General features: G+C 37.2%; 2 protein-coding genes and 1 pseudogene across 4 annotated transcripts; all 3 read left to right on the forward strand.

Annotated features, from left to right (window-relative positions):
- The first annotated feature begins 833 nt into the window (after window positions 1-833).
- LOC120148929 (paired amphipathic helix protein Sin3-like 4) lies at window positions 834-10959 on the forward strand. Of its 3 annotated transcripts, none has more exons than XM_039161892.1 (24): window positions 834-1142; window positions 1260-1456; window positions 2036-2194; window positions 2311-2497; window positions 2578-2676; window positions 2789-2956; window positions 3041-3362; window positions 3756-3892; window positions 4264-4339; window positions 4423-4452; window positions 4662-4936; window positions 5029-5183; window positions 5511-5638; window positions 5738-5992; window positions 6492-7184; window positions 7297-7388; window positions 8407-9048; window positions 9150-9250; window positions 9335-9473; window positions 9569-9718; window positions 9807-9970; window positions 10053-10164; window positions 10278-10463; window positions 10663-10959. In XM_039161892.1, exons 2-23 carry the CDS (start codon window positions 1380-1382, stop codon window positions 10449-10451), a joined length of 4335 nt encoding a protein of 1444 aa, XP_039017823.1. In that variant the 5' UTR covers window positions 834-1142; window positions 1260-1379; the 3' UTR covers window positions 10452-10463; window positions 10663-10959. The 3 variants fall into 3 exon arrangements, with proteins under 3 accessions (XP_039017823.1, XP_039017822.1, XP_039017824.1); XM_039161891.1 differs by having other exon boundaries at window positions 10278-10460; window positions 10660-10959; XM_039161893.1 differs by lacking the exon at window positions 4423-4452 and having other exon boundaries at window positions 10278-10460; window positions 10660-10959.
- Window positions 10960-17489: 6530 nt separating this feature from the next.
- LOC120148931 lies at window positions 17490-38759 on the forward strand (annotated as a pseudogene).
- Window positions 38760-39879: 1120 nt separating this feature from the next.
- On the forward strand, window positions 39880-43427 carry LOC120148916 (protein WVD2-like 7). The gene is made up of 8 exons (XM_039161878.1): window positions 39880-40026; window positions 40413-41030; window positions 41129-41542; window positions 41645-41709; window positions 42015-42111; window positions 42220-42288; window positions 42480-42590; window positions 42985-43427. Exons 2-8 carry the CDS (start codon window positions 40416-40418, stop codon window positions 43012-43014), a joined length of 1401 nt encoding a protein of 466 aa, XP_039017809.1. The 5' UTR covers window positions 39880-40026; window positions 40413-40415; the 3' UTR covers window positions 43015-43427.
- The last annotated feature ends 28662 nt before the right edge of the window (window positions 43428-72089 follow it).

A 72089-nucleotide genomic window follows, 5' to 3' on the forward strand; every position in this document is an offset into this window, starting at 1 on the left:
TAGGTGTGCTGTGTGCCTAGCTGCACACCTACTTGGTGGTGGAGTTATTATATATTTTAATATATTTTTAAAAAATCATAATTATTAATGATTTAATTTTAAAATTAAAATTTTTAATATATTATATTTTCGAGTCGAGTATTGAGTATCTCATTTAAGCTCGTTAAGAATTTGAGTTTGAGCCGAGTTCTTTCGAGTTGAGTGTTGACCGAGTTTTGACCGAATCGATTTCGAATATCTCGCGATCCGTCTCGTCTCATTTACATATCTAATCCTTGTATGATCTCAAATGACTATATTTTTGTATCAATAATTTTAGGAGCATGTCCTAATTACGCATTTAATTTATCATTATAGTTATAAACATTCATTATAATTTTAAATATTTTATCTTTTTAATAAATTAATTGCTTCTCTAATAAAAAATTTCTGATGTGAGATAAGTGGACAAGTTTCACCGATATAATTAAAAATAATTCAATATTAATCTGAGAAAAATAAAAGAATTCATATATCAATATAAACAAAAATAAGATACTAATATGAACAAATATATAGATTGGTAGGCTAAAGTGTGAATTTCCCCCGAAAAAAAAAAACATATATCAGTTTGAGCCGAAGTAATTGGGCTCACATTGTTCATTCTTGTGGTGCTTGGGCTTTAGCCCTTACGTTATGTATCTGTCCAAATTTATCAATTGAACCGGGCTTCGATCAGACCCACTACTTCCGGTCCCTAATATAAATCACAATTCTTAAGTTGTTCTTCAAAAATCAACATTTCAACAAAAAAGAAGGAAAAGAAAGAACACTGTTTCTCCGAAGCAAAATAAATAAATAAATAAATAGGTAAATAAAATTTAATTATCGTAAAATCTCATCTCTTCAACGTCTTTGCTGTAATCATGAGAATCCTTCGATCTGGGAAATACTTCTTCGCTTCTCTTTTGTTTTGTTCTTTCTTCTAGAGTTTGCTCGAGAACACTGATTTTCATTTTATCCTTTATTATTATTTTTTTGCAATTTAGCAGTTTTATCTTCGTTTTTATGTTTCGGAATTTGTTTTTCATTTAGCGTGCCTTTATTTGCAAGTAATGTGAATTTACTTGGGAAATTCATTTTGGCGATGATCTGTTGAGGAGGTGAGGAGATGAAAAGAAAAAAAGTTCTTTCGTTTGGTGATTTTTTGCTTTGTTTTGAGATCTGCATCTTGTTTAATTGTTTGGTTTAAAATAACTGTGGTTTTTTGTTGATTGCAGGAATTTCTTTTTGGAGATAAATCAAAGTTTGAAGCATGATTTGTTGGTGAAAATAGAGAGATAATTAAGAAAAGAGGGGGGAAAAAACTTCTGCTTTGATTTGGAAAAAAAGGAAAAGAGATGAAGCGGTCCAGGGATGAGGTTTACATCGGCGGCTCTCAACTTAAAAGACCTGTGGTCTCTTCTCGAGGAGAAGGGTAAAACAAAGATTTATCTTCTTTTTTTATTATTATTTTTGGTCTAAATCTGTGTTTTCGTTATGAAAGCTACAATGAGATTAAGTTTGAAATTCTAACAGGTCAATCACTGTCGCCCTCTTTTCTGTCGCTTGTTCGGTTTAGCAGATTTGATTAGTCTTTTTCTCGTTTAGTTTAGTTTGTGTAAGTTCGGTCCCATTCGTGAATTATCTTTACCTTTGATGAGAAAAAATATATATATTTTTCGTTTTCTACAAATTCTGGTTGGACATATTCATTTTCTCTGAAGGTGTTTGGAGATGGAAAAAATAGTAATAGTCTTTCTTTTCTAGATGGGCATGTGTCTAGTTTTTCTTCTGTGAAGAGTCCGTGTAGTATTAAAGATAAGGTTTTAATTGCCTGCAGAAAAAAATTGTCTGCAGAAAAGGCTAAATAACCCTAGCTGTTGATCTACTTTTAAGGTGACAATGATACGTGTGTATATATGTATAGTTTTTAAATTTCATTTGGAAATATACGTGACAGTTAGCCAGAAATGTTCTTTAATCTTACCATGTATTATGTTTTCCGATGATGAAGCTCTGGGCAACCCCAGATGGCGGGAGGTACAGGAGCTACCCAGAAACTGACCACAAATGATGCATTGGCATATCTCAAAGCAGTTAAAGATATATTTCAAGAAAACAAGGAGAAATATGATGACTTTCTTGAAGTAATGAAAGACTTCAAGGCACAAAGGTTTGATCATTATTTATTTTTAAAAAATTACCTTACTTTTGTAAATTTTGCTCCTTATACCCTAGTAATGTTTGTATGAACCAATTTGTGACTTGTGGTAATGGTACTGAATGTAGGATTGATACTGCGGGTGTCATAGAAAGGGTGAAGGAGTTATTTAAAGGGTACCGAGACCTGATTTTGGGTTTCAATACCTTTTTGCCCAAAGGATATGAGATCACCCTCCCATTGGATGATGAACAGCCTCCCCAAAAGAAGCCTGTGGAGTTTGAAGAAGCAATTAGTTTTGTGAACAAAATTAAGGTAGAATTTGTGCCATTGATGAATTTATGAGATCGGTTTTTGCCTGCAACATTTCTGATCTCATTATTTGATTTTTGCAGACAAGGTTTCAGGGTGATGACCATGTCTATAAATCCTTTTTAGACATTTTGAACTTGTACAGAAAAGAAAATAAATCTATCAATGAGGTCTATCAGGAGGTTTGTTACGTTATAGTTTCTTTATTTTTTTTCAGTCTTCTGTCTTTGCATGGGATTTGTATGCTGCCTTGGATATCGGATTTTGGTGATCAAAAACTATATTTCCTTATAGGTTGCTGGCCTTTTCCAACACCATCCAGATCTACTTTCGGAGTTCACTCATTTTCTGCCTGATAACTCAGCATCAGCATCTAATAATTATGCTTCCTTCGGTAGAAACTCTATACCCCGAGACAGGAATTCTGCTATGCCTGGAATGTGTGCAGTCTCTGCTGACAAGGTTTCCTTTAGCCTAATCCTTTAGTGAATTATGATTCTTTGTCGCCAATCAAGCTAACATTTGGTTTATGAGAATATCTGGCAGAAAGATAGGTGTGCAGCTCTGCTGGCTGACTGTGACCTTAGCATGGAACACACTGATCCAGATCATGATAGAGTTATGATGAAAACTGAAAAAGAGCAAAGAAGGCGCAGTGAAAAAGAAAGGGACAAGATGGAAGACAGAGATAGGAGAGACCGAGAACCGGATGATCGAGACTTTAAAATTGATGGAAACAGAGACTTTAACATGCAGTTTCCACATAAACGGAGTGGAAAACCCGCTCGTAGGAGTGACGAATCAGCTGTTGAGCAACTTCAGCAAGTTGGGGACGGTCCTGCATATGACGATAAAAATGCAATGAAAAGTGAGTTTTCTGCTTCCCAATTAAACATTGTAGTAAAATCTATGGCTGAAAATGTTTAAACATAAATAGTTGCTTATCTTTCTATTATATACAATATAATTTTATCCTCATAATAACCTAATATCTCTTCTGGGGTCTGCTACCATCCTCATTGACAAGTTTATTCTTCATTTAAATCCCCTTGTTTCTGCTTACTTCTCCCCAGAAGTATTAGGAGGGATATAATATTTGTGTGAATAACAATGATTTTCGTGAATGGATGTTATCGCTTGATGGCAACTCTCATCTGTATGATTTCTTGTAATAAGCTCGGTATTGTAAAATTTTCAAATTTTTATATTTTTCTTTTCATTTGCTCATGTTGCTTCTTTGACTTGCATCATTCCATATCAGGTGTTTATAATCAGGAGTTTGCCTTCTGCGATAAAGTGAAGGAGAAGTTGAGAAATCCTGAGCATTATCAGGAATTTTTGAGGTGCCTTCACCTCTATAGCAATGAAGTAATCTCACGCACAGAATTGCAATCTTTGGTATGGTTTACAGACATCATTAGTTTGTAATTTACTAATTCCTTCTTCAGCTCACATGAGGAATTCATGTAGTTTATCTTTCTTGTTTTAGTTTGTTGGAAGGACTTGTGTAGTATGTTACATATTTTAGTTGAACAGTTCAAGCTTTATTATGCTTTTTCAACTGAAAAAGCTCAATGCATTCCTGCATTTTTTTGAATTGACTAAGCAATTTGCAGAGTTTCAACATCATAATATTTAGTGCCCTGGAATATTATAATTTATTGTTACTCTTGTTTGATATAATTGTAGATGCACACACATATATTGGACTGCTTAATTAGGGACAATACAGATAAAACTAGTAACTTTTGGAAAATTTTTCTTGTTAGGTGAATGATTTGCTTGGAAGATACTCAGATGTGATGGATGGTTTCAATAAGTTTTTGGCACAATGTGAGAAGAATGGTAAGTATCTGCAGAAAAGTTATAACTCAGCTTTATATGAATTTTGCAGTGTCGTTGTTGACTAATCAAATCCCATTATGCAGAGGGCTTGCTTGCAGATTTTGTTAGTGAAAGTAAGTACAACTATCTGTTTCCCCACTTATCAACTTCAGTTAAGAGTTCCCCAGTTTATTTGAAGCAGAGCAAAGAATGTTACAGTCGTAACTCTTAACAATGGTTGTATTAATGTTAAACAAAACTAGTGGAGCATCTAGTTGAACTGAACTGGCCGCTACTTTTGGTTGAGTTCCAATATGTTCTTAGCAAGTTGTTATGCTTGCAGAATACTTGCACAATGAAGGGCAGGTACCAAGATCAGTTAAAACAGAAGAAAGGGATAGAGATCGAGATCGTGAAAGGGATAATGGGGTCAAAATAAGAGACCGTGAAACCCGAGAAAGGGACAGACTCGACAAAAGTTCCTTCGGCAATAAAGAAGCAGGTCACAGGGTTTCTTTATTTTCAAGCAAGGATAAATACTTTGGAAAACCCATTAATGAACTTGACCTCTCTAATTGTGAACGGTGCACTCCTAGCTATCGGCTTCTTCCAAAGAATGTATGTAGTTTTTGCTTCGTATTCAATCTTGTTTTTTTGATCGGAACAATACGTTGGGTCTATTATTACTTCATTTGTCTATTGCCTTGCAGTACCGAATACCTTCTGCAAGCCAGAGAACAGAGCTAGGTTCTGGAGTTCTCAATGATCACTGGGTTTCTGTCACATCTGGTAGTGAGGACTACTCTTTCAAACACATGCGCAAAAACCAGTATGAAGAAAGCCTATTTCGCTGTGAAGATGACAGGTTGAACCTTCCTCAGCTGTTGATTGCATTTTCCGCATGTTTTTTCCTTCATGGGTGTTTTTATTTAACTTTAGCTATATTTGGGCTTATTCATTTGTTTCTCGGCCTCACCTAAGATTTTGTTGCAAGTTTCACCTTCATGTGGTCCATGGTGTATGCACACAACTTCACAACCCTTTTACGCCTTTGTTAACTGTTTGAAACTAATCTGTGTGTGACTGAGCCTTGCTTTGCGTTCCTTTTTGGTGCTATTAATCTCTTGAAATATTATCTTAGTATGTTCACTTGAATTTAATTTGTGAAAATCTAATATGTTTATGTTTACAGGTTTGAACTGGATATGTTGTTAGAGTCCGTGAATGCAGCAACCAAGCGAGTAGAAGAACTGTTAGAAAAGATTAACAGTAATATCATCAAAGTAGACAGTCCAATTGGCATTGAGGAGCACTTATCAGGTTATAGACTATGAATAAAATATCTGTACATGTATGTATTGTATATCACACCCTTTCCTATTTTTCCTGATGTCTATTCTCGTATGATTGTCACTGCAGCTCTCAATCTTAGGTGCATTGAGCGTTTATATGGTGACCATGGACTTGATGTGATGGATGTTTTAAGGAAAAATGCCCATCTTGCTTTGCCAGTTATTTTAACTCGCTTGAAGCAGAAACAAGAAGAGTGGGCTAGATGTCGTTCTGATTTTAATAAAGTTTGGGCTGAAATTTATGCCAAGAATTATCATAAATCGTTGGACCACCGTAGCTTCTATTTTAAACAGCAGGACTCGAAGAACTTGAGCACCAAAGGTATCTTCAGCTTTTGCCTTTTAATGAGAAAAAAAAGGATAAAGAGTTCGATACTTAAATATATTGGTCTTTGGGAGGATTACGTTATGCTGTATATATCATATATTATCATGCATGATTTTTACCTTTTAATTTACCATGAAGTGATACTGAGAACTTTAGAACAGCATATGAATGGAAGCTGGTCTTGAAAACTTTCTTCGTCAGTGATTTCATATTTCCTATTGTTATTCATGCTTTGTGGAGTAGCTTTCATGTTTGATTGCTTTTTTTTGGAACTGAAATATAGCACGCCTTTCTGAATTTTCTTGTTTCAAAGTTCACTTATTTAGGACGAAGTTAGTAATTCTAAAATATTATTACACTGGAAATTTACTAATTGAAATGGTTTATATTTTTACTCCTTGAATTGTAGGACTTATTCTTTTAAGTGAATAATTGTATAATATTTATCTTGATTATTGTCTGTTTTCATTGTCCCTTTTCATATTCGGTACAGCTCTGTTGGCTGAGATCAAAGAAATCAGTGAGAAGAAGCGCAAAGAGGATGATGTGCTTCTTGCTATCGCTGCTGGAAACCGACGGCCAATTATTGCCAATTTGAAGTTTGAGTACCCTGATCCTGAAATTCATGAAGATCTTTATCAGCTCATCAAATATTCCTGTGGAGAAATGTGTTCAACTGAGCAATTGGATAAAGTAATTAAAATATGGACTACCTTTTTGGAACCCATGCTTGGGGTTCCTTCCCGTCCTCAGGGAGCGGAGGACACTGAAGATGTTGTGAAGGCTAAGAACACCATCGTCAAAAGTGGTAGTCCTAGTGTTGGTGAGAGTGAAGGGAGCCCTGGTGGCGGTGTTGCCATGAATCCCAAAAATTTAAATCCTTCTAGACATGAAGATGAAGTTATTCCACCAGAGCAATCCAGTTCTTGTAGGTCTTGGTTGCCGAATTGGGATAATGGCATCAAGCAAGAATGTTCTGCTGAGATAGACAGTGTTGGTCATAAAAATGTTTCTTCCTCTGATGCTCCTCAACAAGATAGAATGCAAGTCAGTCCCTCTAACGGCGGTGAAGTAGCAGGGGTCAGTAAACAAGCTAGTTCTAATGAACGGTTGGTTGCTTCAAATGTATCTGTTATTGCGAGAATGGATCAAAGCAATGGAAGAACAAGCCTAGAGAATACTTCAGGTTTTCTTATGCCTCTAAAGCTGTTCATTTTTTATGTCAAGCTAGTTGTGCAATTGAATTTTCAATTTTCCTAGAATGTTAACTAGAATGCTGAGATATATTTTGTTGCAAGGTCTTATCGCTACTCCTTCCAGACCTGGTAATGCTGCAGTTGAGGGTGGACTAGAGTTAAAGTCTAGTAATGAAAATTTACCTTCATCAGAGGTATGGGCAATACTCATTTGGTTATCAGTTTATTCATTCCTTAGATGAGGAACTAATCCCTTTGCTTCAGTGTTGCTTTTTACAATGTCCCCAGTGGTTGATAATATTTTTTGATAACCGGTCTATGTGGTTTATCATTTCAGATATTTTATGCCTAATGACTTATCTACTGCTGCTCATTTTTGGTTTTAATGAAGTGTCTGTCAAGTGACTTTTTGATGGCATCTTTTTATAATTGTCTATTAGGGGGAGTTTGGATGGGGGAATGTGGGATTCCCATGGGAATGGAATCCACATTCCCCCGTTTGGTTAGTCCGGGAATCCCATTCCCGGTAATGTAAGATTACCAATAGTGAATTTTTTGGGGTATATTAATGGGAATGTCATTACTTCCCTTTCCTTGGGTATTGTTTGATTACCGGCGTTTTGGACTAAAATGCCCTTAATTTTTTTTCCCAAAAATATCGTTCTTCTGTCATTGAATAATAAAAATTCTACGAAGGCTAAAGTACAAATTTATCCTTAAACTATTTTAGACTTACAAAAAAAGTCTATAATTAAAATTTTATATGAAGTTCATGGGTTAAAATAAAATTTTACCCTTTCATTAAATCTTTTTATATTTTCAATTTTGTAAAAAAAATTATATAATTTTTTTTATAAAAAAATATATAAATATTTTCCAACTTGTTAAAAAAACAAATATATAATAAGGACAATTTGGTCAAATATACATTCCAATAATCTTTTATTCTTTTAACGAAACACGGTAATCTTACATTTCTGCTAAGCCAACCAAACACAAAATACAACATTTCCAGTAATCTTACATTTCCACTGGTAATCTTACATTCCGTGAACCAAACGCACCCTTAGTATTTACAGAAGATGTGTATAAAAGTAAGGGATTAGCCTTCATTTATTATGTGACTGCATAGTTCAGCTTTAGTCATAGTCAATGAGAAGAAGATTTTAGGTTTTGTGTTTTTCTTTGTGCTGAAATTTACATATACCGCAGGGTGGTGCTTGTTCTAGGCCAATCTTATCTGGAAATGGGATGATGACAGAAGGCACTAGAACTAACAGGTATAACAAAGGATCTGTTGGACAACATAAAGTTGAAAGGGAAGAAGGTGAATTATCCCCAAATGGGGATTTCGAGGAAGACAATTTCGCCGATTATGCTGAAGCTGGTTTGGAGACTGCCATTAAGGTTAAGGATGGTGCAGCAAACAGACAATACCAGAGACATGCTGAGGAAGAAGTGTGCCGTAGAGAGGCCGGGGGAGAAAATGATGTTGATGAAGAAGGTGATGAAAGTGCTCAGAGGACATCAGAGGATAGTGAGAATGCTTCTGAGAACGGTGAGGCTTTTGGAAGTGATTCTGGCGAAGGTGAATCGAGGGAGGAGCAGGAGGACGATGTAGACCATGATGAACATGATAATAAAGTAGAGAGTGAAGGTGAAGGTGAAGCTGAAGGGATGGCTGATGCCCATGATGTGGAAGGAGATGGAACATTGTTACCATTTTCTGAACGTTTCCTACTGAATGGAAAGCCCCTTGCAAAGCATGTCCCTTCAGCATTACACGAGAACAAGAAGGATTCACGAGTTTTTTATGGAAATGACTCATTTTATGTGCTGTTTAGGCTCCACCGAGTAAGTAGCATTTTGTTGAAGTGCTAATATTTAGCTGATCCTAATGGATATTCTCATATAGTTTGTTCATCAACTCAGTATCCCCTTTACAATTTCAACAGACATTGTATGAGAGACTACAATCAGCAAAGGTTAATTCATCATCTGCTGATAGGAAATGGAGGGCTTCTAGTGATTCAAGTCCTACTGATCTCTATGCCAGGTAATATAGTTCAACTTCTGTCGTTACAGGAAAATGTTAAAAAAGTGGTCAGTACTTGTTCATTTAAACTCTTTTATGATACAGGTTCATGAGCGCACTTTACAATTTACTTGATGGCTCTTCTGATAATGCGAAATTTGAAGATGATTGCCGAGCTATCATTGGAATTAAGTCGTACGTTCTATTCACTCTGGATAAGCTGATATTTAAAATTGTCAAACAGGTAAGGCTGATTTCCCCACTCCCTCCTAAATCCCCCCTTTCTTGCCCTATGTGTTCCTGACCTTACCTCTACCATCTTTGTGGTGCTTACCTCAGCTTCAAGCCATTGCAAGTGATGAAATAGACAATAAACTCCTTCAACTGTATGCGTATGAGAAATCAAGAAAATCTAGAAGATTTGATGTTGTTTATCATGAAAATGCTCGTGTTCTCCTTCATGATGAGAATATATATCGCATTGAATGTGTAAGATTTACCTTTTCTCCTGGATTGTTTATTTGATCTATAATATACAACTCTCACATGCACTGCATTTTTTATTTTTTGTTTACAGTCATCGAGGCCAACTTGTCTATCTATCCAGCTTATGGACTATGGACATGATAAGCCTGAAGTGACAGCTGTTTCCATGGACCCTAATTTTGCGGCATATTTGCACAATGACTTTCTCTCAGTTGTTCCCGAGGAAAAAGAGAAGCCTGGGATTTTCTTGAAGAGGTATATACACTAAGGACTATAGACATGTTTGTCAGCATTTACTTCGTGAAGTTATCATAATATATAAGTATGATGTTTGCAGGAATATACGCAAATGTGTGGGTGGTGATGATCCATCTTCAACATGTCTGGTGACTGAAGGACTTAAAATAGTTAATGGTTTGGAGTGCAAGATCTCTTGCCATTCTTCCAAGGTATATCCAGTTGGATATTCCTTCTCACATTGGTGGAATTTACTTCTTTTATTGCATTGTATTGTAAATACATGGATATGATAAGTTAAATGACTGGAATTGGTGCCTGATAGGTCTCTTATGTTTTGGATACGGAAGATATTTTGTTCCGAGTTAGACGAAAACCGGCCTCAAATCAGAACAGCCAGTGCCATAGCCGAGCAACGGCTTCAAACGGTAATTCAGTTAGACAACGAAGGCAACAACGATATCAGAGATTGCTCCTGGCATATACTTCGCTAGCATAAGTAGATATGGTACGTCTGAATCTGTTCTGTTTGCTCAGAATTAAAGGACAATAATGAAACATAAAGCAATTCTATCTGTGTTCAATCCAATCTCTTATATTTCAATTGAAATATTTTTTTTTTCAAAAAAATGAAACACCCTCGAGACATTTTCTTCAGATTTCTGTGTTTGTCTGTCGGGTCATGCATTAATTACATACAAACACAGGCGTTAGAGACCCGGTGAAAGAGTTGACAGTGGCGAGCAAGTGGGAACTTTTGTTCTTTCTAAATGAAATCATGGTTCAATGTAGTATCATCCATAGATATATATATATGTGACCAGCCAAATAAAGAAATAGATTTTGAGGGGGTCCTAAGAATTTGTAAGTTAAATCTGTGCAAGTTTGTGGTGGTATTTGAGCCACGGTCGTCTACTGTACATAGGAGGTAATATCATATATTTCTTTCTGGTGTATTACATGACACATATGTTCATTATCCATTCATCCATATTATTATTTTTCTCTTAATTGGTTTCTTATTTTGGCTAATATTTAGCTTTATTTATTCGCATTTGATCGAGTATCCGAATACTCAATTCTTCACTTGTGGTATTTGCCTATCTTTTTTCTGTGCAAATTATGTAGAAATAAGTAAAGGTTAGGATGAAAAAAAATGATTTTCTATAATTCTAGCTTAACCTATTTTCTCAGATACTCATCCTTTAATCCCTGAATTCAAAACTTGTTCTATCCTTTAGTAGAAGATGCCCCATTCTGCTTTTGATAAATACTTGGGACCGTTCAAACTTATCTTTGATTTGTTAGGTTTTTTGTTGGTTAGTGTAAAAGCTAAAAAAATGTGTAAAAACTAAATTTATAAATTTATAAATTATAGATGATGTTTTAAGTTAAAAGTATATATTTAAATAATGATATTTTTTATTATACTAATAGAAAAAATATATTAGTTTAAATTATGATAAAAATATATTTTTATTCCTCAGCAACTCTTCTTTTAGTCTCATAAACCGTAACAAAGCATAATTAATAAGGTTAATTACGTAAATGGTCATTCAACTACAAAGTACCATTTTATTAAGTCATAACTATTAAAAGTCATTCAATTATATAATTTTATTTTGTTGAGTCATTCGATTATTAAAAGTTACAAAATGATCATTTGTCTATTTATTATGTTTCAAACTCGTCATTTTCCATTAAAAAGATGATGATATTCTGAGTTGAATGTTAACATATTGACTATGATATGATAAAATGTGATTACATAATTTCAAAATATTATTTCTCAGTCATCATGTTAATGTTTAGTTTATACAATCGTAATTTTTTTAACGGAAAATGACGAGATTGAAACATAAGGAATAGTTGAGCGATCATTTCGTAACTTTTAATAGTAGAGGGACTTAATAGAATAATATTATGTAGTCGAAAAATTATTTTGTAACTTTTAATATTTGAGGAGCTTAATAAAGTAATATCCTATTATTGGGGGACCATTAGTGTACTTTACCCAATTAATAAACAATAAAACAACTAAAATTCAGTTAATGAAAAAATAGATATCGTCAAGTTCCATAAAAATCCACTCGATTAAAACTGAGAGAGAATGGATCAACAAGATATGAAAGCACAACACAAAAACAACCTTGTGCCCTATATTTCCCATTTATATCTTCCTAATTATATAACTATAATTCATTAGTATCGATTCTAACTTATAGACATAACAAAAGGAGCAAACCTAAAAGCCACTTACATTATTCTTTTATAGAAGTGACTAATTTTATTAATATATATATAATGAAAATTTATAATTATAATTGTAAATTAAGTATATTATTGGATATTTTTCTAAAAACATTGACATAAAATTAATAACTTAATATTACATAAGGATTATATGAAGAAAGATTAAAAAAAAATCTAGCCAATACTCGAACAATGATAGATACAAACATATATGATCGTATTAGTAAACGAACCACAAAAGAAGATTAATCTATTAATAAATAATTGACAAAACTGTAAATTAGAGTTGAGCGACTTGAGAAAATTATCCACAAACGTAAATCAAGTATCCAAATCCAATATGAGAGTTTAAAGTGGATAATATCAACATGATGACATATAAGTGTAACATTGATTAGTCGCGGCGATGTTTAATTAACCCTTAAAAATGATAAATGAAAAAACGACCAAAAGATAAAGAAAAATGTATCATAAATGCAGATGAAAACGTATTATAAAGACATATTTATTAAAATTAAAAACAATAAAAAATATAAAAATATGATATAGAAAAAATAAAATAACAATAAAAATACTGATGATCAACAACCAACATCAAAATTGATTATGTCGTTGATCAACGAAAATAAAAAAAGTATAACTTTAAATTATTTATATTTTTATGATTCAAGTAATACATTAAAAGAGTTGGTCCAATTGACCTACACAAGGAGTATCAGAGAAGATTGTTTCTTTATGATATTACTATATCACATACGACGTTAACTGTAAAAAGATAAATATATTCCTCTTTACATGAAAAGAGGAGTTGTAGAGAATAAACATGATTTGTATTGTTATTTTTCGCTTACACTAAAACAAAGATAATCATAAATTAATCTTTTAAGTGTTTATATAAAGAGAAAATAACCTCAGTGACCGAAAATGTCTTATAATATACGATTTTGACCAACTTTTTTTCGATTTGCCAAAATGACCAACAAAATCGCAATGCGATCTCTAAATCGCAACGCGATCTCCAGTATCGCAAATCAGTTTCCAGATTCGCAACGCGATTTTGACTATCGCATTGCGATTTTCCAAATTCGCGTTGATTTTAGAAAATCGCAATGCGAATATGTAAATCGCAACGCGATTCTGACTATCGCAACACTGAATTTCAAATTTGCAACAGGTTTTAGTTTCGCAACACAAATGTTTTGGGTATATAACTACGCAGCAGCATCAACTCATAACCTAAATCCCTAAATCGCAACTCATTTCATCTCCATCTATCACTCTCTCCGACGACATCCATTCCTATATCCAACGACATCATATATCCAACGACATCCTTCCCCATCCGGCAACAGGTTTTAGTTTCGCAGCTCGTTTGTTTAGTAAATTAATTTACAATAATGAAATCATCTAATGTTGATCATGTTTGGATAGATTTGTGTTTTGGAGGGTCATGGGAGAATGTTCATGGTGTTTTACAATATATGCCTTTACCCATGAATCTTCAACTAAAACTGTCATTAAAAAAGTTAACTTATGAAACTCTAATGTTACGTGTTACAAATAAATTGAATTTAGAGCCCCTAAGTGGATTTAGGCTATATTATCAGAGAAAAGGTAAAGTTTATTTGTTAACCGACAATGAAGATGTTGAACGATTCATTTCTTACATTAGTGTTTCGCAAGATGATGTTACATTGTATGTTGTTGAACCTAGAAGTAGTGAAGTTGGGTCAGTAGCGGGTAGTAATCAACTAAGTTTTTCAACCCCAGTTTATGGTGCTCAAAATTTAATGGTTCCACCACAATTTCATCACCAAGAAAATTTTGTTTCACCACATTTCCAATACCAAACACAATCTCAAAACCCACAACCTTTCCCTAATCCAAATCCCAATCAACTTTCAGCACCAAATTCCGGTTTTCGTATTTACCTGTTAGACGATGATGAGCCAACAGAAAAAATTGTGAGTACTAGTCAGTATTCGAAATTTGATCTTGGTCAATACCTGGACTTTGATCTTGGTCAATACTCGGATTTTGATGATGTTTCAGAAGAAGAAACATACCCTGTGTGTAATGATTTTGATATTGGTCAATACCCGAATTTTGATGATGAAACAGCCGTTGCCGAGGAAGATGTTGTTGATGATAATGAGGATGAAGTTACGACTATGAATGAACATGTTGAACATCCATTCTGTAATTCATATAACCCTGAAGAAGAAGAAGAAGAAAAAATCCCCGAAGAAAAGTCCCCGAAGAAAATGCCACGGGAGTATAACTGGAATATGCCAGAATTACTTCAGATACCGAAAGAAGAGTTGGTAAAGATAACAGTTGATTGTTACACAAAAATTATTCGTATCAAGAAAGATGATTGTTTTGATACAAAGGAAGACTTGAAGATAGCTTTGTATACGAAATGTGTGGAAGATGGCTATCAACTAAAAGTTAACAAATCAAGCAAAGATTGTTTCGAAATAAGGTGTATGATTGACAAAAACTGTATGTGGCGTATGATTGCAAAGAGGATAAAAGATTGCGAAATGTTTCAAGTTATGACTTTTATTGATAAACATACATGTTCAAGAATCCAAGTTTTTCCTCACCATAGACAGACAAACAAAAAGGTGTTGGGTGGTTTTCTGGCTGAGTTAATGTTTTTGAATGGCAGGGTATATCAGGGACATGAAATTATGACTGACATGAATGCTCGATTCAAGATTAGTATCTCATATTCTCAAGCTTGGAGAGCCAAATGTTATGCCTTGGAATTGTTGAGGGGGGCGCCAGAAGGATCGTTTGCCCAACTGTCGGCTTATTGTCACAATTTAAAGCTGAAAAATCTTAGGTCGGTAACTCATATCAAAACAGATAGAGATGGACACTTTGAGTTGCTGTTTATCGCCATTGGTGCTGCGGTTAGTAAATCAATATAATTTTGTTAACTCATTTTTTTTAGTTACATGCATTTCACATTTAAATGATTATATTTCTTGTGTATATTATTTTGTAGATTTGTTCGTTTATTACTTGCATGCGCCCAATTATTATAGTTGACTAAGCACATTTGAAAGGTCGATACCTTGGAGTAAACTTATTAGAAGTAGTCATGGATGCTAACAATGAGATATTGCCAATAGCTTACGGGGTTGGCAAATATGAAACCTCTGATTCATGGACATGATTTATGGGGTATCTTAGGGATTGCATAGGTCCTATTAGCAATCTCACAATCATATCCGATAGGGCAAACTCAATTGATAACGTTGTTAGAAGGTGTTTCTCAGATGCTTTTCATGGACTTTGTGGTGTTCATTTGTATAGAAATCTAAAATCAAGGTCTGCTGGTATAAAAAATCACAAATGGATATACTGGAATGCTGTAAAAGCTTATCGGGAAGTGAATTTTAATAAGCATATAAATTGTTTAAGACGTGTTTTGCCTCAGTGTGCTCAAACACTAGAAGATGTCGGGTTTGAAAGATGGTCAAGAGTACATCAACTTGGAGCAAGATATGGTTTCATGACGTCTAATAGTGCAGAATCAATCAACGCTCTAAGTCGTCATTCCCGGAAATTACCCATTACTATGTTAATGGAGTTTTTTCGAGCCTCTATTCAACAGTGGTACTATAAGAAAAGAAACCATGCAGGTGTTATTTCTTTAAATTCGTAACTTATCATATATTTTACTAAGTATTATTTATTTAAATTTATAGGAACATTGGAACATCACGTTACACCATGGACTGAAAAAAAGATAACGAAACGTGTTGTGAAGTCAACGTCATGGAGAGTTGAACCATGTTCAAACACTTTGTTTGAAGTACTGGATAATAACTTAAATGGGCTTGTCGATCTAAATGCAAATATGAAATGGCAAACATCTGGTTATCCGTGTGACCATGTTATAAAAGTTGCTCTTCATCTAAACCAAGATGATTCAAGCGCATACGCTATGGATTGCTACACTACAGAAGTATATCGACAGACTTATGCTGAGATTATCTACCCTATTCTACATCCTTCTGAGTGGGACATACCAGATGACTTACAAACAGTTTTGCCACCAGCCATGGACAGAAGGCTACCTGGCCGACCAAAAAGTCACGATCGTATATCGTCTAAGGGTGAAGAGAAGAGGAGATTGACATGTAGTCGGTGCAAGGAAAGTGGTCATACAAGGTTGTCATGTGGATCACCAGTGTCATCACAATCATCTTTTCGTCTACCAAAATATGAATCCTCATCAAAATCCAAAGCTCATATGGTGTCAAGCAAAAGACAATCAAAATCGCAATCAAAATCGCAATCACAACCGGCTTCACCTTTTGGGACTATTAACTTAGGTTATTTTTAAATGCAAACGTTGTATTATGTGTATTTTATGTGTAAACTTTTAACATTTTCAGTTATACATGTATTAGTGACTTGAGTTTGAACATTGCTATGATATGTTCAGTTGCTATCACTTATTACACATTCATTTGAATATCGCAACGCGAATTTGACTATAATTTGACTATCGCAACGCGAATTTGACTATCGCAACGCGAATTTGACTATCGCAATGTGAATTTGATTATCGTAATGGGAATTTGACTATCGCAACGAGAAAATCGCAAAGCGTATTAGACTATCGCAACGAGAATTGACTTTCGCGTTGCGATTTTGGCTTTCGCATTGCGATTTTGACTTTTGCATTGCGATTTTGAGTTTCGCATTGCGATTTTGAGTTTAGCGTTGCAAAAGTGTACCTTCAACAGGTTTTTTGCCTTCAATATGATGCATATTGAAATCAACAAATCAACTTTTACATTTCAATCAATTAAACAAGCACAAATAAGAATTATTTACACATCAATTAAACAAATCAACTTTTACAAATCAATTAAACTAGCAAAAAATAATAATAATTCTTATTTTTCACATCAATTAAACAAATCAACTTTTAAGAATCAATTAAACAATCAAAAAAAGTGTACCCCAGACAGTTGTTTATGCACCCATACATCAATTTCACACAGCTCACTTCAGAATTAACCTGCAGAAACCAAACATTTGCTCAAACAACACTTTCTACACATCTAAAACCAACAAACATCAAATTATTATTGAATTCTAGGTACTTAACAACACTTGCATTTGACTTACCAATTGTTTATGGACACTTTCATAACGCGGATGCAGGTAAGCAAGTCTCGCATATATCGCTCTAGCCATAAAATGCCGAAACCACAAGCCTACTGCACTTCTATCTCTATCGGTGGGAGGTAGAAACTGTATACTTCCTGTCGTCAAACGCTCCAAGCACATGCATACGAGAGGACCACAATCCCCTATGGCTCCCTGCGTTTGTTGTGGCGTGGTCTCGTATCTGATAACTGTAACATTGAACTTCTTTGGCTTCTTGTTTCCAGAATAAGTCCAATAATTAATCGCATCCAAGAATTTAGCTAAATGAGAGCTCCATCCCTTAATAATATCTCTCAAATCAGACAATGATATGTAATTTATCATGCTGTCATATACTATTATCTTCAGGGATGGGAGCTGAAGCTCGACAAGAAACCAATGATTATGTTCCAAAACAGGGATAAACACCTGCAATCATAAGTAATAATTCAATTGCGCACTTATTTATGAACACCTTTAAAATATTTAAAAAATAAATACTAACCTTATCGACCTCCCACCATGCAGGATAAAATTTAGCTTGTCCATTACCCAACACATATGATTCATCTCGTTGATTTTTCAAGTGAACTACGTGAAAAGACGTCGGCATAATTGTATATCGCGTATTTTTTTATTTTTCCTCAGTTTCCTCATTATTAGAAGACGTGACACCCATGCATCACTATGTTGTTTTACAAAAAAAGACATATATTAGTGAATTACATAAATTTTAAAAAAATTAATCAAAATGAAATATAAGAAAAATATAAGACTTACCCCCCATCGAAATAGCCATTGTCTTCAACCCCTAATAACACACCCCACCAAGACCGATCAAGCAACAAATACATATCATCGTTGAGTTTGTATATGTCAGCGTAACACCCTTGGCTCCGCTCATGTAGATAAAAATCAACTGCGGTCTTAGCCCAAAGGATATTATCCAGAATTGTTTCCGGTAGTTTTCTCCTATCCACTTCATCTGTCGGAATTATACTGGCCGGTAACTCATACGAAAGCCAACACTCATCCATCATGTCCGGCACATGAGAGGGTTTCTCAATAATTCGACATATTACGTCGTGTGAATCGGCTCTTGAATGGTAGGAGGGACCTCTTCAACGATGACAGGGGCCTCTTGAACGGTGGGAGGGGACTCTTGAGGGATGATAGGGGCCTCTTGAACGATAGGAGAGGCCTCTTGAATGATGACAAGTGAGTCGGGCTTCTTCTTACGGAGTCTTCACACTATTGGGGTGAACGGAGACGTAATGGCACGTGCACGCCGTCTGATGCGTGAACCCCGTCGTGCAAGAAAAACCCGACGTAAAGCATCCACCTTATCGGCCCGCTAAAAATAAATTAATACATAAATCAGTAAATAAATAGACATGATATTAAACAGTGAAAACAAAGACAAATATGTTTCAAACTTGCACGGTATTCACCCAAGTCATTATTCTATCATAGTTCACAAAATGCATCAGATAACATTCCAGAAGTAAGCACTTATATAAACATTTAAAAAGACAACATATAGGTTTAGTGCATATTCAAGGACAACATAAAAAGTAGTAGTTTATTCTTGAAACTTAAATTTGCAACACTGTGAAGTTAATATTTGTCTTTGTCTTTTGGTTGAAGTAATGCAATCCATTCAAGTTTCAATTTGCAGAAGAAGAATAGTTTCTGAAACTTAAAATCGCAACACGAAACTTAAAATCGCAACGCGAAAATGACTATCGCAATGCGGAAATGACTATCGCAACGCGAATTTGACTATCGCAACGGGATAATCGCAATGCGAAACCAAAATCGCAACGTGAAACTAAATTCGCGTTGCGATTTTCATTTTCGCATTGCAATTTTCAAGTTGCGATTTTTATTTCGCATTGCGATTATCCCGTTGTGATAGTCAAATTCGCGTTGCGATAGTCATTTCTGCGTTGCGATAGTCATTTTCGCGTTGCGATTTTAAGTTTCGTGTTGCGACTATTCTTCTTCTGCAAATTGAAACTTGAATGGATTGCATTACTTCAACCAAAAGACAAAACAAAGACAAATACTAACTTCACAAGGTTATTTTAGAATTGTTTAGCAGTATTGGCAACAACCGAATGAATTTACTAATCAATCTAAGTGAAATGGTTAATCTAAGTGAAATTACGAGTAAATCAAGTTAAATATGAAAAATCTTAAACTTACCTCGTTGTGTAGAGTATGAACCTCATTCTGTAACGATGCTACCATCTCACGTAGAGCAGCTACCTCACCACGTAAAGTAGATACCTCATCACGCCATGCACCATTGTCATCGCGTAAAGTACCGACCTCCTCACGCAATGCATTGACCTCATCACGTAACTCCCCTAACTCATCCCGTGGAGGTGGAGAACAGGGAGATAAATGTCGTGGCATCTTTGCCGGTCGCCTATCATGAGTTGATGGTAGAGAAGAGGATCAATGATGTGACGGAATATGTGATGGCTCTCGTTGTAGAGGTGTATAGTGTGGTCGATCAGGTGATGGCTCTGGGTGAGGTGATGGCTCTCGAAGTGGAGACTGCTCATCATCCGTGCCATAAAAAAAATGCTTACTAGCTTGCCACCAATCAGTGGCAAGCTCAGCCTCTGTGGGTGTCAGACTTTGTAATGGAGTGTTGGCCTCCTAACAATATAAAAGTTCAAACAAAGTTAAACGTGTACTAGTAATAACTTGTTTATATATGGTAGTATTTGTGTTAACTTACATCATTTATTATTGTATACCGTAGTAACTCTTCCCAATCCAACAGCCGTCATTTCCTCTTCCAGGAAATAGCCCTAGAAATATCATTTGAAGTTTTTAATGCATATGTCTGCATACCGGGAAAAGCCTCAAATATCCAAATCTACAAACAATATAATACACAAACATTAGTAATTGTTAAATAATTAATTATAATTTTGGAAACATTATATAAAAATTCTTACCTTAAAGGCCCAAATAAAGGCTGACAAAGTGTATTTGGAACCATCGCCACACAAACTTTTTCGGTCATCAAAGGCAGACGATAACTTATTCCAGGTAGCTTTCTATAGATATGAACCCCACGGAAACAGGTTCCATGCATTTAGGTCATCTACCAATAATATTAGGTCCTTAGGAATAGGTTGTCTGGCCTCTCTGCCTAAAAACCAGCATGCAAAAGTACTAAAAGGCATACTCGAACAACATCGACGTCATCCATCCGAGTAAAACCATCTTTCTTATTAAATAATCTCGTCAAGTCGTCGACGTGTAAATTTGGCTTCTCCATTGACAGCTTAGGAAAAACCCGGGATAACCATGATGGGCGGGTAATATGACTAGTGTATCGACTTACATCATCATGTTCGAAGCGTAGACCAGTGATTAAGCAAAACTCTTCCCGCCCAAAACACGTATACGCCGGTGGAAAATGAAACCATATATCTTCATTACCACGTTTTATACTCTCGGGTATATCGCTAGTCATGATCTGAAGCCATAAATGGGTCAACATAGCATCTCCACCCGGATGTTGTACTTTCAGCCATGACCCGAAGCAAGTATCCTCAAACAATTTTCTTTGTACATGTGAAAGGTTCGACGCAATTGTAGTGACTAGGCTTATTTTATTCCTTAAGGTCAATTGAGCCGAAAAAAAGTTCTACAAAAACAATAAACATACCAAGTTAGATATACCAAAAACTACACTGTGAAGATATACCAAAAACAATAATAAACATAAAGAGTAGTAGTAGTTTATTCTTCAAACTTAAATTTGCAACACAGTGAATTTCGTATTTGTCTTTGTTTTTTGGTTGAAGTAATGCAATTCATTCAAGTTTCAATTTGCAGAAGAAGAATAGTTTATGAAACTTAAAATCGCAACACGAAAATGAAAATCATAACACGAAAATGACTATCGCAACGCGAAACTAAAATCGCGTTGTGATTTTGTCGTTGTGATTTTCATTTCGCGTTGCGATTCTCGGTTTCAAATAGTCATTGTCTAAAATTGAAACTTGAATGAATTGTATTACTTCAACCAAAAGACAAAACAAAGACAAATACTAACTTCACAGGGTTAAAGACTAAACAGTTTAGCAGTATTGGCAGCAATCGAATGAATTTAATAAGCAATCTAAGTGAAATGATTAATCTATCATTGAAATTACCAGTAAACTTATCATCAATTTCAATATGAAAAACCTAATAATAATGCAAAAATTTCAAAATAAAAATAATTAAAAAAACTAACCCTCGGTGGTTGATTTGGTTGATTTTCCATTTCTGACCGTGAATGATTGTGAGGGTGGCTCTGAGAGATGGAGATAGACGGATTTCGCCGGAGATGGGGACAGATTTCGTCGGAGATGGGGACGGATGTCGCCGTAGAGAGTGAGAGATATAGATGAGATTGAGTTGTGATTTAGGGTTTTAGGTTATGAGTTACGATTACGGGATATATTAATATTCGTGTTTGGAATTTAAAAATAAAATACGCGTTGCGATACTAATGACGCTTTGAAAATCGCATTGTGATTTTGTATTATCGCGTTGCGATAGTCAGAATCATGTTGCGATTTACATATTCGCAATGTGATAGTCAAAATCGCATTGCGAATCTGAAAACTGATTTGCGATACTGGAGATCGCGTTACAATTTAGAGATCGCATTGCGATTTTGTTGGTCATTTTGGCAAATCGAAAAAAAGTTGGTCAAAACCGTATATTATAAGGCATTTTCGGTCACTGAGGTTAGGGTCCGTTTGTTTCACTGAAAACGTTTTCCGGAAAATGAAATCTGGAAAATGTTTTACAGAAATGTAAATCATTTTCCAGAAAACATTTTTCAGTGTTTGGATGATACATTGTAAAATGTTTTACACTGTTTAGTTAATTTTTCTGAAAACAGTTGTCAGTATCTATTTTAATAAAGAAGCATACATATTTGATAAGTTTTATTCTTTATTATTTTTAAAGGTTAATTTTTTTAATATATAATTATATTTTATAAAAATTTGTATTTTAGATAATATTAATAATTTATGTTGATTGTTTTATAAATACATTATTTTAGGTTTATTTTATGTAGGTTTATTTTATATAATATTAATAATTGATTAAAAATATATTATAAAAGTTTATAAATTCTAAGAAGGTTTAATTAATAGTACATCAAATTAAAACAACAATAGTACATAACATTGTAATAATAATAATAGTGTCAAATTATATAATTAAAGGGTTTATGACATTAAAATAACAATAATATCCAACTGTAATAATACCAAGTCTAATTCATGGTATTTAAAATGAACTTATAGCTGTGATTGTGAATACTATAGGTATAATAGCGTTATTTTACAGTGAAAATAATTTGCCAATTGGGAAAAGGAGAACTTGCAAATCTAACATAGTTTTCATTTTATTGGCAATAAAAATGAACCAAAACCCTGAACAACCTTCAGTTTTGGTATGTAATTGACTTTGATCTGAGCAGGCACCCTTTCTCGAACTCACTTGGTATGGAGACAAAGGACCTTCTCATAGATTAGTATCATTTATGTTGGAAACTTCTATGTTCCATTTCATGTAACAGCTGATGCATGTATACAATAAAATAAAATAATATCATACATTTTTCTAGAATAGAAATAAAGGGCATAACTCAAAAGGTAGAAAAAGACTACCTTAGCATCTTCATAAGTTGACATGTAACCAATAGATACTCTAACCTCTCCAGTTGGTTTTCCATTTATTACATCATTGTCATCCCAGCAAACATGCCCAGCCTGAACTCAAAGCAAAGCAAAGCAAAAGTAAGACAATCATGCAGTAGGAATAGGTAGGGTAGAATGAAACAAGAACAATAAATGGTTGCTATTGCAAAATAAACTCTAAAAGGGGAGGAAAATATCCTTCACGCAGTCATGTCCTAAAGAAAACTCACTCGTTTTCCTGTTCGCTTTAACTGTCCACTAACTTCTCCAGTTCCATAAAATGAGGTACCAGCGGGAAGCTTAACAAGAAGCAAGTCCACCAGATCAGTTAACAAATAAAGTGAACAAGAGAAGAGACTTAACTGTAAAAGAAAAATACACTATCAAAGTGAAAACAGAATATGCTGAATAATAAATGCACAATGGTTTGCAGAGGCAAAATATTCTAAAATGAAAAGCAGTATTAGACCTCAAGTTTGACAATCTACTATCCTAGACGACACTCAAAGAAAGGGATATACAAAGGAGCCTTGTTGCTCAGAATTGGTACATCCCATTTTTCATTTTCGATAATCCAATAATTTCGCAACAAAAAGTTAAAACCAGAAGCAAGACTGAATATGATCGAGAGAAATAAACAATCAAATAAACTGAGGCATACTATGACAATTGGGGAAATCATTTCAATCCATTCAGATCCATAACCTAATCCCCAATCCCTAATTCAGTTATTAACTTATCAACAATTCAACACCATACCTATGAACATTGAACAAGATTAAGCACATTTGGAGCTATAAATCTCCGAGAAACCACAACAAATCTAGGATTTTGAACAATGGGGAATCGATCAAAACAATCCCTAACCTGAAATAAGCCCAAAATCTGAACTGGGTCGGTTAAATCTCCCCACTTTGGACCCTAGAATCAAAGACCTGCTAACAAAGAAAGTAAACCCTGTAACAACCCGAATATTTACAAAATAATATTTAATTGAAATTGGACGTTAATTGTGAAAATTGGTGAAATTTAATGACTGAACTAAAATTTATGAAAAGTTATAGGCCATTTTATAAGTTGAAGGAAATTCAGGGACCAAGCCCTGAATTCCTCCAAGGAGTGTCGGCAGGCTTATAATTTAAGCGTGGTTTCTGATTATAAATCAGAAAACACAATTGAGAATTTGCTCAATTTTCCTTCTCTCGTACCCTTACTTCCAAGCCCGATTCCGACGCCGTTCGACGTCCAATCGTAAAATTGAAACCACCGTTGTGTTCATCATCAAGCGAGGAACAAACCCTTCAAGTTAATTGAAGTGAAACGCTGCCAAACGTCGGGAATTTTCAGTCAAAGCATCGTCGTTTTTTTTAGCTCTATCGTCGGGAAAAACTTAAATTCACCGCCGATCGTTGTTCCGTTTACGACACCTCCTGCACCATCGTGTTCCTTGTGTCGTTGCGAGTCCGCCGGTGTCAACCTTGTTCGCCGTCGACGGCGGCGCGTGAGGAGGTGGAGCAGTCAAAGATTCGGCCGAGTTGAAATACGAGCTCTCCGCCGTTCAAAAATTTGAACCGATCGTTGTAAGTATCTCGAAATCGCTCAAAATAATTTTTAGAAATTTTTCCGGGAATTTTCCGACACCGTGGCACTGTTCACGCGCCGCACGCGCCGCCGCAGGGAGAGTGAGCTGCTGGAAAACCGGTTTGACCAGTTTCGAACCGGTTTGACCGGTCTGAACCGGGTTGACCCGACCCGACTGTTGACCCGATCCGACCGTTGACCCGACCCGACCGTTGACCGTTGACCGTTGACTTTCTTTGACTAAAACTTAAAATGGCTTTGACCGACCCTTAAACGACCGTAAATCTTTTCCGAGTATACCTATCCTGATAGTTTTCGACGGGCCAAATCCATTTCCGCAGTTCATTTCACCAAATTCAAACCCGAAGGTCTCCAAATTGACGGTCAAAGTGGTTGACTTTGACTTTGACCAAGAATCTGAATTTCCGAAAAGTCATACTTTATATTTTTCGACGTCCTGATTCTGTTTCTGCAATCCGTTTGGCCAAATTCAGACTCGAAATACCCCAAATTGATAGTCAAACTCGAAAAATGCTTATATACTTAAGAAGACTAGCTTTGAACAATTAAATAGGATTTGGGACTGATAAATTATTATTGTTTGAAGGTACAAGAGACTCTCCAGATCGTTCGACAGCTCGACCCAGCTCTTCTAGATCAGTTAAACCACGTGTGCCAGTATTCACCCGTTCGAAAATTGTAGCAGAGCGTGGTGAAATCAGCAATCAGTAAATTTGCTATTTGAACCTATTGTCGAGGTGTGTTCCCTACTTATTATTGAACTGTTTTATTGGTTTTAATATGTGGTACACCGAATTCATTGGCTATTGTTTTATGGATGCACCAATTTAATGTGACAATTTATGGAATATGGCTGCTATCTAATTTTTGTTTTGAAATGGTATATGATTACCATGTTTTTGGATTTATGGAATTTATGTCACGGTGCAATTGAATTTTGGAATTGAAATACGATGGAATAGCTCTGATCAAGCTAACTGGGCCTAATGTGACTCTTGAGGGCCCCAAGATGTTTCATTAGGTCGGCTTTCCTTTGCTGTGTGCTTAGGGTAAGCTATATGGACTTATTGACTTGGGCTTAAGGATACAAGCTTCATAGCCTATCCTTAAGTCGGCTTTCTTTTTGCTATGTGCATAAAGTAAGCTATATGGAAAATACTTTTGGGAACTACTGATGGTGTACCAGAAAAGGGTTTAAACTATGATTTTCAAAAAGTTAAACTCTTTTACGAATTTGTGAGATTACTGGACTATGATTTGTACCTATTGTGATTTTATGGAAATATTGGGACACACTGAGCCTAGCTCACCTTTTGAAAATGTTTTCCCCTTTCAGATACTGTTGGTTAGATACCTTGGTTCGAGCACTTGGAGGATCAACATATCTCTTGAAGTAAATCAAATTGTAATGTTTTTATCTGGCAAGTTGACTTTATTTTGGTGACATGGACCTTATTTTAAAATATCGGATTTTATAATGATAACTCTTTTGCTAATACTGCTCGGTTTATTGTGATATTGAATTTGAAGACATGTTTTAAATTAAATTATTATTTATTGGTACTATATTTACGAGTTGGATTTTGATAGTATAATTTGTTTATAATTTCATGTTATTTATAATGTGATTTTATATTGATGGAATAACGGTTTCGAAAAATGTCTTTAATAATCATAATGTGATCCACTAGACTTAGTCGAAACGCATAGGCCGGGTCTAGGGGGTTACATTTATTGGTATCAGAGCTTTTGGTTTTTAACCCTCGGACTGTGTATGAGTCCACATTGAAAATACAGTTTTGAAATATTTTACAAAACGAGTTACTAAGGCCATGTCACAAAGTTATTAAGATTTTAACTATGTTCGAGACTCCAAGTGCTTATCTAACCTTAAGTTTATCTTCTGTAGTAATCTCGAGATCTACCAAAATACGTGCTAGACGTGGTCGTCGAACTAGTCGTGGATGAGGTCGAGTAGCTAGATTTGCAGATCCGATTGATGAGATACGAGTAGATCCCCCACCTCCAATAAGTGATCCTGCTCCTACAACACCAACGAATATGCCACCTACCGATGGTATTAGCATGACTACACCGATCATAGGAGCGACCGATATTGAGTCAGAGTCTACTGGAGTTGCATTGGATGAGAATTTTAGTAGACAGTTTCTGCAGTTAATACATGGAGCAGTTAGAGCTACTGGTGTTGTATCTGAGGTTCCTATTTCACAGACGTTGATTGCCAATGGAGTTAGAACTTTTGGGGGACAGATTGGTGGAGCTCCTACTGAAGCTGAGGATTGGCTCCAGGGTACAGAGAGACGCATGGATCAGTTGGGTTTGGACTCAACTAAGAGATATCTGGGTGCTGTAGCAATGTTAGATGGTAATGCCTACACTTGGTGGGAGTCAGTGACCAGTAGTGTTCCTACCGATCGTTTGACCTAGAATTTCTTTAAGGATCGCTTTCGGAGTCGTTTTCTGGGAGAGCGCTACTTAGTTCAGAGACGACAACAGTTTCAAGACCTGGTTCAGGGAGACATGACTGTTTCTGAATATGAGATCGAGTTCCTGAAATTGCTGAAGTATGGATTCAGTATGGTACCTACGGAGAGAGATCGATGTTGTAAATTTGCCCTTTGACTCAGATACGAGCTGCGTAGGCAAGTTGTAACCCATCAGGATGAGATATTTGATGTGCTGGTGGGCAGAGCCAAAGATGCGGAAGAGGTGGAGGTTTTAGCTTCTGGTAGAGAGCGTGTTGATCAAGATCGATCTAAGAAATTTCCAGGCCCGATGGAGTCATCAGCACAGTCCGTAAAGAGGACTCGTACTTCAGCCCCTCAGAGAAGCAATACACGTTTCAGGCCTGCAGTATCCTCACCTTTAGCTGTCAGTCGAGGCGGTTCCTCGTCGTATTATAATGGGCCCCTTTGCGAGTATTGTGGTAAACAGCACTCAGGAGAGTGTCGTAAGAAGATGGGTCTTTGCTATCAGTGTGGATCTAGTGGTCATTATCGGAGGGATTGTCCTCAGTTAGTTTCGTTTGAGCAGACCACTACCCAAACTCCTGTGCGTTCGCAGACTACAGTACAGACCCCAATTAGAGATCGTAGTCAATGAAAGACTCGAGGATCAGCGTCCAGGACAGATAGTAGAGCCTGACCTCAGCAAAATAGAGGGCCAACAGCTTCTGAGGCTAGACAGCCAGCTTTGGTTTATGCAACCAGACGTCGTGATGACAGAGATGAGCCTGAGGTTATTGTTGGTACATTTACTATTTATTCTACCCCATACTTTGCATTATTGGACAATGGTTCCACTCACTCCTATGTATCGAGCTCAGTATCTCGAAACCTTCAGATTCCGATCGAGAACACTGAAAATACTGTTACAGTTACAAGTCCAGTAGGACAAGCGGTATTAGTGAATAAAGTATTCCGGCGTTGTCCTCTCGAGGTTCAGGGAGAAATTTTTCTCGCTGATCTTATGGAGCTTCCTTTAGAGGAGTTCGATCTAATTCTTGGAATGGATTGGTTGAATAAACACAAGGTAAAGATGGATTGCGAATACAAGCGGGCTACTCTGAAGACTTCAGATGGTCGGACTGTTGTGTTAATTGGTGAACGGCGTGGTTATCTCTCCAATATAGTTTCAGCGATGGAAATTGATCGTATGATCCGGAAGAAATATGAGACCTTCATTGCTTGTATTTTGAACACCAAGGGTGCATTGTCCACGATCGAGGAGATTCGTACAGTTAGCGAGTTTCCTGATGTTTTTCCGGAGGAGTTGCCTGGGTTACCTCCTGATAGAGAGGTAGAGTTCGAGATTGAGACTTATCCGGGATCGTCACCTATTTCTATGGCACCTTATCGTATGGCTCCAAGGGAACTTAAAGAGTTGAAAGTCCAATTGCAAGAATTATTCGATCGAGGATTTATCCGACATAGTACTTCACCATGGGGAGCTCCAGTTCTGTTCGTGAAAAAGAAGGATGGGTCGCTAAGATTATGTATTGACTATCGGAAATTGAACAAGATGACGTTCAAGAATAAATACCCACTATCCAGGATTGATGATTTATTTGATCAATTGCGAGGAGCTACTGTATTCTCTAAGATTGATCTTCGTTCGGGGTATTATCAATTGAAAGTTAAAGGATCAGATATTGCAAAAACGGCTATTCGCACTAGATATGGTCATTATGAATTCTTAGTGATGCCTTTTGGTTTGACGAACGCTCCTGCAGCTTTCATGGATTTGATGAATCGGGTGTTCCGACCATATTTGGATCAATTTGTGGTGGTCTTCATTGACGATATTCTGATCTATTCTCGTACTGAGGCAGAGCATGACGAGCATTTGAAGATCGTTCTGCGGATTTTGAGAGAGCATCGTCTATATGCCAAACTAAGCAAGTGTGAATTTTGGCTTCAAGAAGTGTCATTTCTGGGGCATATTATTTCTGCGCGAGGTGTTCAGGTCGATCCCAGCAAGATAGAGGCTATTATGAATTGGAAACGACCTAAGAACGTATCTGAGATCCGCAGTTTCTTGGGCTTGGCTGGTTATTATCGACGTTTTGTTGAGGGCTTCTCGATCATTGCTTCTCCTTTGACAAAGTTGTTAAGGAAGAATGTGCCGTTTGACTAGGGCGAGGCACAACAGGAGAGCTTTGAGAAATTAAAGGCGGTTTTGACTCAAGCACCGGTGTTGATTCAACCAGAGTCCGGGAAGGATTTTACAGTGTATAGTGATGCTTCACACTCAAGACTTGGCTGTGTTTTAATGCAGGAAGGTAAAGTGGTGGCTTATGCATCCCGTCAGCTACGACCTCATGAGTGTAATTATCCTACTCACGATTTGGAGTTAGCAGCAGTGATTTTTGCCTTGAAGATTTGGAGACACTATCTTTATGGAGAGAAGTGTTATATTTTCACGGATCATAAGAGCTTAAAGTATCTCCTGACCCAGAAGGAGCTTAATTTGAGACAACGGTGCTGGCTAGAGCTTCTGAAGGATTATGATTGTGTGATTGATTATCACCCTGGTAAAGCTAACATTGTAGCGGATGCTTTGAGTCGAAAGACGGTATCGGAGTTGAGATCTTTAATGGCCAGGATGAATTTATATGATGATGGCACTTTGTTAGCAGAATTGCAAGTTAAGCCGACCTTGGTTGATGAGATCAAGGCTAAGCAGCCCTTTGATAGCTCCTTGCTTCCCATCTTTGAGCAAGTAGAGCAGGGGACAAGCTCAGATTACGCCCTTGACCGGGATGAAGTTCTATGCTTCAAAGGTCGGTATTGTGTGCCTGATGATGCTGAGTTGAGACAGACTATCCTTACTGAGGCTCATAGTAGTCCATATGCTATGCACCCCGGTGGAGATAAGATGTATCGGAATTTGAGAGAGAGGTATCATTGGATCGGCATGAAGAAGGACATCTCAAATTTTGTAGCGAGGTGTTTGACTTGTCAACAAGTTAAGGCAGAACATCAACATCCATCAGGTTTGTTACAGCCTATTAAGATTCCTGAATGGAAATGGGAGCGTATTACTATGGATTTTGTTACTAGCTTGCCTATGACTCCTTTGAAAAAAGATTAAGTTTGGGTGATTGTTGACAGACTTACAAAGTCAGCTCACTTCATTCCTGTGCGAGTAAATTATACTTTGGACAAGCTGGCAAGATTGTATATTTTAGAGATTGTCAGATTGCATGGTGTTCCATTGTCTATTATTTCTGATCGAGATCCGAGATTTACTTCGAGATTTTGGAAGGCGCTACATACGGCTTTGGGAACAAGATTGGATTATAGCACATCCTTTCACCCACAAACTGATGGTCAATATGAGAGAGTGATTCAGATACTTGAGGATATGCTGCGGGGTTGCGTAATCGATTTTCATGGTAGCTGGGAGAAATTTTTGCCTTTGGCTGAATTTGCTTACAATAACAGTTATCAGACCAGCATTCGTATGGCACCCTATGAAGCACTCTATGGGCGTAAATGTCGCACTCTGATTTGTTGGACTGAGTTGCGTGATAGGAAAACGTTGGGACCTGAGTTAGTGCGAGAGACGGAGGACACAGTCAGATTGATACGTGACCGTTTGAAAGAGGCATTTGATAGGCAGAAGTCTTATGCAGATCAGAGAAGGAAAGATATACAATTTGAGGTTGGTGATCAGGTCTTCTTAAAAGTTTCACCGTGGAAGAAAGTATTGAGATTCGTGCGTAAGGGTAAATTGAGTCCACAATTTATTGGGCCGTATCGTATTCTGAAGAAAGTTGGACTTGTTGCTTATCAGCTTGAGTTGCCTTCCCACCTCAGTCGTATTCATGATGTTTTTCATGTGTCTATGTTAAGGCGATACCGTCCAGATCCAGGTCACATTATTCAGGTTGAAGAAGTAGAGCTGAGACCGGATTTGTCATATGAGGAGGAGCCCATTCAGATTTTAGAAGGAGATGAAAGAGTTCTTCGGAATAGGCGAATTCCAATGGTCAAAGTTCAGTGGAGTAATCGAGGCCCCTCAGAAGCTACTTGGGAGACATTGGAGTCAATGGAGGCTCAGTTTCCTCAACTATTCTCATAAGGTAAATTTCGAGGACGAAATTTCTTGTAGAGGGGGAGAATTGTAACAACCCGAATATTTACAAAATAATATTTAATTGAAATTGGACGTTAATTGTGAAAATTGGTGAAATTTAATGACTGAACTAAAATTTATGAAAAGTTATAGGCCATTTTATAAGTTGAAGGAAATTCAGGGACCAAGCCCTGAATTCCTCCAAGGAGTGTCGGCAGGCTTATAATTTAAGCGTGGTTTCTGACTGTAAATCAGAAAACACAATTGAGAATTTGCTCAATTTTCCTTCTCTCGTACCCTTACTTCCAAGCCCGATTCCGACGCCGTTCGACGTCCAATCGTAAAATTGAAACCACCGTTGTGTTCATCATCAAGCGAGGAACAAACCCTTCAAGTTAATTGAAGTGAAACGCTACCAAACGTCGGGAATTTTCAGTCAAAGCATCGTCGTTTTTTTAGCTCTATCGTCGGGAAAAACTTAAATTCACCGCCGATCGTTGTTCCGTTTACGACACCTCCTGCACCATCGTGTTCCTTGTGTCGTTGCGAATCCGCCGGTGTCAACCTTGTTCGCCGTCGACGGCAGCGCGTGAGGAGGTGGAGCAGTCAAAGATTCGGCCGAGTTGAAATACGAGCTCTCCGCCGTTCAAAAATTTGAACCGATCGTTGTAAGTATCTCGAAATCGCTCAAAATAATTTTTAGAAATTTTTCCGGGAATTTTCCGACACCGTGGCACTGTTCACGCGCCGCCGCAGGGAGAGTGAGCTGCTGGAAAACCGGTTTGACCAGTTTCGAACCGGTTTAACCGGTCTGAACCGGTTTGACCGGTCTGAACCGGGTTGACCCGACCCGACTGTTGACCCGACTGTTGACCCGATCTGACCGTTGACCCGACCCGACCGTTGACCGTTGACCTTGACCGTTGACCGTTGACTTTCTTTGACTAAAACTTAAAATGGCTTTGACCGACCCTTAAACGACCGTAAATATTTTTCGAGTATACCTATCCTGATAGTTTTCGACGTGCCAAATCCATTTCCGCAGTTCGTTTCTCCAAATTCAAACCCGAAGGTCTCCAAATCGACGGTCAAAGTGGTTGACTTTGACTTTGACCAAGAATCTGAATTTTCGAAAAGTCATACTTTATATTTTTCGACGTCCTGATTCCGTTTCCGCAATCCGTTTGGCCAAATTCAGACTCGAAATACCCCAAATTGATAGTCAAACTCGAAAAATGCTTATATACTTAAGAAGACTAGCTTTGAACAATTAAATAGGATTTGGGACTGATAGATTATTATTGTTTGAAGGTACAAGAGACTCTCCGGATCGTTCGACAGCTCGACCCAGCTCTTCTAGATCAGTTAAACCACGTGTGCCAGTATTCACCCGTTCGAAAATTGTAGCAGAGCGTGGTGAAACCAGCAATCAGTAAATTTGCTATTTGAACCTATTGTCGAGGTGTGTTCCCTACTTATTATTGAACTGTTTTATTGGTTTTAATATGTGGTACACCGAATTCATTGGCTATTGTTTTATGGATGCACCAATTTAATGTGACAATTTATGGAATATGGCTGCTATCTAATTTTTGTTTTGAAATGGTATATGATTACTATGTTTTTGGATTTATGGAATTTATGTCACGGTGCAATTGAATTTTGGAATTGAAATACGATGGAATAGCTCTGATCAAGCTAACTGGGCCTAATGTGACTCTTGAGGGCCCCAAGATGTTTCATTAGGTCGGCTTTCCTTTGCTGTGTGCTTAGGGTAAGCTATATGGACTTATTGACTTGGGCTTAAGGATACAAGCTTCATAGCCTATCCTTAAGTCGGCTTTCTTTTTGCTATGTGCATAAAGTAAGCTATATGGAAAATACTTTTGGGAACTACTGATGGTGTACCAGAAAAGGGTTTAAACTATGATTTTCAAAAAGTTAAACTCTTTTACGAATTTGTGAGATTACTGGACTATGATTTGTACCTATTGTGATTTTATGGAAATGTTGGGACACACTGAGCCTAGCTCACCTTTTGAAAATGTTTTCCCCTTTCAGATACCGTTGGTTAGATACCTTGGTTCGAGCACTTGGAGGATCAACATATCTCTTGAAGTAAATCAAATTGTAATGTTTTTATCTGGCAAGTTGACTTTATTTTGGTGACATGGACCTTATTTTAAAATATCAGATTTTATAATGATAACTCTTTTGCTAATACTGCTCGGTTTATTGTGATATTGAATTTGAAGACATGTTTTAAATTAAATTATTATTTATTGGTACTATATTTACGAGTTGGATTTTGATAGTATAATTTGTTTATAATTTCATGTTATTTATAATGTGATTTTATATTGATGGAATAACGGTTTCGAAAAATGTCTTTAATAATCATAATGTGATCCACTAGACTTAGTCGAAACGCATAGGCCGGGTCTAGGGGGTTACAAACCCAGATTCAGGAACATGCAGATTCAATATTTAAACGATTCAAGAGAGGGAAAAGGGTGGTAATGAGTGAAGAAAATTACCTTCGGTGAACTTGATAAAGGGTGTTTCGAAAGAGGAGTGTGCAAGAGCTGCCATTGAAATCAGATGGATCTTAAAAAAAGCTAAAGAAAAATATAAGAGAATAATGGAGAGTGCTTTGGTGATGAAAAAGAAATGAAGGAATTAAAGGAAGAAACAGTGAAGTTTCGGTGTGGAGCAAGGGACGGGAGAAGGAAGTTCAGAATCAGTGTGGAGCAAGGGACAGGAGAAGCTGGAAAATGACTTACGGATTTCCAAACGGTAAGTCATTTTACCGTGTTTTTCCTTATGTTTTCCGATTCGGAAAACAACTTACATTGACATTTTATTTTACGGTAACCAAACATAGGAAAAAGGGGAAAACATTGATCATAAAATGTTTTCCCCCAACCAAACATACCCTTATTTTCTCTTATATAAAAGTAATTACTTTGAATTATCAGGAGAAGTTTACTGTTTTACTTAAAATAGACAATGATTAGTTATAAAAGAGAAAATATATATCTAAAAGACATCGATCGGCAATCACACCCCCACCAGCGTAACTTGAAAATTCCTCCAATCCGAATATAGAAAATACACTTTTTTTTTAATTCTTCCCCTTTACTTTTTCCTCCGCATATCCATCGCTCTCTTTTCAGATCCGACCGACCTCCGTCCTCCGATCCAACGGTCGACATGGCTCTGTCGCAGCTCGCCTCTGCTTCTCCTTCACGCTGCGCCAATATTCTGAAATCCCTCTCGTTGTCCATCTTCCTCCACCGCCCGATCTCGACGGCCACCACTCCTATAACCGTGGAGACCTCTGTTACTTTCACCGCTCACCAGTGCGAATCTCCCTCGCGCACCGTCCAGGCCAATGCCAATGAGATTCTCACCTTCTTCCGGGACATGGCGTTGATGCGTCGGATGGAGATCGCTGCTGATTCACTCTACAAGGCCAAACTCATCCGCGGTTTCTGCCACTTGTAAGACGGTCAAGAAGCAGTCGCCGTCGGCATGGAGGCTGCCTTAACTAAAAAGGATTGCATCATAACCTCCTATCGTGACCACTGCACGTTCGTCGCTCGCGGTGGGACCCTGCTGGAAGTTTTCGCGGAGCTGAATGGACGCCAGGCTGGGTGTTCGAGGGGTAAAGGAGGTTCGATGCATTTTTACAAGAAGGATTCAAATTTTTATGGCGGTCACGGAATCGTCGGAGCCCAGGTTCCGTTAGGGTGTGGCTTGGCGTTTGCTCAAAAGTATTGTAAAGACGAAGCCGTGACCTTTGCTTTGTACGGTGATGGGGCCGCTAATCAAGGGCAGTTGTTTGAGAATTTGAATATCTCTGCACTCTGGGATCTGCCTGCAATTTTGGTCTGCGAGAATAATCATTGTGAGCCGTTTGAACTGGAATGAAATTTTATTGTTTCATAAGTATCAGCATTTCGTGAATTTTATTTATATGTTTTTTTTATGTAACAGATGGTATGGGGACGGCAGAGTGGCGAGCAGCGAAGAGTCCTGCTTACTACAAACGTGGGGATTATGCTCCTGGTTTGAAGGTGAGACTTGGTTTGCTGAGATATGATTTTTTTGGTTATTTAGTAATGTTATTTTGACTATTAAGTAAATGGGAATTTAGATGCATGTGATTTTGAAGCAACTAGGACCACTATATGTCATTATAGTGATCAGTGAATGGTAAACAAACTGACCATTATATATCATTATAGTGATTAGTAGTCAATGGTAGAAAGCTGTGATAGTTGTGATTTTGAGCTATGCGAGAAGCTTCTTGTGCTGGTTTATATTGTTTTTTTTGTTGTATTATTCTTTTACATTGGAGCTTAAATGTTTGACTGAAGTTTAAAAAATGCAGAATCTCAAGGGCTTTTTCCTGCTTATACTATTGGTTCTTAAATAATTGAGTTTGTTTGTTTTCTAAGGTGTAAGTGTAAGTAAGGCTTTTATGCAAAAAGAATACTTTATAGTACATCTTTATAGCAAAAACCTTTTGCTCAGCTTAAGAAGCATAATTTTTTTGACAAAAAATGTCTGCACCCTACTTTAATTCTATTTTCTCATATGCTTCATATCTTGTAGGTGGATGAAATGGATGCTCTTGCTGTGAAGCAAGCTTGCACATTTTCCAAAGAACATGCCTTGAAGAATGGACCAATTGTAAGTTTATTCATACGGCACTTAATTATTAAGTTTTTCATTGTTTTCTTTTGCTTGCCATTTTTTATATATTAATTTCTCCTTATTTAATGGTGTGAATTTTCCACGTTCAGCTTGAGAAAACTTTGGTTTTCTACATCACTCATCTTAATGTTGGTTTAATTTGTGTTATATTGTTTATACCTATTGCTATTAGTGAATCAAAACCTCAGCCACATGATTGATCATATTCAAACAAAGTCCATAACCTTATAAGCTAATTCTACATGCTTAACCTTACCAGATAATTCTACTATTCTTCTCTATAGTTACTACACTTGGAGAATATGTTATTATTTCTGTTCTATACTTTAACTGAGAGGATACATGTTTCTGTTTGAAACCTTTTCTGATTAACTGATATTTGGTTCACAACATTTGAACAACAAGCTAGGGAATAGAACTCTTTGTTGGTATATCGTGCTTGCTTCAATCTGTTTTATGGCATTGATCTATAAAATTTGGAGTGTGATAATTGTATCTTGATATATAATGCAATATTATGTTCGTATTGCATCCCAAGCCTTAAGATCGTCAGGTTACTCCTTGACTGGATTTCAGAAGTACGAAAATACAACAGATCTGCATATAACAGACTAGACTATACAGGACACTTGTTACCTTTGGGATGGGCATGTGTACCTTGCTAGTGATTGTCTAGCAGTTTTTTGTTACTTCAATTCATAGCTTCATTGGGTTCATAATTTCAGACTTTTAGTAAAAAAAAAATTATTTTTCTATGAGATTCTGAATTTTAGCTGGAATTGTATGTATTGTTGTTTTGAGTTGCCTAATTGAGACTATCAATTGACCCCTAGCTGATTGAGTAACATGCAAGCAAAGCTCAAGCATAAAAATGAAGCTCAGTTGAGCTTCGAGTATTGAGTTTTAGAGTTGAATTGGATCAAACTTGGCAAAACATCTGCTCAGCTCGATTATACCCTCTATGCTACTCGCTTTCAGAGTTACAATCTGAAAGCTTAAAGTAATCTACTAAAGTGGAGTTAAAGTTGTGGAAACTTCATTCTACAATATGCCTAATGATGATATATGACTCCTAATTTTGTGGGCTTATAAGTCATGACAATTGGAGTGGTATTGTTGGAATGATTGCACAATTGCATTCTATCTAATTAATTGATGAAAAATATTTACATGCTGCTATTTCCTTTGGAAAATCTTAAAACTATTTTCAATAATTTTTTGCATAATGAATTTATATTAATTCATGCTGCTTATATGCAGATTCTTGAAATGGACACTTATAGGTATCACGGTCATTCCATGTCTGACCCTGGAAGCACGTATCGAACCCGTGATGAGATTACTGGTGTTAGACAGGTTGATGTTCAACCACATTACTTTTTCAGGGATTCGTTTGTTAAATGTTAGATATTTCATGTTGTATTATAATCAAGTGAATCCAAAACTAACATTCTAGATGCGATGTTTCTAGGAGCGTGATCTGATTGAAAGAATTAGGAACCTAATATTGTTGCATGACCTAGCTACTGAGAAAGAGTTGAAATTTTGTTAAGACTTGTGGTGATAGACATATTAAAACAACGGGGAAAAATTTCAGGACATTGAGAAGGAAGTAAGAAAAGAGTTAGACAATGCAGTTGCTCAAGCTAAGGTAAGACAACTTTTGTTGTCTTCATTTTGATTTTGTGATTCTGATTTTAGATGATTGTATATAATTTATATGTATGTATTTTTTTTAATTATAATATCATTTAGAAATTTTGTCTAGTTTTCAGTGTAATGTTTCCAACATTGGTTCTTTCTCCTTTCTTTGATTCCAGGAAAATCCAGTGCCTGAATCCTCTCAACTCTTCACTGATGTGTACGCTAAAGGTTTGGGTGTTGAGTTATGAAACATATACTTAATAAATGTTCTTTCTTTTTACTTCCTTTATTTGCATATGTTCCTTCGTCCTATTAGGTAAGTTGTGAATTTCATCAATGAATGAGCTCCTTTGTCCATTTCTTTTTGAAGTAACATTGCTATCAGGTAAGAATGGTATCCTTCAAACGTAGAGCTTTGCTTAAACTGATCATCACAAGTCTATTTTGAAAAAATAGATAATCCAAACTAGTCTAATTGTTAGTCCGTTTATTTCATACCAAGTTCCCCATGAAAAACGGGCAAGAAATTACCACCCAATGAAAGCTTGTAGGCTTCTATGTCCATGGGAAAAATGTTATGACGATCCCTTCAATTTTTGGTTTCCATGATTTTGTTTAACATCCATCATGATCCTAGATACTTTGAAAATAAAGTTGAAGATCATAGGTGGGAACCATGACTTAAAATTCTTTTGTCGGTCATGTCGCTAACATGAATATAAAAGTAATAGATGAGGAAACTTCACTGACTCAATGGTACATGAGACCCAATTCTATTGTATATGTGTATTCTGCCTCTATATATAATGTTGTATGGAGTAGGAAATTATCTTGTTGAAACAAATTGGTTTCTGGCTCATACCAAGTGGCTACTGTTGTTTCATGTTTGTCGGTGATTCTAACAGGATTTTATTTAACTGCAGTCATTTGGAGCAGATAGGAAAGAAGTAAGAGCTACACTTCCATAAATTTGAGATTTCCTTGGAACATCATTCTTTTTGAGTTTTTTCCCCCACAATAAATCTTGGAAGAAAGGTGAATAAAGAAACAAATGAAGCTGACCCAGCTACAGATTTATTTTGTTGTATCCCAATGGAATACTTTGATTATGGGGCAGAATTGTTCCATTTTAACTGTTTAGAAATTCTGGGTTTAGCTTTAAGCCCTTGTGTTTACGTTCCTATGATATAAATTGGTTGCTGATTTGCACAGAGCAAATACATGCAGAAGAGTTTTAATGCTCGCACTTATTAGAAGGAATTGATGAGGACGATTATTTCTTAAAAAATTTAAATTCTCATTTTTTTATATATTTTTCAATGATAATTTATTTTTATCTCTTAAAATTTTATAAATTTATCGTTTTAGCATAAAATCATGTATATCCTTGATGAAGTATTGTATTTACTTAACATCCTAAACTTTTAAAAAGAATCATAAGATAACAATTTGACTGATTATATCAAAATCACAATTTGACTGATGATGTTTCTGTCTATATGCAGAGATTCTTTCGCAGGGATTATTATGCAGGGATTAATTCCCGTTACAGACGCACATATGATTTTAATGACTGCATATGAATACTGATTAGCTATGTTTTTATGTATTTATTTATACATGCATTACATTTTATCTAAATTTTTAATTTTCTGACTGCCGGAGGTCTTCCACGGAAGCTACTCTTAACCTGGCGTTGGGGGTAGCCTACTACCCTACCTCCCCCTTACCCCATACATATGGGAATTGGGTTTTGTTGTTGTTGTTGTTGTTGTTAAGAGCCTATAACAGTGGTAAAAACTATCGTCGTATAATAAACATCATATTACATATTTTCTAATAATACATTGCAAAGATACAAGTTATAAAACAGATATGAAATCGAACTCTCGTGATTCTGTTCCATCCTTGGACAATAATGTAGCAGCTCCAGGACGATGACACACATCATACGAGTTAAACAAAACTGAAAAGTCAAGGGTCCACATTCCACCACCACAACCACAGGCAGACTTTGAGCTGTAGTGGTATTTAATTCAGCAAAGCAAGTAGTTGGTCTCCCTCTCTCTGTCATCAGTCTTTACTTCACTACTTTCCATGGTGGACCCTTTTCTTTTCCCATTTTCATCTCATTATCACTCTCTTTTCTCCCAGATTTTGGCTGAATTTTCCGCCCATTGTTTTGCCACTTCAAACATGAGTACTTATTCATGATAATATGATATTAACAAGCTCCAAAGCTAAATCAACTTTGGGTACTTTTGTTTTGTTTTTGTTTTTTGCTTTGGGACTTCCCACAGTACTAGAAACAGACAAAGTTTTCTACTTTTTTAATATGAAAAGGTGAATGTGATAATAGTAGAAAGTGTTTGTGTGGGAGCTTAAATTATACACACATGTCACCAGTCCACATGCCTTCCATTAATCGTTTCTTTTAAGTGTCTTAATATTTGTTTTTTCAATTTATTCGAAGATTCTCTTTGGGTCTTTCTAGTGATCCAAGCTTGAACTTTTCATGGTGGTGTTGGGAATTTAATCGCTCCAAGTAAGGAATTTTAAGGTACTTCACTTTGTCCTTTTGATCTGAAAAAAAAGGAGTTGGTTGTTGGCCCCTTCGTTTTTAATTCACCTTCTTCCATTATTGTGTTTTTGAATCTAATTTTGTTTGTTATTGGGAATTTCGCACTTTATAATTGCTTACAACGCCTTTGTTATTCTTGAATTTAAAGGCAATGAGTTCTTCAAATCCAGCTCTTGAAGTATCGGTCTCGTTTGGTAGATTTGAGAATGATTCACTTTCTTGGGAGAAATGGTCGACTTTTTCCCCAAACAAGTACTTGGAAGAGGTTGAGAAATGTGCTACTCCTGGATCAGTTGCCCAGAAAAAGGCTTACTTTGAAGAACATTACAAGAAGATTGCTGCTCGGAAAGCTGAGTTACTGGCTCAAGAGAAGCCCGATGAAGGAGATCCGGTTCGTAAATCTAATGGCCATGAAGTAGATAAGCAAGAAATTAACTTGTTAAGTGCGGTTACCGAAGGAGATGAGCCGAATCAGGTGCCTGAAATTGCCATAAAGTGTCGAGATTCATGGGTTGAGGAATTGAAAGAGAGAATAAATAGCATGGTAGAGAATGAAGAGAAAACAGTAGAAAGTCCTGAAGAGTTAAACAAACCAGAAGAAACTTCTCTTGAAGAAGCCTTTTTGGTGAAAAAAGAAATGGAAACTCCTTCAGAGGAGTTTCGAGATGTTATCGAGTTATCGCAGAGATGGGAAAATGTCGTCGATAGCACTCCCGAGATTGAAGATAAAAGCTTGAGATTGGATCAATCTGGACAATCTCATAAGGTGAATTCATCATCATTACCATCATGATGTTTCTTTGGAATTGATTTGTATATTGGAAAAGCTTGACTCAAGTGAATTTGTTGTGTTTGTTTGTGTAGATCACAGCAGTGAATAAGGAGAGGAATGATTCGAGGAAAAAGAAGAAACCTGCCTCCCCTGTGATTAAAACACCACAAGTTACCACATCTAGAGCATCAAAGCCGACATTAACTCCTACGTCATCTGCTCCGAGAACTCGATTGAAAGCAGGAACTACATTATCTTATTCATCAATCAAGTCCAAAAATTCTTCTGTGGAGCAAAGCAAGAAAGTGACTCCTAGATCCTTGCACATGTCTCTTAGTTTAGATCCCTCGAGCCCTGGCCCGGCTTCCCTTCCTGCAACAAGGAAATCGTTGTTTATGGAGAAAATGGGAGATAAGGACATTGTGAAGCGAGCATTTAAGACATTTCAGAGTAGTTATAATCAATTGAAACCTTCCACTCAGGAACAATCTGCAGCAGCAAAAACGGTATTATGTTATCTTTTTAAAGTTTTAATCCTTAAGATCTACCTGACATTTTTTACTGCTGAATTCAAATTCATGGATCTTTTGTTTCAACTTTTCTTGCAGGTTCCTGCGAAGGGGAGAGAATTGAGGGTTCCATCTTTGACGACTCCACAAAAGGAGAATGGCGGGTAAGCTTCTACGTCGAAAGATTTCAGAATGACAAATGCATACCTTGGTGAATTTGTGTTCAACTAGTTCTTCTGTTAAAGCTAATATTAATAGGGTGATGACAGTGTCAAAATATGAAAAAGCTATCATTGAGCATGTGAGAACTCAGATACGTATATATGTGTGTACACAAGTCATTTACTTCAAGCACTCTTAGCTTCTTCACGGCCTTAAATTGGCAGGTCCACATGAACTTGCCTGGATTTAAAATTCATACCACATGAACTTTTAATAGTTATAAGCAGCATTAACTGGTTTGTGACAGGTCTTGTAGAGTTAATAGCATGGAGAAAAAGAATGCTAAGGCTGCTCCATCTTATTCCGGCTTGAAAAGTGACAAAAGAGCTGAGCGAAAAAAAGAGGTATGCAATGAAGACTCCGTTCTATTCCCTTTCGTAACACACACACAATTTGTTTCGATATTGATGCACATTGTTCATCTTTACGACATTTCATATCCTTTATTTCAGTTCTCCAAGAAACCGGAAGGAAAATCCAATGACAGGGAAGCAGCAAGAAATCTACAGACTAAATCAAAGGTACCATCAACTTTCTTTGTTGAGGATGTCTTGTAATGAATCAAACATAAGATAGAGATATTAATCAGAGAGGCCGTTTGGTTGTCGGTTTCTAAGATAAAGAAAATGTCATCACTCTTAGATATACTTACTGGCATATGATTTCTTAATTTAGACAACGTCCATTGCTTAACACTATATAATTGACACAGGATAACAAAGATGCAGAGATAAAAAAATTAAGGCAGAGCCTTAATTTTAAAGCTACACCCCTGCCAGGTTTTTATCATGGACAGAGAACATCAAAAAGCCCCCTCGATAAGGTATTTCCTTATGCCGTTTCCTTGTTTCCGGCTGCATGTAGTTTGATTGCTGTGATCCAACATGAAACTTCCGCTACCAATCACCTTAAACCATACTTTTTGGTCAACCTGCTTAAGATAATTAGCAGTTAGATGGTGCAAACCAGCCAGGCCTGATCCGAATAACAAAGCTGTGATTCCAATGTACTGCTTGACTTTCAAGTTGAGGAACTAGTTGGGACAAATCACAGACAGTTCTTGTAGAGATAGTGACGCTTTTCATTTTATTGCTCTGCTGTTTTAGGATTGGTGTCAGTCCGGTGGTGCGGACCGTGACTTGTATCGGTAATCTGGCTTCCTCGGGTCTATAAGTTAGTACTGAAACTTAACATGTTTCTTGTCTGTAATTTCACAGATTGGTTCCAAGAGTGACATCCACCGGTAACCAAGCTTCCTCAGGTCAAAAAACAATGCATCATTAGAAACTAGGGAGGGAATATCAGGAATGTTTTTTCTATATATAAAAAAGGATGGGAAGGAAGAACACATGAGGTGCACATCGGCTTCGGAGGCTAACTACGTTTCCGGGCAAGGAAGGGTATATCTGAAAGCATGTTTTAATTGAGGATCCATGCCGTTTATGAGTCACATATAGAAATCGTCGCTGATGAGTCAAATGTGTTTATATTGAATGCGTCCATTTTGGCATCAAGTTGGTAGATATAGTAGTAGCAAAAGTATATTGTGGGGTATCTGAATGTGTGCAACAAGAACACTACCGAATGTGTATCGATTTATCAAATCCTGCTTGACATTTGAGATTGAATCAATTTCAAGTTTCAGTGACAACCCGTTTGTGATATGATCTGCTGCAGCCTATAAAACTTACAACCTCGGTTAACAGCCGAGGTTAACTAGAGCTTGTTTCCAGTTAGACATCCATTAACAACCCAGGAATAAGATTTTTTCCTTGGACCTCAACATGCAACCATCCAAAACAGTCTGTTGAAACAATCTGAACATGAAGTAATGTATTATTATCTTTATGAGAAAAAGTCCATGTAAGACAAAGTCAAAGACAAAAACATATCACCTGCTTGAGTTTCAGGCACGACAGATGGGACATTTTTGTTCAAGTGTTGACTTTCCTGCGAGTTCTGTTACAGAAAGTTGCAGCTATTTATGTCTAGCTTCATGCCATTGGCGCGCAAGAATGCAAGTATTTTTTATATATACCTCTACCGAATTACCTCTGCATAATAATACCTATGGAGAACTCCACAAGTCCACATTAGAAGCTTTAGAAGAGCATCTTTGAAAATAGGATCTCAAATGCCTAATAACCCTTAGGAAGTTGCAACCTTTTATGGACACACGTGACATAGCAGAACTAAATTTATTAGAGAAAATAACCTCAGTGACCAAAAATCCCATATAATATACGATTTTAACCAATTTTTTCCGAATTTGCCAAAATGACCAACAAAATCGCAATGCGATCGCTAATTCGCAACGCGATCTCCATTATCGCAAATTCGCGTTGCATTTTCGCAATGCGATAGTTGAAAATCGCGTTGCGATGGTCTACAGTGTCGTTGCGAATAAGTAAATCGCAATGCGATACTGACTATCGCAATGCGATAATACAAAATCGCAACGAGATACTTACTTTCGCAACGCGATACTGACTTTCGCAACGCGATTCTGACTTTCGCAACGCGATAATACATAATCGCAATGCGATTTTCAAAGCGCCATTAGTATCCTGGCCAAGTATTTTATTTTTAAATTCCAAACACGAATATTAATATATTGGAACACTGAACCGTCCACAGTATATCCCGTAATCGCAACTCATAACCTAAAACCTAAAATCACAACTCAGTCCCATCTCCATCTCTCACTCTCTCACCCATCTCCGACGAAATCCGTCCCCATCTCCGGCGAAATCCGTCTATCTCCATCTCTCAGAGCCACCCTCACAATCAGAAATGGAAAATCAACCAAATCAACCAACGAGGGTTAGTTTTTTTAATTATTTTCTTTTTGAAATTTTTACATTATTATTAGGTTTTTCATATTGAAATTGATGATAAGTTTACTGGTAATTTCAATAATAGATTAACCATTTCACTTAGATTGCTTATTAAATCAACCGAGAATCGCAACGCGATTTTAGTTTCGCGTTGCGATTCTCTCGTTGCGATAGTCATTTTCGTGTTGCGATTTTCATTTTCAGAAACTATTCTTCTTCTGCAAATTGAAACTTGAATGAATTGCATTACTTCAACCAAAAAACAAAGACAGATAAGAAATTCACAGTGTTGCAAATTTAAGTTTGAAGAATAAACTGCTACTCTTTATGTTTATTATTGTTTTTGGTATATCTTCACAGTGTAGTTTTTGGTATATCTAACTTAGTATGTTTATTGTTTTTGTAGAACTTTTATTCGGCTCAATTAACTTTAAGAAATAAAGTCAGCCTGGCCAAAACAATTGCGTCGAAGCTTTCACCTGCACAAAGAAAAATGTTTGAGGATACTTGCTTCGGGCCATGGCTGAAAGTACAACATCCCGGTGGAGATGCGATGTTGACACACCTATTTCTTCAAACCATGACTAGGGATCTACCAGATACTATACAACGTCGTGATGAAGAGATATGGTTTGATTTTCCACCGGCGTATACGTGTTTTGGGCGGGAGGAGTTTTGCTTAATCACCGGTCTACGCTTCGGACACGATGATGTAGGTCGATGCACTAGACACATTACCCGCCCATCATGGTTATCCCAGGTTTTTCCTGAGCTGGAGAGGCTGAATCTACACGTGGAAGACCTGACGATATTATTGAATAAGAAAGATGGTTTTACTCGGATGGATGACGTCGACGTTGTCTGAGTATGCCTTCTAATTCTTTTGCATGCCGGCTTTTTAGGCAGAGAGGCCAGACAACCTATTCCAAATGATCTAATCAAATTGGTAGAAGACCTAAATGCGTGGAACCTGTTTCCGTGGGGCTCGTATTTATGGAAAGCTACATGGAATAAGTTATCGTCTGCCTTGTATGATCGAAAAAGTTTGCATGGCGATGGTTCCAAATACACTTTGACAGGCTTTATTTGGGCCTTTAAGTTAAGAATTTTTATATAATGTTTCCAAAATTATAAGTAATTATTTAACAATTACTAATGTTTGTTATTATATTGTTTGTAGATTTGGATATTTGAGGCATTTCCCGCCATGAAGACATATGCAATAAAAACTTCAAATAATATTCCCAGGGCTATTTCCTGGAAGAGGAAACGAACCTTGCAATGGGAAGATTTACTACGGTATACGACAATAAATAATGTAAGTTAACATAAATACTACCATATGTTTATAAACAAGTTATTACTAGTACACGTTTAACTTTGTTTGAGCTTTTATATTGTTAGGAGGCCAACACTCCTCTACAGAGGCTGACACCCACGGAAGCTGAGCTTGCCACTAATTGGTGGCAAGCTAGTAAGTGTTTTTTTGATGGAACGGTTGATGAGCAGCCTCCACTTCGGGAGCCATCACCTCGCCCAGAGCTATCACCTCACCCAGAGCCATCATCTGATCGACCCAGCTATACACCTCCACAACGACAGCCATCACCTATTCTGTCACATCATCGAGCCTCTTCTCCACCATCACCGCAAGATAGGCGACCGACAAAGATGCCACGACGTTTATCTCCCTGTTCTCTACCTCCACCTCAACGGGATGAGTTAGGGGAGTTACGTGATGAGGTCAATGCCTTGCGTGAGGAGGTCGGTACTTTACGCAAAGACGATGGTGCATGGCGTGTTGAGGTGTCTACATTACGCGGTGAGGTAGCCGCTCTACGTGAGATGGTAGCATCGTTGCAGAATGAGGTTCATACTCTACGCAACGAGGTAAGTTTAAGATTTTTCATACTCGTAATTCATTCGGTTGCTGCCAATACTGCTAAACTGTTTTTGTTAGTATTTGTTTTTGGTTTTGTTTTTGTCTTTTGGTTGAAGTAATGCAATCCATTCAAGTTTCAATTTGTAGAAGAAGAATAGTTTACTTTCGCAACACGAAAATGACTATCGCAACGCGGAAATGGCTATCGCAATGCGAAATGAAAATCGCAACGACAAAATCGCAATGCGAAATGAAATCGCAACGACAAAATCGCAACGCGAAATGAAAATCGCAATGCGATTTGTGTTTCGCGTTGCGATTTTGTCGTTGCGATTTCATTTCGCGTTGCGATTTTGTCGTTGCGATTTTCATTTCGCATTGCGATAGCCATTTCCGCGTTGCGATAGTCATTTTCGTGTTGCGATTTTAAGTTTCGTGTTGCGAAAGTAAACTATTCTTCTTCTGGAATGTTTATATATGTTGTCCTTTTAAATGTTTATATAAGTGCTTACTTCTGGAATATTATCTGAGCATTTTGTGAACTATGATAGAATAATGACTTGGGTGAATACAATGCTAGTTTGAAACATATTTGTCTTTGTTTAATATCATGTCTGTTTATTTACTGATTTATGTATTAATTTTTTTTAGCGGCCCGATAAGGTGGATGCTTTACGTCGGGTTTTCCTTGCACGACGGAGTTCATGCATCAGACGGCGTGGACGTGCTATTACGTCTCCGTTCACCCCAATGGTGCGAAGACTCCGCAAGAAGAAGCCCGACTCACCGGTCATCCCTCAAGAGTCCCCTCCAATCGTTGAAGAGGCCCCTATTCTCCCTCAAGATTCCCCCCACCGTTCAAGAGGCCACTGTCATCGTTGAAGAGGTCCCTCCCACCATTCCAGAGCCCGATTCACGTGGGGTAATATATCGAAGTATTGAGAAACCCCCACCGGTTCCGGACATGATGGATGAGAGTTGGCTCTCGTATGAGTTACCGGCTAGTACCCTTCCGGTATCTGAAGTGGAGAGGAGACAACTACCGGAAACAATTGTGGATAATACCCTTTGGGCTAAGACCGCAGTTGATTTTTATCTACATGAGCGGAGCCAAGGGTGTTACACTGACATCAACAAACTCAACGATGAAATGTTTTTGTTGCTTGATCGGTCTTGGTGGGGTGTGCTATTAGGGGTTGAAGACAGTGGCTATTTGGATGGGGAGGTAAGTCTTATATTTGTCTTATATATGATTTTGATTAATTTGTTTAAAAATTAATGTAATTCACTAATATATGTATTTTTTTGTAAAACAGCATATCGATGCGTGGGTGTCACGTCTACTAATAATAAGGAAGCTTAGGAAAAATAAAAAAAATTCGCTATATACAATAATGCCGACGGCTTTTCACGCAGTTCACTTGAAGAATCAACGAGATGAATCATTTTTGTTGGGCAATGGACAAGCTAAACTTTATCCTGCATGGTGGGAGGTCGATAAGGTTAGTGTTTATTTTTTAAATTTTTTAAAGGTATTCATAAATAAGTGCGCAAATAAATGAATTATTACTTATGATCGCATGTATTTATCCCTGTTTTGGAACGTCGTCACTGGCTTCTCGTCCAACTTCAGCTCCCATCCCTGAAGATAATAGTGTATGACAGCATGATCAATTACATATCACTGTCTGATTTGAGAGATATTTTCAAGGGATGGAGCTCTCATTTGGCTAAATTCTTGGATGGGATTAAGTATTGGAGTCATTCTGGACACAAGAAGCCAAAGAAGTTCAATGTCACAGTTGTCAGAGACGAGACCGCGCCACATCAATCGCCGGGAGCCAGAGGGGATTGTGGTCCTCTCGTATGCCTTTGCTTGGCGCATTTGACGACGGGAAGCACAGAGTTTTTACCTCCCACCGATAGAGATAGAGCTGCAGTAGGCTTGTGGTTTCGGCATTATATGGCTAGAGCAATATATTCGAGACGCTGCCTACCTGCATCTGCGTTATGGAAGTGTCTATTGTTAATTGGTAAGTCAAATGCAAGTTTTGTTAACATATATACTTCTTTTGGTTTGAAAATGTTTGGTTAAGTACCTAGAATTCAATAATTTGTTGTTTGTAGGTTTTAGATGTGTAGGAAGTCTTGTTTGAGCAAATGTTTGGTTTCTGCAGGTTAATCCTTAAGTGAGCTGCGTGAAATGGATGTACGGGGTCACAAAGTTGTTGATTCATTGATTCAATAATTGATGAAGAAATAAGAATTATTATTATTTTTTGATTGTTTAATTGATTTGTAAAAGATGATTTGTAAATGTTGATTTGTTTAATTGATGTGTACATAATTTGTGTTGAAATGTAATAGTTGATTTGTTGATTTTCAATCTGCTTTATGTTGAAGGCAAAACAGACTATCGCAACGCGAAATGGCTATCGCAACGAGAAAATCGCAATGCGAAATGAAAATCGCATTGCGATTTTCTCGTTGCGATTTTCATTTCGCATTGCGATTTTCTCGTTGCGATAGCCATTTTCGCGTTGCGATAGCCATTTTCGCGTTGCGATAGTCAAATGAATGTCTAATAAGTGATAACAACTGAACAGATCATAGCAATGTTCAAACTCAAGTTACTAATACATGCCTAACTGAAAATGTTAAAAGTGCACGCATAAAATATACATAATACAAGTTTTGTTAACATATATACTCCTTTTGGTTTGAAAATGTTTGGTTAAGTACCTAGAATTCAATAATTGTTAAAAGTTTATGCATGTTAATCCTCGTTGCCTTTTTCATTTCGCATTGCGATTCTATCGTTGCGATTTGCATTTCGCATTGCGATGGTCAAATGATTGCCTTTCGCAACGCGATTCTGACTTTCGCAACGAGATAATACAGAATCGCAATGCGAGTTTCAAAGTTCGCAACATGTTTTAGTTTCGCAAGCCAAAATTTTTGTGTATATATCTACGCAGCAGCAACAACTCATAACCTAAATCCCTAAATCGCAACTCATTCCATCTCCATCTATCACTCTCTCCGGCGACATCCGTTCCTATATCCAACGACATCCTTCCCCATCCGGCAACAGGTCTTAGTTTCGCATCTCGTTTGTTTAGTTACAACCATAAAATCATCTAATGTTGATCATGTTTGGATAGATTTGTGTTTTGGAGGGTCATGGGAGAATGTTCATGGTGTTTTACAATATATGCATTTACCCATGAATCTTCAACTAAAACTGTCATTAAAGAAGTTAACTTATGAAACCCTAATGTTACGTGTTTCAAAGAAATTGAATTTAGAGCCCCTAAGTGGATTTAGGCTATCTTATCAGAGAAATGGTAAAGTTTATTTGTTAACCGACAATGAAGATGTTGAACGATTCATTGCTTACATTAATGTTTCAAGTGATGATGTTACATTGTATGTTGTTGAACCTAGAAGAGTATTGTTGGGTCAGTAGCGGGTAGTAATCAACTAAGTGGGTCTCAAAACCCACAGCCTTTCTCTAATCCAAATCCAAATCAACTTTCAGCACCAAATTCTGATTTTCGTATTGACCAATTAGACGATGATGAGCCAAGAGAAAAAATTGTGAGTACTAGTCAGTATTCGAAATTTGATCTTGGTCAATACCCGGACTTTGATATTGGTCAATACACGGATTTTGATGATGTTTCAGAAGAAGAAACAAACCCTGCATGTAATGATTTTGATATTGGTCAATACCCGAATTTTGATGATGAAACACCCGTTACCTTAAGGGATGGGATCTGAAGCTCGACGAGAAGTCAATGGTTACGTTCCAAAACAGGGATAAACACCTGCAATCATAAGTAATAATTCATTCATTTGCGCACTTATTTATGAATACCTTTAAACTCAATCTAAAATAAACACTAACCTTATCGACCTCCCACCATGCAGGATAAAGTTTAGCTTGTCCATTGCCCAACGCAAATGATTCATCTCGTTGATTCTTCAAGTGAACGACGTTAAAAGACGTCGGCATAATTGTATATCGTGTATTTCTTTTATTTTCCTTAAGTTTCCTAATTATTAGAAGACGTGACACCCACGCATCGATATGCTGTTTTACAAAAAAAGACATATATTAGTAACTTACATAAATTTACAAAAAAATAATCAAATTAAAATATAAGAAAAATATAAGACTTACCCCTCCATCGAAATAGCCATGTCTTCGACCCCTAATAATACGCCCCACCAAGACCGATCAAGCAACAAATAGATATCATCATTGAGCTTGCATATGTCAGTGAAACACCCCTGGCTTCGCTCATGTAGATAAAAATCAACTGCGGTCTTAGCCCAAAGGGTGTTATCCAGAATTGTGTCCGGTAGTTGTTTCCTCTCCTCTTCAGATATCGGTATGGTACTGGCCGGTAACTAATACGAGAGCCAACTTGAATCCATCATGTCCGGCACGTCAGAGGGTTTCTCAAGAATACTACATATGACGCCATGTGAATCGGGCTCTTGAATGGTGGGAGGGACCTCTTCAACGATGACAGTGACCTCTTGAACGGTGGGAGGGGACTCTCGAGGAATGATAGGGGCCTCTTCAATGATAGGAGTGGACTCTTGAGGGATGACAGGCGAGTCGGGCTTCTTCTTGCGGTGTCTTCGCACTATTGGGGTATACGGAGACTTAATAGCACGTGCACGCCGTCTGATGCGTGAACTCTGTCGTGCAAGAAAAACCCGACGTAAAGCATCCACCTTATCGGTCCGCTAAATAATTAAATACAAATATCAGTAAATAAACAGACATGATATTTAAACAGTGAAAACAAAGATAAATATATTTCAAACTTTCAACCAAAAGACAAAACAAAGACAAATACTAACTTCACAGTGTTAAAGTAAAAAGTTTAGCAGTTTTGGCAGCAACCGAATAAATTTACTAAGCAATCTAAGTGAAATGGTTAATTTAAGTGAAATTACGAGTAAATTTATCATCAAGTTAAATATGGAAAATCTTAAACTTACCTCGTTGCGTAGAGTATGAACCTCATTCTGCAACGATACTACCATCTCACGTAGAGCGGCAACCTCACCACGTAAAGTAGACACCTCCACACGCCATGCACCATCGTTATCGAGTAGAGTACCGATCTCCTCACGCAAGGCATTGACCTCATCACGTAACTCCCTTGACTCATCCCGTGGAGGTGGAGAATAGGGAGATAGAAGTCGTGGCATATTTGCCTGTCGCCTATCATGAGGTGATGGTGGAGAAGAGGCTCGATGATGTGACGGGATAGGTGATGGCTCTCGTTGTAGAGGTGTATAGTCGGGTCGATCAGATGATGGCTCTGGGTGAGGTGATGGCTCTCGAAGTGGAGGAAGTGGAGGCTGCTCATCATTCGTGCCATCAAGAAAACGCTGACTAGCTTGCCACCAATCAGTGGCAAGCTCAGCCTCCGTGGGTGTCAGTCTCATTAATGGAATGTTGGCCTCCTAAAAATATAAAAACTCAAACAAAGTTAAACGTCTACTATTAATAACTTGTTTATATATGATAGTATTTGTGTTAACTTACATTATTTATTGTCGCATATGGTATTAAGCTTCCCAATCCAACATACGTTTCCTCTTCCAGGAAATAGCCCTGGGAATATCATTTGAAGTTTTTATTGCATATGTCTTCATGGCGGGAAAGGCCTCGAATATCCAAATCTACAAACAATATAATAACAAACATTAGTAATTGTTAAATAATTAATTATAATTTTGAAAACATTATATAGAAATTCTTACCTTAAAGGCCCAAACAAAGCCTGACAAAGTGTATTTCGACCCATCGCCACACAAACTTTTGCGGTCATCAAAGGCAGACGACAACTTAGTCCAGGTAGCTTTCCATATATACGAACCCCACGGAAACAGATTCCATGCATTTAGCTCCTCTACCAATAATATTAGCTCCTGAGGAATAGGTTGTCTGGCCTCTCTGCCTAAAAAGCCGGTATACAAAAGTAGTAGAAGGCATACTCGGACAACATCGACGTCATTCATCCGAGTAAAACCATCTTTCTTATTAAACAATTTCTTCATGTCGTCGACGTGTAAGTTCGGCTTCTCTATTGACTCATCAGGAAAAACCCTAGATGACCATGATGGGCGGGTGATATGACGAGTGTATCGGCCTACATCATCGTGTCCGAATCGTAGACCAGTGATTAAGCAGAACTCCTTCCGCCCAAAACAAGTATACGCCGGTGGAAAATGAAACCATATCTCTTCCTCACCACGTTGTATACTGTCGGGTAGATCGCTAGTCATGGTCTGAAGCCACAAATGGGTCAAACTAGCATCTCCACCCGGATGCTGTACTCTCAGCCATGGCCCGAAGCAGGTTTCTTCAAACAATTTTCTTTGTGCAGGTGAAAGCTTCGAAGCAATTGTAGTGGCTAGGCTAACTTTATCCTTAATGTCAATGAAGCCGAAAAAAATTTCTACAAAAAAACAATAAACATACCAAGTTAGATATACCAAAAACTACACTGTCAAGATATACCAAAAACAATAAACATAAATAGTAGTTTATTCTTGAAACTAAAATTTGCAACACTGTTTTGTCTTTTGGTTGAAATGAAAATCGCAACGAGATAATGAGAATCGCAACGCGAAAATGACTATCGCAACGAGAGAATCGCAACGAGAGAATCGCAACGCGAAATGACTATCCCGACTAGAGAATCGCAACGCGAAATAAAAATCGCAACGCGAAATGAAAATCGCAACGCGAAATGAAAATCGCAATGCGATTTTTGTTTCGCGTTGCGTTTTTTATTTCGCGTTACGATTCTCTCGTTGCGATAGTTATTTCCGCGTTGCGATTTTCATTCTCGAAACTATTCTTCTTCTGCATTACTTCAACCAAAAGACAAAACAAAGACAAATACTAACTTCACAGGCTAAACAGTTTAGCAGTATTGGCAGCAATCGAATGAATTTAATAAGAAATCTAAGTGAAATGGTTAATCTATTATTGAAATTACCAGTAAACTTATCATCAATCTCAATATGAAAAACCTAAAATAATGCAAAATTTTCAAAATAAAAATAAAAAAACTAACCCTCAGAGGTTGATTTTCCATTTCTGAATGATTGTGAGGGATTTTTGACTGTGGATGGTTGTGAGGGATTTCGCCGGCGATGGAGACGGAAATCTTCAGAGATGGGGACGGATTTCGCCGTAGAGAGTGAGAGATGGAGATGGGACTGAGTGTTGTGATTTTGGGTTTGAGGTTATGAGTTGCGATTACTGTGGACGGTTCAGTTTCCGATTTATTAAGAAAAAATTCGTGTTTGGAATTTGAAAAAAAAAATACGCGTTAATACGAATGACGCTATGTAAATCGCGTTGCGAAAGTCAGAATCGCGTTGCGAAAGTCAATATCTCGTTGCGATTTTGTATTATCGCATTGCGATAGTAAGTATCGCATTGCGATAGCCAGTATCGCATTGCGATTTTCCCAATTCGCGTTGCGATTTACTTATTCGCATTGCGAATTGGGAAAATCGCAACGACACTGTATACCATCGCAACGCGATTTCCAACTATCGCAACGCGAAATGCAACGCGAATTTGCGATAATGGAGATCGCGTTGCGAATTAGCGATCGCATTGCGATTTTGTTGGTCATTTTGGCAAATCCGGAAAAAGTTGGTTAAAATCGTATATTATAAGGCATTTTTGGTCACTGAGGCGATTTTCTCAATTTATTATCCATTGATCATATTTTCTGGGTCTACTAACTTAGTGACATAACAAAACTAAATTTATTATCAGTTGACCTTATTTATTAGTTATACTAACTTACGAATAATCATCATGACTTTACGTTTCACACCGACACTAATAATCACTATAAAACCTCTCGACCAAGACTGATAAAGAGGATCTGAAACTATTTCTCACTCATCTTCTCCCTATCTCATTATGAAGAAAAATGATTTAAACACCAGTAAATAATAATTTAATCACTAATTTATGTTTTCTAACCAAATAAAAAAAAAATCGTATACAATCAACATAACTTATTTTTTCCTGTCAATGATATATATATCTTACGTTACCTTGCAGCTATCATGACGATACCTTAGTTTTGACACTCAACAACCTTTTCTCACATAGAGCTTGGTCATGATGAGATAGGTCACGTAGACACGCATCAAACTCCCCCCAAAGAAATTATGAAGCATGAAATGATTTATGTAAACAAATTAAAGTGGTGGGGTTGGAAGCATCAGGGTCTTATGTCATTGCCAAACATTGAAGTTTGGCACTTGGATCAATTAAATAATTCTTTAGAAATTGATTTTGATCCAATGAAACTGTAAGAAAAAAAATAAAAAGGGGTTTAACAAAAATATATTGAATAAAGTAAAAATAATAAAAACAAGAAAAGTAAATGATTGAAAATAATTATGATGAGAGATAGCCTCTATCTTTACTTTGTCTCAATTTGTCTCGATCACTGAAAAAGATTTTACTTCGGGATTCCTGCCGGTTACAATCTACAAGGCCCAATCCATATAGCTTACACTTCTCTCCGATGAACTAATTTCCCAAAGTTAATCATTGGAATTTAGTCCTAATTTGGATAAAAAACCGACTATTGATGTTAAAGCCAATGCAACTTTGAGTGTTGGAAAAGCCCGTGCTAAAATTATGGTGTCTCAATGAGATTCGAACCCGATTTCGATTTCCCTTAGCGAATTGCCGCTAAGTGTGTTCTTAGGAAGTTGAATTTTCTACAAGCCGAATCTTCTTCCCAACGGTAAATCAAAACATTGATCAAACCAACGCGCGCTTTTTGAATTGAAGGTGTCGAGATATGTAAAAGAGAGGCCAATTGTCAACCCAAGTTTGTTGAAAATTGAGAAAGATGTTCGAAGGTATGGAGTGCTCTTCAATTCTCACGAAACGAATTGAGTCGTTGCTTAGCTATCGGCTAAATGAAAAGCATGATATAAATCATACTTAGCATGTAAAAGAAAGTAAAAGAAAATAAACAGAAATGAAGAAGAAAATAGCCTTTATAAGACAAAAAATCCAAAGCAAATAAAAGCCAAAAGCAATTCATCTCGCAAGTTTCACCACCTTAATGGGTATCTATAGCTTGAGATAACCTAAAGAAAATAAAATGCCTAAAGAAAATAGAACACCTAAAGATAATCCTAAGAACATTCAAATACTTAAATCCTAATTAATGACAATCTAAAATCCTAAATAATAGAGAGATAATTCTTAATTAAAATAACAATTCCCAAACATTTAAATTCAATTATAATTATTAAGTCTTAAAGAATTTTCGTCCGTTTGTTCTTCTTTCTTGATTCTGCTGACTGGGTCACCTTTTAGAAGTTGTCGCTGACTAGACTGCAGATTCTGCCACGTCAAAATCGTCATGCCTAAAGTCATGGCCATGCGTCTAGACTTGATTCCAGAAAACAGAAAAATTACAGAACTCGCCCTTTAAACGTTATTTTCTAGAAAATAGAGTCATGCACAGAATTGAACATAAACAACCCAAATCAACAATATCAAAAAGATAACAAAAGTACTGGAAATTCTAGTTATTAATGTGAAATGATCATAATGATAAAGGGCCATTATGAATTAAATGTAAAAATTGATATGAGTTCTCAAAAGAATTAATAATTAATAACTTGATTGCTAAGATAATAAAAGTTGAAGGGTTGATGATGAAAATAAATATTTATGGATTTGAATTAGTATTTTGAGAAATTTGAAATTATAATGGAAACATGATTTAGTTTTATAACGATTAAGTATAAATTTTTATTTTTATAGACTTTTTTATTATTTATTTTAGATTTTGTTAGTTCGATACTAACATATAGTTTAAATATTTTATGTTATTATATGATGTTGTCAGATCAGAATAAACCTAGCAAATCGAGCGATCCGAAAGGAAAGAATAAAGTACATGAGTAAATAATATTGTATAAAGGTTCGGTAATGAAGCAAAGGTGAGTGCAATTTATTTATTTAATTATTCCGATTGAGGATGACTTGCAATAAGTCAACCTCGTATTATTTTAAAGAGATTTATAATTTTAGTTATAGATTATTTCCATAATGTTTATATAAATGTTTTATGGATGGTTTAGGGTATGAATTGCCCAAGTACGATTTTTACGATGATGAAATTTTAAATGTTTATGATTTTGAGACATTGATCAATAGATTATTATAAGATGATTTATAAGTACATTATATGTTGTATGGAGAGTCGTAGGTATATTTGATATCCCATTAAGTTGAGTAAATTCAAGTTAAGTTATAATACATTTGTGTACATTATGTATTGTACAATTATTGCATATGTTATGAATTGCACTTGAAGTGCATCTTATGATGATTTATAATTGGCACCGTGAAGTGCCTAGTGCGTACCTTATGCTCTACTCACGTACCCTGTGTTCTCTTAAATATGCAATGGGCTATGAAAAGTGAAATATGAAAAGAATGAAATATGTCAAATTGACAGGAATTATGACGCGATTACGATATCTGATGATAACTATTATGTTTTTATCAAAATCATGAGATGATATTGATTTTCAGGTCTACGAAGAAGAAATTGATTTGAATAGTCGATTTGAAAGTTTATTATTATTTTTAAATTACTTTTAATATTTTATCATATTTACGATATTATTTATGTTTTATCTCACCTTAGCTTATAACTGCCTCACTAAGTTATACTTAGTGCGTGATGATTTCACACGTAGGTTCTGATAGAGGCAAGGACGTGCAACAAAGAGCCTCCTGAGCATCCATTTGGAGATCATTTGTATTATCAGTATCAGTAAGACATCTTTGATATTTATTTTGGCTTTTAGTGGCATGTATAATTATATCAATAGTAAATTAGGACCATTTTATTTTGTCTAGTTTAATTATATATGTAATTATGAATGAGTAGAATATATATAATATATTATTATAGTTTAAATGGTTTTAAAATTTTGAAATATTTAGGCAGATTTAAATAATTTATGAATCAACATTAAATTGCTTAATTTCTTTATCTCAAATTGGATTCGTTTTCAATGACTGAATATATATATTTTATAAGAAAATAGCTTTAAAGTTGAATTAGGAATACATTTGAATGAACAAAAATTTTAAGCATTTATGTTCAACAAATGTTTGTAAGATTAATGTAACATCTTTAACTCATATTTTGAGATGTATACGGGTTATGGGTGTTATAAGATGATTGTGTGAAAAATCATTATTTATCTAGATGAAATGATTTCTAATGGCTAGAATGCCTTTGTTTAAAGAAGAAATATCATTGATAACACTCTAATTGAGTAAGTACTTTTTAGATGATATATAAGGTCTTCTTTATCGTTTAGATATGCTCTCAAGATTGATATTTAGAAGGCTTTTGACTTATTAAATTGAGACTTTATCCAGGTCATCGAAGATTTAGACTCCTTCCATTATTTTTAATTGGATTAAGTTTTATATCACTTGCCTAATTTTCTGGTTTCTTTCTTATTTGTGCTATCTACGATTGTCATCTCTAGGATATTTGATGGACTATTAGGTATGCACTAAGTTTTAAATAGCGGTCCGCGACCGTAATAGCACCCGCGAAATAACGGTAGCACTGCCTTCCAATATACCCGCAATAGCGTCCGCTATGGCCGCAATCGCAGTAAATGAGACATGATCGAAAACGTGACCGCAACCGCGATTTGAATCCCTGATATGAACTCTTTAAGTATCATCTTAAATGTACAAGGGTTGGACCTATACACATATGCTTTGCAATTTTTTTTTAATTTTATTTAAGAATTGTTATCTTTATTTTTTAGGAATTTGACACACTATGCAAGAGTTTTATCAATACTCAGGGTTGAAATTCAATCTTGAAAAGAATGAGATATTCCCTTCAAGAATTTAAAAAATGAGTTGTAGATAATTGAGAAGGATGCAGGTATTAATCTTAGAAAGTTGTCAGTGGTTACTTGGTTATTTCCTTAATTACAAGGATGCTTGCTATAAAGGATTGCAAGCCTTTTGTGGACAAAATTGAGGTAAGGTTTTAGATATGGTTAGCTTGGCACTTGTTCTATGTGAGAAAAAGTCAACTCATCCGGATTGTCATCATCAACATTTAAAAATTTTAGAGTAGATAATTAGTTCTTCCAATGATTTTTATTAATCGTATTAATTAAATGTGTGCAAGTTTTTTTGAAAGAATAAAGATGAGGTTGGAAAAAGAGCACTAGTTAACTGAAATGTTATTTATTCTTCAAAGTTTGAAGGAAAAATTTGGGGCTAAAAGATTTGGTGACATGGAATAAAAATTGCTTGTTCATGCCCAAAGTATGTGTTCTTTGCGGTAACAAGCTTGAGTTTAGAGATCATATCTTTTTTGGGTGCTCTTTTTCCAAAACCGGGGGGTGCAAGCAAGCTTTCCATTTGCAGCGGAGAGTGGGGGACTGGAATTGGGAGCTTGTTTCAGCGGTTACTCGTCTTAAAGGTAGGCCCTACTTGCTATTGTTATGGAAACCATTTGGTCGGGGGTGCTGCATGCTTTCCATTTGCAACAGAGAGTGAGGGACTGAAGTTGGGAGCTTGCTTGGGTGGTTATTTGTCTTAAATACATGTCTCTATTTGATATTGTTACGATAGTGAAAAACTATTTGAGAAGAGATTATTGTCCATTGTATTGAGGAAATTATAAAATGTAGAGGGATAAGATTACCCATGGGTAGAATTATTTATGTTAAATGATTTCTTTGGTTTTGAAATCGTTTTAATTTTGAAAATAAGCTAAAGAAACTGAGAGAGATATCCGAAGTTGTTTAAGTTCTTTTCAATTCTCACGTTGGAATTGAGTCATCGCTTTAGCGTTTGGCTTGAAAGAAAACTAGCTAAGCATGACAGAAGTCTTACTCTGTGTAACCTTACTATCTCATGGATGTACAACTTAGCTAGCCTCTCTAAGGTATAATCCATCATAATTGGGAGGAAATAGGTTGATTTGGTCAAACAATCAACTATGACCCAAATTGCATCGTGTATTTGTCTGGTCATCGTTAACTCAATCGCAAAGTCCATGATTACCCTGTCCCATTTCCGCTGAGGTATGTGAATAGGCTAGAGTAACCATGAGGGAACCTAATGTCACTCTTTAACATGTTGGCACAATAAGCATCTGGCGACAAACTCTAGCACTTCCATTTTCATGTCTGGCCACCAATACAATTGTCGAAGCTCTTGATACATCTTGTTACTGCCTAGGTGGAATGAGAGTGGACTATAATTTGCCTCGTAAATAATCTTATTATGTAATTGAGGGTCTGTGGGTATGCACAACCGACCCTTGAAGTACAAAACACCTTCATCGTGCCACTTAAAACCTGGTATTTCGCCTTGGTGAACCTGCTCGACTCGAGCCTTTAGCCAATCATCTGAAATCTACAATCTCTTGATCTCACATACTAATTTAGGCTCAACTCGCAACTTGGCTAACAATCCACCATCACTAGACAAGCTCAACCGTGCAAGGAGATCTTGCAATTCTAACATTGACTTTCAGCTCTACCCACCTACGCTGCCTCAAGTTCAACTCCTTTTGGGTGAGTAGGTACTTAAGGCTCATGTGGCTCGTAAAGATACCATAATTATCCCAAAAAAGTAGTGCCTCCAAATATTTAGCGTAAAAACCACTGCAATAAGTTCCAAGTCATGAGCGGGCTAGTTATGTTCATGCAGTTTAAGTTTATGAGAAGCAAAGGACATTCCTTTCCTATATTAAGACACAACCTAGCCTGTTTAGTGATGCATCACTATACACGGTGAACTCCTTGCCTAACTAGGGTTAGGTCAAGATGGGGTGCTTATGTAAGAATCTTTTTTAACTGATCAAAACTCTCTTAGCACTTTTCATCCCAAACAAAAGTGACTCCTTTTTGAAGTAACTTAGTAAAAGGTGCTACTATCATCAAAAATCCCTTGAAAAAACAAAGATAGTACCCTGCAAGACCCAAGAAGCTACTTATCTCTGACAAATTCTTAGGTAATTCCTATTCCAACACTACTTGAATCTTCTAGGGGTCTACTGGAATACTGTCTGCCACTACTACAAGACCTAGGAGCAAAACTTCCGTCAACCAAAACTCATACTTCCCAAACTTGGCATAAAGCTGACACTCTCGAAGTATCTATAGGATGAAGCATATATGTTGGTTTTGTTCTTCCTTAGACTGAGAGTACACAAGGATGCCATCTATGAAGACCACTGCAAAATGATCTAGGTATGGGTGGAAAACTCGATTCATCAAGTCCATAAATGTTGTTAGGGCGTTGGTAAGTCTAAATAGCATTACGAGGAACTCATAGTGGACATACCTTATCCTAAATGTCGTATTGGCTATGTCTTCATCTTTGACTTTCAACTGGTAGTACCCTGATCTCAAGTATATCTTGGAGAATACACATGCACCTTTAAGTTGGTCGAAGAGATCATCTATCCTAGGAAAAGGGTAATAATTCTTGATGGTCAACTTATTCAATTGCCTATAGTCGATGCACAATCTCATCGACCCATCCTTATTCTTAACAAAGAGGATCGACACTCCCCAAGGAGAAATGCTTGGTCAGATAAAGCCATTTTCTAATAATTCTTGACTATGGTTCTTTAGTTCTTTCAGCTCTGTCGATGTCATGCGGTAGGGATCGATGGACACTGAACCAGAATCTGGCAATACTTTAATTCTAAACTAAACTTTTTGGTCTGGCGGTAACCCTAGTAAATTCTCAGAAAACACATTAAAGAACTCCTATGTCATGCAGATATATTCTAGTATCATAGTCGCAACCCTGGTGTGTACCACGTGGGCTAAAAAGGCTTCGCAACCCTGACTAATTAACCTCTGAGTTACTATTATTGGTCATTACCACTTTAGTTCCAGACTTCTTTATAAGTTTAAGTTATTTTGCCTTGCACTTCAAACAAGTATTGTGCTCCAATGGTAATTCCATTAGGTAGGCTAGGAAGGTTTGACCCTAGATCTCTATTGGAAATTGACAATGAACTTTATCAGCAAGAATGTTTAACCCCATGGAAGTATACACTCACACCCCTATCTCTAAATCCTTTTGAAAAGTTCATCTCTCAGACCAATTCATAGCATATATAGGAATATGTGGAACCTAGATCTACTAATGGAGTGAAAAGAATAAAAAACACTGTAAACGTACCTATGATCACATTTGTAGTATCGCAATCCTCCTGAGCTCGAACGATATACAGACGAGAAACCACTCTAGGCTCTAGACTCGCTATAGACCTAGTGGTACCTCGATTTAACTACCTCAAGGTAGCCACGCTACCTGTCAAAGATCTTTGACCTCGCTTGATGGATGGTGCTAACCTTTACATCAAAGCGGAGGATGTGCCTTGAGCCCTAGGTAATCCCTGACGAAATGCTCCAACGAACCACAGTTGAAGCAACCCCCAGACACTCAATGGCACTCTCCCAGATGTCTCTTACCACAAGTCAGGTAAATTGGGTGAGATGGAGTCCATTCTGATCTATTGAAGCTTGATCCAGAAGCTGATGATAGAGTCCTCCTATGTGGGGTAAATATACCTCCTATGTGGGGTAAATCTGCCTCTACGATCGAAACTCTGAGTTGGGCCCTTAGACAGACATGGTGATGATGTCCACGAGCCTTGAGGACACTTGGCTCTCTTAGTTGATGATTGGGAGGGTCTAACTGACTTCAAAACCCTCCAACTTTATCCTAGTGAATCGCTCCCTGCTTGCATCCTCCTACCCATCACTCTTTCAACTATTTTTGTATGTCGGGTCAGCTCCATAAAAATACGAAAAGGGTTAGTCTCCAAATGGGTGAGGATCAAGGTGGATGATATCTTTAAACCTCCTAAAATGGTGTACCTCTAACGCTCCAAGCTCTAGTGCATAGCTTCTTAATCTAAGGAATTCTCGCTCATACTCGAGTAAGGTCCTGTCTCCCTGCGTCAAATACAGGAACTGGTCCCTCAACTCATCTGTGTATGCATCTCCAGTGTATTTCTCTTGAAACTCCAACGGAAAATACTCCCAAGTATGAATCTCTAGCTTTATAACCAACTCTATTTTCTCCCACCAGTCAATTACGTCACCCTTCAAAAGGGCGGTGACACACTCTAACTTGGTTTCAGGAGTGAGGTGTAACTCGTACAGTGTGCAGAGAGTCTCTCTAAGCCACTGGTCTACAATGATAGGTTTGTCCTCCCTAAAACCATAAAAGTCATTAGTCTTGTACATATAAAGCCTCTTGATGAGAGACTCCTGTAGGGTTGCTACATGTAGGGCTCAAGGTACTACAGATGTGGAGGGTGCAATAGGTGTCCTGAGAATAGCACATAATATCAAAGCGCGGATGTGAGGACCTTGAAGGTCACCTCGTCGACCCCTGCATCTCTCGATACTTCATACTTTGAATCCGGGACAAACTCATCACCAATATCATTAAAAAGGGAGTTGTGGCTCTCGTATTGACCATCATTACTAGGAGTGGAGCTATCTGCCATCATCTAAGTTTTTCTAAGATTAGAAAGGAAAGAGAGATCATTATCGTTATTCTAGACACTTATGTATTTTTGATACTCTAAAGGCTTGTACTATCACATACACTTACTAACTCTTACCTCGAGGGTCCTAGGAACGACTAAACCTGATACTATGATACCACTAAATATAAGACCCTAATATGGTACCCAAAGATCGAATGACTAAATTATTACATAGATCACTGAAATGACTGACCCAAAATATTTCCTTAAAATCATCTGAAATTAATAATAAGCAACCCATCCATGGATATCATAAGGTAAAACATAATAATTCAGTTTATAAAATACAAGAGTACCCAATCTCCAATAATACAAAAAGTTTAAACAGAGTTATGACTTGAAATGATACAAGGTCCATACAGTACATGCCCTCTAATAAACTAAAGACATACTTTAAAAAATGGTTGATATGGAATGTATATGTGTGATAGGTTTCTCCTCGATCCTCTACTGACTTATGTACGAAAATAAATGTAACCCCCTAGACCCAGCCTATGCGTTTCGACTAAGTCTAGTGGATCACATACATGATTCTTAAAGACATTTTCTGAAACCGTTATTCAATCATTGTAAAATCACATTATAAATGACATGATATTATACTATCAAAACCCAACTTGCAAATATAATACCAATAAGTAATAAATTAATTTAAAACAGGTCTTCAAAATCAAAATCATAATAAACCGAACAGTAATAGTAAAAGTGTCATCATCCTAAAATACGATACTTTAAAATAAGGTCCATGTCACCAAAATAAAGTCAACTAGCAAGATAAAACATTACAATCAGATATACTTCAAGAGATATGTTGATCCTCCAAGTGCTCGAACCGAGATATCTAACCAACAGTATCTGAAAGGGGAAATTTTTTTTCGAAAGGTGAGCTAGGCTCAGTGTGTCCCAATATTACCTTAAAATCACAATAGGTACATTAAACAAATCATAGTCCAGTAAATCTCATAAATTCATAAAAGAGTTTAACTTTTGAAAATCATAGTTTAAACCATTTTCTTGTACACCATCAGTAGTTCCTAAAACTATTTTCCATATAGCTTACTTTAAGCACACAACAAAAAGAAAGCCAACCTAAGGATAAGTTTTAGAGCTTGTATCCTTAGGCCCGTAAGTCCAAGTCCATATAGCTTACCCTAAGCACACATCAAGGGAAGCCAACCTAATGTATCTTGGGGCCCCAAGAGTCACATTAGGCCCATTCTGTTTATTAGCTTGATCAGAGCTATACTATTGTAATTCAATCCAAAAGTTCAATTGCACCGTGTCATAAATTCCATAAATCATCACATTAAATTGGTGCATCAATAAAACAGTAACCAAAGAACTCAGTGTACCTCATATTAAAACCAATAAAACAGTTCAGTAATAATTAGGGAACACACCTTGATAATAGGTTCAAATAGTAGATCTACTGATTGCTGGTTTCACCACGCTCTGCTACAGTTTTCGAACCTATTTTATAATAACCTTATATTACTTATGGGTAACATAAATAAATCTCTAAAATCATAAAATTTACGGGTCTTACGGGTGAATACTGGCATACGTGGTTTAACTAATCTAGAAGAGCTGGGTCGAGTTATCGAACGATCCGGAGAATCTCTTGTACCTTCAAACAATAATAATTTATCAGCCCCAAATCTTACTTAATTGCTCAAAGCTAAAATTCTTAAGTATATAAGTATTTTCAGGGTTTGACTATCAATTTGGAGGATTTTGAGTTTGAATTTGGTCAAACGGATTACGGAATCGGAATCAGGACGTCGAAAAACATAAAGTATGACTTTTTGAAAATTTAAATTCTTGGTCAAAGTCAAAGTCAACCACTTTGACCATCGATTTGGAGGTCTTCGGGTTCGAATTTGATGAAACGGACTTCGGAAACGGATTCGGGACGTCGAAAACTATCAGAATATGTATACTCGGAAAAGATTAACGGTCGTTTAATGGTCGGTCAAAGCCATTTTAAGTTTTGGTCAAAGAAGGTCAACTGTCAATGGTCGGGTCGGGTCAACGATCGGTCGGGTCGGGTCAGACCGGTCAAATCGGTTCAGACCGGTCAGATCGGTTCGAACCGGTCGAAACTGGTCAAAACAGGTTCAAAACCGGTCAAACCGGTTTTCCAGCTGCTCACTCTCCCTACGGCGGCGCGTGAGACCACCTCCGGGTGTCTAAAAATTACAGAAAAATTTCCAAAAATTATTTTGAGCGATTTCGAGATACTTACAACGATCAGTTCAAATTTTTGAACGGCGGAGAGCTCGAATTTCAACTCGGCCGAATATTTGACTGCTCCACCTCCTCACGCGTCGCCGTCGACGGCGAACAAGGTTGACACCGACGGACTCGTAACGACACAAGGAACATGATGGTGCAGGAGGTGTCGTAAACGGAGTAACGATCGGTGATGAATTTGAGATTTTCCCGGCGATCGAGCTAAATAAAACGTAGAGACTTTGACTGGAAATTCCTGACGTTTGGCAGCGTTTCACTTCAATTAATTTGAAGGATTTGTTTCTCGCTCGATGATGAACACAATGGTGGTTTCAAAATGACAATCGGAATTCGGACGGCGTCGAGATCTAAGTCGAAAACCGGCGTAGGGGGAAGGGAATTTGGGAGTGTGGTTTTCTGTTTTTGAAATAGAAACCACACGTATATAACATATAACCCCAAACTTACCTAACTTTTTTGGGTAAATTCTGGGCTTAGTCCTTAAATTTTCTTTAACTCTAAAACAAGCTCCAAGTTTTAAAATCTTTCAATTTAGTCCCTAAATTTTCGCCAATTTTCACAATTAACCTCCAATTTCAATTAAATACTATTTTGTAAATATTCGGGTTGTTACAATTCTCCCCCTCTACAAGAAATTTCGTCCTCGAAATTTACCTTATAAGAATAGTTGAGGAAACTGAGCCTCCATTGACTCCAATGTCTCCCAAGTAGCTTCTGAGGGGCCTCGGTTACTCCATTGAACTTTGACCATTGGAATACGCCTATTCCGAAGAACTCGCTCATCTCTTTCTAAGATCTGGATGGGCTCCTCCTCATATGACAAATCAGGTCTCAGCTCTACCTCATCAACTTGAATGATGTGATCTGGATCTGGACGGTATCGCCTTAACATAGACACATGAAAAACATCATGAATACGACTAAGATGGGAAGGCAACTCAAGCTGATAAGCAACAGGTCCAACTTTCTTCAGAATACGATACGACCCAATAAATCGCGGACTCAGTTTACCCTTACGTCCAAATCTCAATACTTTCTTCCATGGAGATACCTTGAGAAAAACCTGATCTTCAATGTCAAACTGTATATCCTTCCTCCTTTGATCTGCATAAGATTTCTGCCTATCAAATGCCTCTTTCAGATGGTCACGGATCAATCTGACTGTGTCTTCCGTCTCCCGCACTAACTCAGGTCCCAAAGTCTTCCTATCACGCAACTCAGTCCAACAAATCGGGGTGCGACACCTACGCCCATAGAGTGCTTCATAGGGTGCCATACGAATGCTGGTCTGGTAACTGTTATTATAAGTGAATTCAGCCAAAGGCAAAAAGTTCTCCTAGCTACCATGAAAATCAATTACACAACCCCGTAACATATCCTCCAGAATCTGAATTACTCTCTCAGATTGACCATCAGTTTGTGGGTGGAAGGAGGTACTATAATCCAATCTCGTACCCAAAGCCGTATGAAGCGCCTTCCAAAATCTCGAAGTAAATCTCGGATCTCGATCTGAAATGATAGATAACGGAACACCATGCAATCTAATAATCTCTGAAATATACAACCTCGCCAACTTGTCCAACGTATAATTTACCCGTACAGAAATGAAGTGAGCTGGCTTTGTAAGTCTGTCAACAATCACCCAAATTGAGTCCTTTTTCGAAGGAGTCATAGGTAAACCAGTAACAAAATCCATAGTAATACGCTCTCATTTTCATTCAGGAATCTTGATAGGTTGTAACAAACCTGATGGATGTTGATGTTCCGCCTTAACTTGCTGACAAGTCAAACACCTCTCCACAAAAGTCGAGATGTCATTCTTCATGCCGACCCAATGATACCTCTCTCTCAAATTCCGATACATCTTATCTCCACCGGGGTGCATAGCATATGGACTACTATGAGCCTCCGTAAGGATAGTCTGCCTCAACTCAGGATCATCAGGCACACAATACCGACCTTTGAAGCATAAAACTTCATCCTGATCAAGGGCGTAATCTAAGCTTGTCCCTTGTTGTACTTGCTCAAAGATAGAAAGCAAGGAGCTATCAAGGGGCTGTTTAGCTTTGATCTCATCAACCAAGGTCGGCTTAACTTGTAATTCTGCTAACAGAGTGCCATCGTCATATAAATTCATCCTGGCCATTAAAGATCTCAACTCTGTTACCGCCTTTCGACTCAAAGCATCCGCTACAATATTAGCTTTACCAGGGTGATAATCAATCACGCAATCATAATCCTTTATAAGCTCTAGCCAGCGTCGCTGTCTCAAATTAAGCTCTTATGATCCGTGAAAATGTAACACTTCTCTCCATAAAGATAGTGTCTCCAAATCTTCAAGGAAAAAATCACTGCTGCTAACTCCAAATCATAAGTAGGATAATTACACTCATGCGGTCGCAGCTGACGGGATGCATAAGCCACTACCTTACCTTCCTGTTTTAGAACACAGCCGAGTCCTGAGTGTGACGCATCACTATACACTGTAAAATCCTTCCCGGACTCTGGTTGAATCAACACTGGTGCTTGAGTTAATACCGCCTTTAATTTTTCAAAGCTCTCATGTTGTGCCTCACCCCAGTCAAACGACAAATTCTTCCTTAACAACTTTGTCAAATGAGAAGCAATGATCGAGAAACCCTCAACAAAACGTCGATAATAACCATCCAAGCCCAAGAAACTACGAATTTCAGAGATATTCTTGGGTCGTTTCCAATTCACAATAGCCTCGATCTTGCTTGGATCGACCTGAATACCTCACGTAGAAATAATATGCCCCAGAAACGACACTTCTTGAAGCCAAAATTCACACTTGCTTAGTTTGACATATAGATGATGCTCTCTCAAAGTCCGCAGAACGATCTTCAAATGCTCGTCATGCTCTGCCTCAGTACGAGAATAGATCAGAATATCATCAATAAAGACCACCACAAATTGATCCAAATATGGTCGGAACACCCGATTCATCAAATCCATGAAAGCTGCAAGAGCATTCATCAAACCAAAAGGCATCACTAAGAATTCATAATGACCATATCTAGTGCGAATGGTCGTCTTTGCAACATCAGATCCTTTAACTTTCAATTGATAATACCCCGAACGAAGATCAATCTTAGAGAATACAGTAGCTCCTCGCAACTGATCAAATAAGTCATCAATCCTGGGTAGTGGATATTTATTCTTGATCGTCATCTGATTCAACTTCCGATAGTCAATACATAATCTTAGTGACCCATCCTTCTTTTTCACGAACAGAACTGGAGCTCCCCATGGTGAAGTACTATGCCGAATAAATCTTGCAATTGGACCTTCAACTCCTTAAGTTCTTTTGGAGCCATGCGATAAGGTGCCATAGAAATAGGTGCAGATCCCGGATAAGTCTCTATCTCAAACTCTACCTCTCTATCAGGAGGTAAACCAGGCAACTCCTCTGGAAAGACATCAGGAAACTCGCTAACTGTACGGATCTCTTTGATCGTGGACAATGAACCTTTAGTGTTTAAAATACAAGCAATGAAAGTTTCATACCCCTTCCGGATCATACAATCAATTTCCATCACTGAAACTATATTGGAGAGATAGCCACGCCGTTCACCAATTAACACAACAGTCCGACCATCTGAAGTCTTTAGAGTAGCCCGCTTGTATTCGCAATCCAGATTTACCTTGTGTTTATTCAACCAATCCATCCCAAGAATTAGATCGAACTCCTCTAAAGGAAGTTCCATAAGATCAGCGAGAAAAATTTCTCCCTGAACCTCGAGAGGACAACGCCAAAATACTTTATTCACTAATACCGCTTGTCCTACTGGACTCGTAACTGTAATAGTATTTTCAGTGTTCTCGATGGAAATCTGAAGGTTTCGAGATACCGAGCTCGATACATAGGAGTGATTGGAGCTATTGTCCAGTAATGCAAAGTATGGGATAGAATAAATAATAAATGTACCTGCAATAACCTCAGGCTCATCTCTGTCATCCTGACGTCTAGTGGCATAAACCAAAGCTGGCTGTCTAGCCTCAGAAACTATTGGCCCTTTATTTTGCTGAGGTCGGGCTCTACTGTCAGTCCTGGACGCTGAACCACGAGTCTTTACTTGGCTACGATCTCTAATTGGAGTCTGTACTGTAGTCTGAGAACGCACATGAGTCTGAGTAACGGTCTTCTCAAACGAAGCTAGCTGAGGACAATCCCTCCGAAAATGACCACTAGATTCACACTGATAGTAAAGACCCATCTTCTTACGACACTCTCCTGTGTGTTGTTTACCACAAAACTCACAGAGGAACCCATGATAATACGACGAGGAACCGCCTCGACTGCCAACTAACGGTGAGGATGCTGCAGACCTCAAACGTGTATTACTTCTCTGAGGGACTGAAGTACGAGTCCTTTTCTCGGACTGTGCTGATGACTCCATCGGGCCTGAAAATTTCTTAGATCGTTCCTGTTCAACACGCTCTCTACCAGAAGCTAAAACCTCCACCTCTTCAGCATCTTTGGCTCTGCCCACCAGCACATCAAATATCTCATCCTGATGGGTTACAACTTGCCTACGCAGCTCGTATATGAGTCCAAGGGCAAATTTACGACATCGATCTCTCTCAGTATGTACCATACTGAATCCATACTTCAGCAACTTCAAGAACTCGATCTCATACTCAGAAACAGTCATGTCTCCCTGAACCAGGTCTTGAAACTGCTGACGTCTCTGAGCTAAGTAGCGCTCTCCCAGAAAACGACCCCGAAAGCAATCCTTAAAGAAACTCCAGGTCAAACGATCGGTAGGAACACTACTGGTCACTGACTCCCACCAAGTGTAGGCATTGCCATCTAACATCGCCACAACACCCTGATATCTCTTAGTTGAGTCTAAACCCAACTGATCCATGCGTCTCTCTGTATCCTGGAGCCAATCCTCAGCTTCAGTAGGAGCTCCACCAATCTGTCCCCCAAAAGTTCTAACTCTATTGGCAATCAAAGTCTGCGAAATAGGAACCTCTGATACAACACCAGTAGCTCTGACTGCTCCCTGTATCAACTGTAGAAATTGTCTACCAAAATTCTCATCCAAAGCAACTCCGGTAGACTCTGACTCAATATCGGTCGCTCCTATGATCGGTGTAGTCATGCCAATACCAGCGGCAGGAGGCAGATTCGTTGAGGTCGTAGGAGCAGGATCACCTATCGGAGGTGGGGGATCTACCCGTATCTCATCAATCGGATCTGTAAATCTAGCCACTCGACCTCATCCACGGCTAGTTCGACGACCACGTCTAGCACTCATTTTGATGGATCTCAAGTTTACTACAGAATATAAAACTTAGGGTTAGATAAGCGCTTGGAGTCTCGAACACAATTTAAAAATCTTAATAATTTTGTGACATGGCCTTTGTAACTTGTTTTGTAAAATATTTCAAAACTGTATTTTCAATATGGACTCATACACGGTCCGAGGGTTAAAAACCAAAAGCTCTGATACCAATAAATGTAACCCCCTAGACCCGGCCTATACGTTTCGACTAAGTCTAGTGGATCACATACATGATTCTTAAAGACATTTTCTGAAACCGTTATTCAATCATTGTAAAATCACATTATAAATGACATGATATTATACTATCAAAACCCAACTTGTAAATATAATACCAATAAGTAATAAATTAATTTAAAACATGTCTTCAAAATCAAAATCACAATAAACCAAACAATAATAGTAAAAGTGTCATCATCCTAAAATACGATACTTTAAAATAAGGTCCATATCATCAAAATAAAGTCAACTAGCAAGATAAAACATTACAATCAGATATACTTCAAGAGATATGTTGACCCTCTAAGTGCTCGAACCGAGATATCTAACCAACAGTATCTGAAAGGGGAAAAACATTTTCGAAAGGTGAGCTAGGCTCAGTGTGTCCCAATATTACCTTAAAATCACAATAGGTACATTAAACAAATCATAGTCCAGTAAATCTCATAAATTCATAAAAGAGTTTAACTTTTGAAAATCATAGTTTAAACCCTTTTCTTGTACACCATCAGTAGTTCCCAAAACTATTTTCCATATAGCTTACTTTAAGCACACAGCAAAAAGAAAGCCAACCTAAGGATAAGATTTAGAGCTTGTATCCTTAGGCCCGTAAGTCCAAGTCCATATAGCTTACCCTAAGCACAGAGAAAGGGAAGCCAACCTAATGTATCTTGGGGCCCCAAGAGTCACATTAGGCCCATTCTGTTTATTAGCTTGATCAGAGCTATACTATTGTAATTCAATCCAAAAGTTCAAATGCACCGTGTCACAAATTCCATAAATCATCACATTAAATTGGTGCATCAATAAAACAGTAACCAAAGAACTCAGTGTACCTCATATTAAAACCAATAAAATAGTTCAGTAATAATTAGGGAACACACCTCGATAATAGGTTCAAATAGTAGATCTATTGATTGCTGGTTTCACCACGCTCTGCTACAGTTTTCGAACCTATTTTATAATAACCCTATATTACTTATGGGTAACATAAATAAATCTCTAAAATCATAAAATTTACGGGTCTTACGGGTGAATATTGGCACACATGGTTTAACTGATCTAGAAGAGCTGGGTCGAGCTGTCGAACGATCCAGAGAATCTCTTGTACCTTCAAACAATAATAATTTATCATCCACA

The sequence above is a fragment of the Hibiscus syriacus genome, unplaced genomic scaffold (assembly GCF_006381635.1).
Source record: "Hibiscus syriacus cultivar Baekdansim isolate YM2019G1 unplaced genomic scaffold, ASM638163v2 tig00110988_pilon, whole genome shotgun sequence".
NCBI classification, from domain to species: Eukaryota; Viridiplantae; Streptophyta; class Magnoliopsida; order Malvales; family Malvaceae; genus Hibiscus; species Hibiscus syriacus.

What these genes read in the sequence shown, in the direction of transcription:
- LOC120148929 (XM_039161892.1), top strand. Translation starts at nt 1,380, where the DNA reads ATGAAGCGGTCCAGGGATGAGGTTTACATCGGCGGCTCTCAACTTAAA. An exon ending in CATTGAGGAGCACTTATCAG is followed by an intron (nt 5,639 to 5,737) that starts GTTATAGACTAT and finishes TTGTCACTGCAG; the next exon opens with CTCTCAATCTTAGGTGCATT. An exon ending in CCTACTGATCTCTATGCCAG is followed by an intron (nt 9,251 to 9,334) that starts GTAATATAGTTC and finishes TTTATGATACAG; the next exon opens with GTTCATGAGCGCACTTTACA.
- LOC120148916 (XM_039161878.1), top strand. Translation starts at nt 40,416, where the DNA reads ATGAGTTCTTCAAATCCAGCTCTTGAAGTATCGGTCTCGTTTGGTAGA. An exon ending in ATCTACAGACTAAATCAAAG is followed by an intron (nt 42,289 to 42,479) that starts GTACCATCAACT and finishes TAATTGACACAG; the next exon opens with GATAACAAAGATGCAGAGAT. An exon ending in CAAAAAGCCCCCTCGATAAG is followed by an intron (nt 42,591 to 42,984) that starts GTATTTCCTTAT and finishes GTAATTTCACAG; the next exon opens with ATTGGTTCCAAGAGTGACAT.